At 37.9% G+C, this 72,089-nt stretch overlaps 1 protein-coding gene across 1 annotated transcript; it reads right to left on the bottom strand.

Moving 5' to 3' along the window:
• Window positions 1-52,936: 52,936 nt before the first annotated feature.
• LOC117409096 (uncharacterized) lies at window positions 52,937-68,064 on the bottom strand. The gene is made up of 17 exons (XM_034014739.3): window positions 67,810-68,064; window positions 63,376-63,478; window positions 62,971-63,191; window positions 60,334-60,417; window positions 60,137-60,196; window positions 59,796-59,990; window positions 59,417-59,572; window positions 59,179-59,230; window positions 58,890-58,980; window positions 58,326-58,467; window positions 58,013-58,117; window positions 57,474-57,564; window positions 56,707-56,899; window positions 56,271-56,342; window positions 55,713-55,815; window positions 55,089-55,219; window positions 52,937-54,886 (listed from the first exon to the last, which is right to left on the bottom strand). The coding sequence occupies exons 2-17, from the start codon at window positions 63,392-63,394 to the stop codon at window positions 54,751-54,753; spliced, it is 1,851 nt and encodes a 616-aa protein (XP_033870630.1). The 5' UTR covers window positions 63,395-63,478; window positions 67,810-68,064; the 3' UTR covers window positions 52,937-54,750.
• Window positions 68,065-72,089: the final 4,025 nt, after the last annotated feature.

Raw genomic sequence — 72,089 nt, 5'->3', positions numbered from 1 at the left:
AACCCATAGATAGATAAAGCCCTAGACATTGCTTGTGATTGTTTATCTCCATACACTACTAGGGGCTGACACAGTCCTTGATTAGCACTAATCTTGGAATACTTTCCTAAGGTAACAATAGGTAGCCCCAGATTATTGCTAAGGGTCTATGCAACAAACGGTAGAATTGGTTATTTCATTTGCCAATGATTCTCCCATCTTCACACAACTCAAACACTTCAAAGGCTGTTTTCTGTATAACAAATGTGGTTGTATCATTGTATCTTTTCTGCACAAACTGGCACTTGCTCTTTAAACTGTGGTCCCAACAATGTCTATTTCCTACCCTTTGTTAGCTTCAGTACCATTTTCACTCCTGTCAGTATCCATATCATACCACTGTCCAGTTTAATTTTCTTTCTTGCTGTAATACATTTTGTTTGAAAGGGAAACTGTCAAAGTGCAGAGAACACTGTGGAATTCTAATGGAGTAGGGAGATGCTTTTTAGTGATGGCTGATATTAGATTGTGGTGCACACACAACTATGTAATAACACAATATTTTACATAACTAACTACTGGTGAATAACTGTAATAATAAGCAGTAGTAAAGAAGGTGTTAACAGTTCACCCAAAAAAGATGCCCCTTAAAATAAAGTGTTACCTTATATATTTATCACATGTTGTGCTTTTGCCTTTGTGTAGTTCATTCCCCGTCTAAACTGTTTTCAGAGAAGAGGGATTTTTTTGTTTGTGTCTTTTACCTCCAAGGGGTCTATTTATATCCCTGTTCCATACCTGTGCTTTTGAACATACAGTGAAGCTAAATAGCAGTCTATTAGTGCAGTAGTTTGTAATAATGTTTGCACTATTGGAAGGGGTTAAATTAAGGGGTTGACGGCAGCATCAGGTAGTGTCAATTTTTCATTTGACCAATTACAGTTTTGCTCAAAGAGAAAAACTATTTACTAGTATAAAACTAGCAAGAAACAACCTAGGTTTATATATGGACAGATACATTATTTATTATTATTATTATTTATTTCTTAGCAGACGCCCTTATCCAGGGCGACTTACAATTGTTACAAGATATCACATTATACATTATTTCACATTATACAGATATCACATTATTTTTACATACAATTACCCATTTATACAGTTGGGTTTTTACTGGAGCAATCTAGGTAAAGTACCTTGCTCAAGGGTACATTACCATGTAAGATCCTGCTACCAGAGGAATCTCAACATACAGTACAGTATGGGGCTATGGATTGACGACATTTTGTCATGGACTTTTGGAAATTTTACTTGCAAGTTGACCTTTATATTACATTTATCCATCAACTTTGCATTGCTATAAACAGAACAAATATTGGCCCCAATGACTCCTATCAGAAATTACTGTCTAAAATAAGAAGATGAATCAGCATGAGTACAAAATTCAAGGGAAGTCTGGTTTACTATACAGGGTGCCTTTCTGGACTGAAATTCAGAAAAAGTATCTTTTGTTTATCTAAAACTCAAATGTTTTGATTAATAGGTGGTATGGAAAATTAAACAGTAATGTCCTACTAATAAAACTCACTGAAGGGTACTTAAGAAAAACACTTATTTACATTTGTACTCACTCTCTCTTCTTGTTGCTGTCTCAAGCTCTCGGGCCCAAGACACAAAGAAAAATGAGCCTTGTAGTGTTAATAGGAAATCGTGCATTAATGCAGTCGTGGGTCAGGACACTGACACCTCATTAATTTATCTTCTGTATGCAAATGTGACGCATCTTAATGAGTGAAATGAAAGCAGGTAATCAATCTGCTAATGGTGCGCTGCGATTTTTAATCATTAGGAAGCTTCAGTCGAGAAAACAAAGAAGAGCAATCTTTCATTCTGACAATTAAAATGTAATTCTTGAAATGCAGAAGGGGTAACACGGCACATTGGTAATTTCGTTCCATTTATTTGAAGGGATTTAAATAAAATGAGAATTCTTTTGTATTTTTCTATTAGTAGTATTTTGTTTTATTACTTATTCTTTATGTTCACATGTAGAAAGCTGAAGCAAGGAATTTATGGCCCACAATGTGTTGCCAGTATGAAACATGACTAAGGCATGGAGAAGGAAATTAGAAGAAATCTTTGAGCATGTTAAAATATTGTATTGCAGGTTTTTGTGATCAGTGGCAACATCAGTTGAAAATCATTGCTTTTGTAAAGCTCACATGGTTTTCAATGTCTCTGCATTCCTTTACATGAAGTACAGATTCTGGGATGCAGAAGTGAAGCATTGAAATATGCATATATTTTTTTTCTTGATACAAGTTGAATCTTAACTTAATTAAGATAACTCTGACATGCCATACCCATACCCAGTTGCTCTTTGATGTAGGTCTAGCTACAGTACTTGAATCATCTGGCCATCAACTATTAGACCTCTGTGCACATCTACCATGGAAAGTATAAATTCACATTTTGTTCAGCTTATATATTTCTGATAGAACTGAGGTGCTGTGATAAATGTTGTAATGTCCATATTGCTATCCTTAACAGTTATATTAGAAAAGAAACTGGTGGAGAGGAGGATATGTATCCACCTGACACACCTCATCATGCCATTGATTTCAAACTAGAATATGGGTAGAAGTCTGTTACAATAAGGCTTAAAATAAGTTGTATTACCTATTAGTTTCATTATCATTATTACTGGTTTATTGTACTGATAATCTTTTGTTTCTTCATTATTTTTAAGTAAAGTCAAGATAAGTAGGCACGACCGCGTGGAGCCCAGGTTTACATTGCTGGGGATTCCACAGGGAGCATTGCATTGACTCCGGCACTCCTGTAGGTTAGAGAGGCAAAAACAACAGACTGTTTCTCTTCACTGCGCTACAACAGCCCATACTGACCAGAACATCTAGATACCTGCAGGGCTAGGCTTTGTCCTCCGGGGCTGGTAGCCCGCTGACATCCTCTGTATTTCGCCTGGGCAATTGGCTTGGTCACTGACCTTCAGTTCTCCTGGGCTGTTTTAGGAAATTACTGCAGTGAGGGACATTAAAAGTAATTGGTCAGTTTTAATTTACTTTTTTATTTTAATCTTCATATGCAGAGAACAAATTATTTTATCTAACGGTTATTCTGTCCGTACCAAAATCATGTAAAGGACATGCAATTAGGCATTTGATCTTCAGCATCAGCCAATTAACTACAAAACAAACAAAAAAAATATTTAAAGCTCCTTTATTTCATTGTTATACTTTCATTGTGATAACCGTCTCACTTGTTTCTTGTTTATGAATTACATTTATAACTATATCTTCTTTTTAGATTATCATCCGTCAGATCAGCAGCGACGATGGGGCCAAATGAAGTCTCTGCACTGCTTTCTGTCTTGTACCAACTCTATGGTTTTGTTCATCTTTAATCATTTCTGCTGAATATGTCTGTATACTGGAACAGTTCTGGGTGGGTGGTGGTATTCTTAGTGCTCTTGGAACTGGTCTGGGTGGGTTTGCACATGTAGCACACTCAAATACAGAACAGAATATTCAGTAACATTGCATCCCCTGGAGCGCTCTTGCACATTGCCCATTAGGTGATATGGCCACAGGAGAGAATCATTAAATGGACTACTGAATAATTGATAACATGAGCTAACTGGGATGATGTAATGATCTCCAGTGCTTTATCTACCTTAAGGAACCACTGACAATGCTTTACTGTAAAATCAAATCACATCATGAAAACTAGTTAATATCCACCATGGTGTTTGAAATGCTGCAGCTGATATGTCATCCATTTCAAAAGCTTGATCCTCACAAGCACAGTTCATATTATCTTCCTGAGGATTCCCAAGTGCTATTTAGTTTCCTTAAGCTCTAGGCTGCCCATCCTGGGTCACAGTGTACCTGCATTGAAGCCGATTCCTTTCTGTAGTGCATGAATGGCGCCAGTATTACTTTGTTACGTCTCTTTTCCTGACCCCCATATTGGCGCTGGAACAATTTTTATAGTGGGGGTGCTGACAGCCATTGAACAAAACTGTAACCCCTGTATATAATGGGAGCCATGCATTCAGTTGCTATTATGTTAAACATGTTTATAAAATGAAGCCAGCATCAATAGCTGTTTATCTGTTTAAGTAAAAAAAAAGAATTGACCACAGTGCTTGCTACAATGTTTACAACATGCTTACCATAAAATGTTTAGAGCAAACAAATCAAAAAGTAGCATATACTGTTATGATTCACTTAAATACAGCAATTTATAAATGTTTACTTGTAAAAACAGGTTGAACCGGTGTCACAGGAAATAAGTTAGCTGGGAAATAAGTTAGTATTTGCCTTTTTGAGCCTTTCTAGCATGGGCGAATCTTAGAACTTAAAGGCAAAGTTTTCTGTGGAGATTCATCCAAAAATTACAGGACGCTATTTGTATTTTTTTGAGAAACGAAAACAGGTATTGCATTGCAGGCAGTAATTTTTGTTTAAATATGTTGTAATCTTATTTATCAAAGTGTATTGCAGACAGTATTTTTTTTGTTTAAAAAGGTTATCGTAATGTATATTTACATTTAATTTTTATTATAAATACATTTTATCTTTAGGAAATTGCTCGCTGTATTTTTTTTTTTTTTTAACATATATAAATATTTTAAAAACATTATTTTGTCGGTATAATTTATGACTATCCATAGTTAAAATCACTACTTGCCAAATGTGTATTTCCTTTCAAAAATGTCATATACTGTGGTATAAGCAAATACGTGTTTAATAAGTGTTTATGTAGGCTCACTTTAACAAAGTTATATTATTTTCACGGTAAATTGCTCTGTGACTTTGAACCTTTTCAATAAATTGAGTGGGAAAGTGGGTACAAACACTTTTCTTCATGTAGAGAATACAGTTTTTGATGTTTTAGTCAAGTCAACGTGGGATATCTAAACCTCTTTTAATATAGAAAACGTACACTTTTTTAGTGGAAGATGGTATTTTAAGGTGTATATATATATATATATATAATTTGAGAAACGCACAAAACGATTGGCTTCCTATACATACCGTCCTAAAGTGCAGTTAAATTATTTATATAAACATCTGTAATCCTAGTTGACATGGTGGATGTACTCGCATAGCACCAAATACTGTACTAATAATTCAGATAGCTCTCCAGTTTAATGCAGTCCCCTGTGCAAATCTCTGATCCTCACTTCTACAATAAAAGTCCCCACTCGCCAGTCGTTGTATTTCAGGAAAGATAAAAGGTCATATCACAGGTTATAATTTTTACTTGGAGATTATTATGTGAAGCGCCATGTGAGAACTTGCTTTTAACATTATCTGATTTGTTTTAATTATTGTTTTACACCAGATCTCATGAATCAAATATAAAGATATCACACAGCATTCATTGCATACCATACAGTAATACTTATGTCTATATACATTTCTCAATAACAAAGCTATTTAAAAATACACTTTTATTAAAAACAAAACAATATACAAAATACATGTACACAATTCTAAATATACAATACAAAACAATATATACAATACAAACAAAGGTGCAATGGTGGGCATGGGATGGGAAGGATATTTACAGAAGGTGTGGTTTAATTCCATGCTGGAGGTTTTTTTAGGAATATATCATTACCAGTGTCATTCATATGGACCCCATCCCCCCTAAAAAGCCCAACCTGATCATATTTAATTTCGGGGTGCCAAATTTAATCCCCCCTAAACCCCTTACAAAATCGTGCTTTGTTTATTTTTGGAGATGCCTTTACATCTTTCCAAAGACGTCGCTGGGTGATGCACGAGAAAATTATTTGTGTATTTGGAAATAGCTAGCACATGCAAATTTGTTAAATCTTTTTTCATTTTTCTAACTAATTCCACACTTTTCAATTTACCTAAAGCATTGCCTCCAGAGTGAATCACCAGGATATCGGTTTGGAAGGGGAATTAAAAAATAAATCATAAACAAAACTAAAAAGAAAATGCCACCTAAGCCCCCTCCGTCCGAACCAGCAGACAGATGAGTTTGGCAGCTGCAGGTCCAGCCTGAGCGTTTGTCTGGCACGGCATTCCCCTCAGCAATCCATGTCTTTGTAAACTGGGAATTAAACTTAACACCTATTATTAAATAATAGATAATATGTTGTATTCTTAGAAACTGTTATTATTACATTACATACATTGCTAATATATTGCAAGTACATGTACAAAGAAAACCTATAATATAAAGTAGCCAGCGATTAAATGTAATCTTTGTAAACTAAGTAGCATAAAGTTAACCTATTATTAAATAATAATATGAAAAACATGTTATTAATATTAAGACGTGTTTTCGATTTTTACCACATATAATGTTGTTTTTAATAAAGATCCTGACAACATTTTTAAGAGTAAAACAGTTTACTAGACACATTGGAAAGATCGCAATAACAGTCTGTTCTGAATTAAAGTTCACAGACAGAAAACGGCTTAACCTTGCCTTTAAGTTCTAAGATTTGCGCATGCATAGAAAGACTCAAAAAGGCAATTGCTAACTTATTTCCTAGCTAACTTATTTCCTGTGACAGCTGCAGTGCTTGAAGTGGGGTGGTACCGTTATGGAGTACCGCCACTTCACAATTTCAAATATTTGAGTCCCACCACTTCCGAATTTAAAACATTTGAGTAGCACTTTGGCGCTTATCACTGACTATCTGCCTGTTTTCTTTTCCAAACTGTCAGCTGCATTTATGTGACTTTCTAGTTGTTACTTTGTTGTCCCAGCAGCAACTGCAAGGTTTACGTCACAGCAGAGCATAGACTGCAACTCCCAGAGTGCATTACATAGGAGGCTGTGTGGTCCAGTGGTTAAAGAAAAGGGCTTGTAACCAGAAGGTCCCCGGTTCAAATCCCAACTCAACCACATTGTGTGACCCTGAGCAAGTCACTTAACCTCCTTGTGCTCCGTCTTTCGGGTGAGACGTAATTGTAAGTGACTTTGCAGCTGATGCATAGTTCACACACCCTAGTCTCTGTAAGTCGCCTTGGATAAACGCGTCTGCTAAATAAACAAATAATAATAATAATAATAATAATTACAAAACAACTGCAACTCCCAGACTGCATTACAAAACAACTGCAACTCCCAGAGTGCATTACAAAACAACTGCAACTCCCAGAGTGCATTACAAAACAACTGCAACTCCCAGAGTGCATTACAAAACAACTGCAACTCCCAGAGAGTATTGCAAAACAACTGCAACTCCCAGAGTGCATTACAAAACAACTGCAACTCCCAGAGTGTATTGCAAAACAGAGCGGGGGAATTTATTTTGAATGGTGCAGGTCAAGTCGCGATTAGACACAGTAGTGATTAGATGAGCTGGACAGGGAGAGAGGGAAAGAGAGACAGCTGAACAGGATCCCTGAGAGAGAGCTGGACAGGGAGACAGACATAGAGCTGGATAGGGAGCCTGTGGGTACCGCCACTTTTTTTCTTTCAAGCACAGGACACCTGTGTCATGCTGATTGTTTTATTGATGAGGGAATGGACACCTAGTGTGTCCAGAATGTCACTGTGTTGTGTGTTTTTAGTATTACTCCACAAAGCAGCATCCCCAGTTTGTGGCATTTGTGACAAGCTGATTTTAGCATATGGTGTCACTGAGAATTTACAAAATAAATCGATATTCATTTTTGGGACATTTTCTGTCACCGTTGTACTGTATATAAGCTTCTAATGCGTTCCAACTACTAACTGACTCATGAGATTGCAGCCGTCTGTGAATGGGCTGTGACAATCACAATGTGTTTAGTACTTGTTTCATGGTTCCTTACATCTCTTACCCTTCCATGTGCAATGCTAAAAACTAAAACCCTTCTTGCACAAAGATCAAAACACGCTGTTTTTAATACTTGGTTAAATTCACCCTGTTTGCACCAGGAAGGCTGTAAAGAACATAGCCATCTTGTCGTTGTTGTGCTTTAAGTTTTTGATTTTTTCGGTGGCACTGGTACTTCTTCGACTACATCAGAAAGGTTTTCTTCGGATTTGGACATCTTTTTTTTCAGTGTAACTGGTGTTACAACAGCAGCTACAAGCCTATTAGTACTGTCCGTTACAACCATGAACTCTATGCTTACAATGTTCTGTGCTCAGGAAGTAGGAACTGTGCAACAGTTTTAATTAAATAGAAAACAGTTGATAAAGTGATGGGCAGTGTCAGTGTACGTCATTCAAACTGATTGGGAAAGCCGCAAAGCAATAACAAATATGCTCTCCTTTATTTCGATCAAAATCACTGACATATTTTGTTATTTACGGTGTGACAGGGTAGCGTCACGTCCCAGGCTGTTACCGGCAGGAATGTGACCCAGGGACAAAAAGCTGCAGAAAAGCGCTGATGCGCACGTTTATGAACAAAACAAACACAACAACAGGAACAAAATAAACTGGCATGAGGGCCAAAATAAAATGTTCAAACCAAAGAATAAATCACTTGTAGACTGGATATAAAACAATACAAAAATCACAGCACAAACACTCACTTCCAAACAAAGGATGTTGCCTCCTTTTTATACATGTGGACACTCCCCAATTAGCATCAATTACCTAATTAGGGAATGGCTGCACTTGTGATTGCTGACAGGGACAGATTTAACCCCATCTGCCAACCTTACATTCTCAGACACACACTATTTACAGCAGCAGGGCTTCATGTGACTTATTGTACTGCCTGTCCGTAAATGTACAGACGGTTGGCAACGTAGCCTGTTGATCTTCAGGGGGTCTGAACTAATTGGACAGTCCTGGGTAATAATACAAGCTGAGTAAATACAAAGTTAAAGTGTGGTGCTCTAATGTTGAATGGATACCTAGAGGAGGATGCACTGTTAAAAAGCCTGCACATTCTGAAGCCAATAAAATGAATTTGGTTAGAAACAAAAGGAAACTAAATCATACATAAGGGATAGGCAGTGAAAAAGTGAAAGGAAAACATAAGTGAAGAACATATCTGATGAAACTGCAGGCGTTTTCCTTTAATGTTGTGTCTCCGAAATCTGACAGCAGGGGTATTGTTTTGTAGATGCCTGTTCTAAAAAGCTTTGACAGGGGTGACACTGAGACTCTCTTTTGAAAGAGCAGATCAAAGTTAAGCGCATCATGCTTCATGTAATTTAGTACTGTAGCAGCTCAGATTTCGTGTTTCACAGAGAGGTACAGGTATCCTGCAGATCTCTCCCTGTCACTGCCTTATGCTGCACGACTGTAGGTGTGTATTATTTTACACTGCTGAGCATTACATGGTGGACCTGAGTGCTAAGAAGAAGAGGTAAATCGACAAATGGAAATTTTCTAAACCCAAATCCATGGTGGTGAGACTGTAAAGACACTTCTCTAATAGTGCTTGTTCCTTTACCATTGCCGAATGGGTATTTACCTCCTAAAGACCCTGTCAGGAAGGTGAGTGGTGTAGGGAAGGAGTGAATGTCCAAGCCGTAATATACAGTTCAGCACAAGCCTTTTTAATTATATTACACACGAGGGGTACACACAAGTGCAGGGTCGAGTGCTGGTGATGTGCAGCGGAAAGTGATCCAAGGGTTTTTGTGCTGGCTCCGTAGCTTCAGCTCCCAGTCTCATCCTCGGCTGCAACACAAAAACAAAACAAACCACCATTCCGTCTGCATTAACATCAGCAAAAGGGGCCGTATTCGCATAGCTGTGTCCCCTTTGTACTGCCAAACTCCTCCCCGTGATCAGTGCTGCGCCTCACTCTATCCAATCGCCGCCTGCACCACATCTGATCACAATGGCGTTGTTTGAGAGTCACACAGCTACGCCCTTTCCCCAGATGGCTGACTTCCGGTTCCATCCCACCATCAAGTTGGCCCATCTCGGAGAAGGTGTATCACCAACCTTACCTAGCGCCTTTCCTGGTCAGGAGGTAGATTTGCAGCTCAGATTCCTTCTCTCCCTGTCATCCTGAACATTGTATACCAAAGCTGCTCTTTGACCCTAACGCAGTCGTGTCCCCCGCCCCCGAGCGAACCAAAGGACTGCGCTCACAGTTCTCAGTGCCTATCTTTTATCTTTTTCCTTTTTAGACTTACCTAACGGAAAGTCTTATTCAGATAAGTACAACTGTTGCTTATATCTGTATATATAATTAGCATTTTATGTGTTTTTACACATTTTGGATATACTAATTAAACTAATTGCTGTAATAGCTTTTTCTATTTACGCATATTTATGTGTATTTGTGTGCAATACAGCCTGTTGCTAATTACGCCCCGCTGCTGCCTTGTGCGCCGCGTAAGCAAGCGGCTCGAGTCGCTCCTTCCCAGGGATCCAGCAACATAAGTCGGCTGACTTTGTGCTCTTCCCCCCAGGCTGCATAGCTCCGGCTGAAGCTTATTTTCTTTCTCGTTTTTGCTTTTTAGCACCATATGAGACATTTTATATTATTTATGTAATTGTTATTGAAAATACTCATTGTGTTATTTCTGTGTTTTACAGATCACGTGCAGGGCTGACTGTAACGTGGAGTAAAAGCAGCTGCTGGGCTGAGCAGCACTGTGGAGGAATGAGATACTCACTTCGGCTTGTTGTTGCTTGCAATTACAACCACAACATCTCGATGCCTTTTTGGTGACAGCAAATTATGTGTTTACCTGCCGCACCGTGGAGAGGACAAAAACCCCACCCTATTAGGGGGGGAAAACCTCTGGTGGACCAAGCGGATCAGGTAGCCCCCACTCCAGGCATGCTAACAATGTTTTGGTGGGCTGCAGCTATATTGGAAACAGATGTGCGTATGTATGATTCTACTGCTGAGGAGGACCAGTGCCCTAGGTTCTTAATTAAATGCTGATTGATGTTGGCTTTACTGCTGAGGTGGCTGTTCCAATTCTAAAGGAGTGAGGAGTGTATAACTGAGGAGAAAGGCCTACTTTGGAGATGAGAGAGGCAAGGTGAGTTGGGAACCAATGTCTTGTAACTACTGCACGGGAGGAGCTGGTGACCAGTGAATCCGTCATGAGGAAAGGCTTCTTGCTGTAGATGTATCTAGACATGGTGGTGTAGGGACATAATGGAGAATTAATCTTCGACAGCTGTATAAATTGACCCTGACGAAGTTGATCTGTCTTAGAGATGCAGAGCATAATTAGGAAATGAGAATCTGGAACTAAGGAGATGTCGTGGGAACGGATGCTGAGAGAAAGGAAGCTGGAAAGGGATGGAACTGTATATTTGGAGCATCTGAGGAATCCAAAGAAAGCAGTTTAGCACATGACTTCCATGAGGAGATCGAAGGGTTTGAAACAGCCTTTTCGCAAGATTGATATGAGTGACTGTAGAATATATATAGGATAATATAAGTTGAGATGGTGAAGTAGGAGGGGAGCTCTTAGATATTCCATGGAGTGTCAGGCGGATTGCTGGAATGGCCAGAAGAATCGGAGAGGACACTGACATGAAAGACGGTAATGGAGCTGAATTCCAGAGATGTAAGATTCGATTGTGGAAGCAGAGAGATGTAGAATGTCTCATGCGTGGACGATAAAGGCTAGGACCCAGACTTGATTAAATGGAACTGGCTGAATTTTTTTGTTTGTTTGTTTGTTTGTTTGTTTTTGCGCAGAAGGAGGACAAAGAAGACCAGCCTGTAGAGTAGGATTATCTTGTTGATGGAGCTAGGGCAGCGGACATGTAATTTCTAGCATATTGAAGAAGGTTGAAGACAGGAGAGCTCACATGAATACTAGGTTCTGGAACTGCGGAACTTGGAGAGGTGCAGGAGATTCTGTGGGAACCAACTGCTGAAATCTAGCGATCTGTAGGCGAGAAACAGCATCGGCTGCATTATGTGAACCGGGAATGTAACAGGCTTGAATGAAGAAATTAAAAGACACTGAAATCCAAATGAGGCGATGTGGTAACTGCATTATGAGGGGAGAGGAAGATCTTCCTTTATTCATGATATGGACTGCAGATTTATTGTCGCTAAAGAACACGATGGATTTTCTTGACCATTGGTGGCCCCAGATGTGAGCAGCTGCGACGATGGGATACAGTTCCAGAACAGCAGTAGCTTTGAAGTGGGAAGAAAGATTCTGAATTTCAGGAGGGCTAGAGAACCATTCAGTCCCTAGGTAAACCTGAATCCTAAGAATGAAGCGTCAGTAAAGAGATTCAAATCATGAGGAGCTGAAATCAGGTCTTGATAGAATAAGGACAGGCCATTCCAATGACGAATTGAAGTAGCCCACATCTTAATATCCTTTCTTGCTTTTTTGAGAGCAGAGATCTGCTGAAGCGGTAATCTGTAACAGTGCGGTGGACTTAAGAACATAAGAAAGTTTACAAACGAGAGGAGGCCATTCGGCCCATCTTGCTTGTTTGGTTGTTAGTAGCTTATTGATCCCAGAATCTCATCAAACAGCTTCTTGAAGGATCCCAGGGTGTCAGCTTCAACAACATTACTGGGGAGTTGGTTCCAGACCCTCACAATTCTCTGTGTAAAAAAGTCCCTCCTGTTTTCTGTTCTGAATGTCCCTTTATCTAATCTCCATTTGTGACCCCTGGTCCTTGTTTCTTTTTTCAGGTCGAAAAAGTCCCCTAGGTCGACATTGTCAATACCTTTTAGAATTTTGAATGCTTGAATCAGATCATCGCGTAGTCTTCTTTGTTCAAGACTGAATAGATTCAATTCTTTTAGCCTGTCTGCATACGACATGCCTTTTAAACCCGGGATAATTCTGGTCGCTCTTCTTTGCACTTTTTCTAGAGCAGCAATATCCTTTTTGTAACGAGGTGACCAGAACTGCTTCCGCCAGTAGTGTGCAGTGGCCTGCTGTAGAGAGATCTACTGAAGTGAGTGAAAAGAAACTCATTGTAAGATACGAGCAAATTTAAGCTGCATGAAGCACCTCCTTGGGATTGCAGGAGGTTGTTGTCTGCCAATCAGAATTTTGATAGGATGTCAATGTTGTTGTCTGCCAATCAGAATTTTGATAGGACGTTGATATTAGTCTTTAAGTGTTAAGGCAATTTAGATGGAGCCAAAGATGAGGCTGCTTTCAGGAGAGATGTAGAATGCATTGCTGTGAGGTCGCTGCAAAACCTATTGATTTGGTCAGGAGCAGTCTATGAGTGTATTGTCTATTGCAAGGTAGGCTGTTTTAAATGAAACGCTGACAAATCGAAGGATATGGTTTCCATAACTGACTGGCAGCTCACATCGAATTAAATATTAACCCTTTGCGGTCCATTGTCGGACCTGGTCCGACATTGCAATTATTCCTATCCGGTCCATTGTCGGACCCTGTCCGACATCATCAAAAAAACGCAAAAAACAGGTTTCTAGTCGTTTTTTCTCTGGAAAAAGCCGAGAAAACCATTCAATGGCCGAGTGGGAGCGACAGGAGCCGAGACAAGCCGATAAAAAAAAAAAAGAGAAAAAACAGAGACTATCACGGATATTTGCAGAGCTTTTTTGAGATGTTATAGTAATAAAATAATGACTTGGATTGCATTATTGAGGAGTTTGGTGATAAAACGAGTGATCAGGAGATGATTGATCGGTATGTACGACTATTATTATTATTATTATTATTTATTTCTTAGCATATGTTAAAGCGATAGCAAACGAAAGGGTGGGGCAGGGCTGGAGATGCCTAGTGAGTGCTTTGTTGATATGCAGGGTCTTTTAAACCTGTTTGACTGTGGAAAAAAAATACTTTTAAACAGCTCGTCTAAAATTAACTGCGCGTGTGAAAATAAATTGGACCTGACGCGCCTGAAACGCACTTAATAAATGGACTGCAAAGGGTTAATCTGATTTGAAAATGCATGACTTTCGCAGTGAAAGGACGATCTAAGATATTGAACTTGTGGTATTATACTGCCATCTGGACGTTATGAATAAAATAAAACTGTTGGCTTTAGAAAATGCTGCAGGGTGGAATAGATTTGATTATTGTTATCAATAGTCCACGTGATTGGAATGTTTATCCTAAATGCTCTGATGCTGTATCATGCCAACACCTGAAATCTGGCGATCTTCAATAATATTGTGGTGAATCTATGTAGAAAGAGAATGATGGTGGCTTGTATTTTGGACAGAGGAAAGTAGAATGGATTAAGGATGCGCAGAGTCCGCAGGCATTGTCTCACAAACTGCTGAAAACGCGGTTAAAAGAGGTCTAAAATCAGGGTAAGACCGATCGACAAAATGGTTATCTGTTGATAAGATGGTGACGGCTTTAGCGGCGAATGCTTTATGGTACTGGTAGAACATAGTACCCCCATATCTAACCAAGAGCTCCACAATGTAGAATAAAGTATTGCTCCAGCTCTTGATGGCGGTGTGGAAGTTAATCTCTTGTGACTTGAGTGTAACATTGATATCTTTACCTTCAATTATTATTTTCTGATGTTAGGAGAGAGAGTGACGAATGATTGATGGGGCTGTTGAAATTACAGGCGGCTCGTCAGTACAGGCAAGTAAGGCATGGCCTGCTGAGCATCGTCTATCTGACTATCTATAAAGACATTTTGCATATTCATTATATATTTATTATTAATTAAAAAATATACTGAATACATATTTTTGAACAGTTAAGCATGTATCCACGAGACACGTCTGCAGTTGATTTAAATGTCATGAATTTGGCGAGTTGAACTTACTCTCTCCAGTTGTGAAAACGCAGCGGCTGGAAGAGGCACAGTACTGAGGCACAGAGCTCACAGGGCCTCATGAAACTGCCTGGTTACCACGGCAACATAACACTTCCAGTAGTTAGCGCGATGAGGGCGTTGCCGTGGTAACCATGGCCTGTGAGGCACGAGTGGAAAGTTGCAGCGCAGCAGTGTCATTGGAGTTTATGCTTTTTTTTTTTTTTTTTTTTTGCAATGTTTTGTTTTGAAAGTGATTTTATGCGAGTAGGCTTCACCTAATACATTACAAAGCACAAAACTAGAACGAGAACAAGCTGAGGTTCCCACGTTGAACTGGGAATTGAAACAATATTAATGTGCTTACCCATTATGATTTTTTTTTTTTGTGTCGGCTGCTGAACGTAAGTAGCAGTGAATTGCTAAAGCAGGAACCCACATGGGGAACAGACGCAATTGAGATGACTGACAGATCTACTTTGGAGACGGGCATTGAGGGAGCAGAGGCTGCAATGGCGTCTAGACGAGAGTGTAACAGAATTCTGCGATTCTGTTTTCAAATGACCAGATGGGGAGGGAGAATACTGCTGCTTTAACACTGAACTGCTACGGAGAAGAAAATACCTTTATGAAAATAACTTTCAGAATCTTTAAAGAAAAGTCGGGGAGGGGCGCCTGCTTGTAGTTTACAGTGGATGAAAATATAGGTTCTGCAAACAAAGCTTTGCAATAGATGATAAGGGCAAGGCGATTGCTGCAGACGGGAATGTTGATACCTTTGTCGAACAGAGCTTTAAAAAGTTTGGCGGAGTGCCGATATTTATAATGGAGGCGCAGCGGAGGTTGAATAATGGAGTGGCGCTTTGAACGGCCTGACTGGAGAGATAGTTGCAGGCTTAACTCACTGGCGATGCAGCTGCTGCAGCGAGAAGGAAAGAAACTGAAGGACGAGAAAAATCTTCGGAGCAGGTAGGAAAATTGCTCTAAATCATCCAAGTCGGACGAGAGAACGAGAAGACAAAGTTTATACTTTAATAAAGAGAGAAAGTTTAAGCACGTTTAACAGAGTCTGAGCGATTGCTAGAAAGCGAAAAAACAATATGAGAAAACAAGCTGAAAACGCTAGACAGCGAGCTGTGTGAGATTCAGACTCAAATAGGAAATAGGAGAAGATTGACAGGGAAAGCATAGTGTGCCGCATTCCCCTTGCCCCGTGTGTTGGTTGTTCTTGAAGGCCATTAGCAAAATTAAGTTGCCGCAAGAAAATCCTGTTTTACAGTAGTCATAGGTCAGGACCCACATATTTTAACACAATATTAAAATGTTAGTAAATGCTCAATACCACAATCTATCTTAAAACTAAACAGCATGTTACTTAAATGTTCCTAATCACCTCTGTTCTAAGTAAACCTTACATCGCAGAGTAATTAAATCATACACTTACCTTAAATTAATCTTCTTCTCGATTTCATCTGTGCAAAGTCTCTAATAATATCAGTAAAATCCAGTTTTCTGAGTATATCACATTACGTGGACATGGTGGCAAAGCTGTTTGGGAGATCCTGGTTCATGGTGGCTCTCAGTTCATTTTTAATGAGTCCCATGCGCGAGATTGATCGTTCTCCAGAACAGTTAGTGCACATTAAGGATAGGTAAATGCGCAGAACAGTGGTGACATTCAGAAACGGAGTAATCAGGATAAGTTGAATTGGTGGTCAAATGCTGTTCTCTTGTCCTTGCCAGAAACAAATTTAGTAAACTAAAGCATTTCTGATGGGAAATATTCATCCAGATCTGAAGGATAGGTTTGCACTAGTGTAGCAGCTTTGTTTTTGATGTCATAATCTGACATGTTCTGAAAGTCGGTAAGGAAGCCAAACAAGTTATGCACAGTAACATAATCTTTTGATCAGTGCAAGCAATTGGTTGAAAGAGTATCCAGAATCTTTAGGAAAATATGGACACGAAATCTGTCTCTGCCCTGTAGTAAAACTTTAGTTACACTGGGGCAATCGTGATCCTGCAGAGCACTGAGTGGTCGTCTCTGCCGTCACACTGCAGTTTCCATTGGTTTTCATAATCATCAAAATGATGACGAATCTCATCCAGAAATGTTTTTAGAGATACAAGTAATTCAACTACCACTGACAGTTTGTTTTCTGCTTGAATGGATTTGCTAGTTTTGTCGAATCTCTCCAGAATGTTATTCCACAAGTGTGTGGGTTAAAGCGAAAGGCAGATTGACGTTACCTTGATTTGTTGATTGGCGATGTGGGCAGACTGGGTCCGACATCTTGTTCTGTACTACTTTTTGATTCTTCAGGCCCATTATTTGGAACAGTAGTGCCGCCAAAACTCTTGTTGACCGGTTGTTCAGGTTAATTTGTTGTCGTTACTTCATTTTTATAGGATTTAAAATTGAAATTTGATAGTCTCGGAATTTTTTTACAGCAGGCATTTTTCTCTAGCTTACTTTTCCTTTTGTTTTTTTTTCGTCTCGATGCACTGCTAAGTTTTTCCGTTTTTTCTGTTAGTCTCTCTCTCACACTATATATCACTCTCGCTCTCTTTCACCGTCCTCCAGTGTACGTGTGACCAGTAGAGACGCAACTGTTTAGCTAGTGTGATTATGGGGCAAGTGGATTGGATTTTAAACTGTAAAATAGCGGTTTTTATTTATATATTTATTTTAACCTGGGCCGTGGGCCCCCTCGGCAGCTCAGGGCCCTGGACAAATGTTCCTGTTGCCCCCCCCCCCCCCTTAAGTCCAGCCCTGCACCTAGCCTGGCAGGATCCTAACATACACTTCTCCATTAAAGGGAATAGCCTGTTTCAAAATTGAGAATCAGATGGGGGACTTTCAAAGCCTGACACTATTGTAGCAATAAGGACACATATATGTTTATCCAATTAAATCGATTTTCAGTTTCAAGATTGTATATTCTTGTATTTGTCTTGTATAAATCCATTAACATCAAGCAACAAGCATACATGCAATCTCCTTATTGTTAATCTCTGTTCACATTTTTCCACATATTGTGCAGTTACAGTATTCCTTTAATCCAAGCCTTCATTGCAGTTATAGCCTGCAATCAGTCCTGTGCATTGCATACAGTATGGTTAATGTTTTTCAGTATTAGAGCACTTCCAAGTCGCTGGGCAATCAAATTCCATTGTAAAGAAATGTAGTCACGCTTTATTTTGTGTTAACACAATCTACTCTTATTAGATGTTGAAAAATGAACTTTTGTTGAACTTGGGAAAAAATTCTTCAGACTTCTTTCTGTAAGCGGTTTACAGCAGCTGCCAGTTGCTCTGAATTATTTTCTCAGGGGAAATCATAATTGTTATCTCTGCATTTTACTTCCAAAAAATGCTAACAAAATTGCTTTTTTTTTTTGCTCAATCAAAACCAACTAAATGAGAACAACATTATTTTTCAAGGATATCAAATATTAACATCCCCTAGAGCGATCTCGCTTTGCAGCACAATTTACCAAGTAAACATAAAATAATTTCTAAACAATGGTTGTAGCCTATTAGGCAAACTTTCCAAAAGTAATGAATGTCTACAGTCAGGAGAGGGAAGTCTGGCTGATGTTGATGTACTAAACCAGACTTCTCCTATAGTTAACATTATTTGAAATCAATAGTTCCATTTAGGCAGGTAACATGGTGGATCAATTGATCCTTTAATAGAATAACACTGTTCATTCTTTATCCCACACTGAGGTGGGTGCATCATGGAAGCAGAGACCAGGAAGCTGTCCAGGTTTCACCTTTTGGAAGTCAGTTCACTTGTAATGGAGTGTTTTGGATCCTGTCATCTAAGTAATGAAGATAGAAGAGCCTCCACTTACATTATATTGCACGTTGTAACCACTGTACCAGAAGACTGATACAGTTTGGACGAGTGTGTTTTTTTTTTTTTTCAAGCTCAATATCTACAGGGTGATTCATAAGTAATACACCTTATGAAAGGTCAAAACAAGTCATTTTTTTCTACCTCTTATTTACATTAGTAAAAATGTCCCCCATTTCCTCTGATAGTCTTTTTGGTATTTGCTTGTGTCTCTTGTTAACGTTCACTGTTGGATTTCCTGCTCCATTTCCTGCATTATCACCTTTTATACAAAGAGAATAGGTTGATGAATCTTTGATTCAGAGATAAGAATGTAATGCAGGTCTGCACACAATAGGGTTTAGCATGACTTGGTTGTTTAATCCAAAAAGATTGACCTTCTACAGACGGGATCATGTTCATTTCCTCCAGTACTGCAAAAACAGATAACTGAATGCAGCATCTAAAGCAAAGGTTTGTTGAGATACCAAGACTTCTTTAAAGGCAAAGCAACACTATCAAAAAAGTATATGTTGCATTCCAGTAAAATGAACACTGACTGACTGGAAATTGTGTCAATACTAATCCAAAGTGCTAAGGTAACAGTTATAGTGTTGCCATAAGCCATAATGTGAAGCTCAAGTTTTTTGAGACAGCAATGACCTCTACAGGTCACTCTAGGTCTGGCATTGTACTTTTTGTTTTGGTGTTTTTTTTTTTTTCGTTTTCTTTTTTTATTGAGGAAATGTTAATCCAGAATAACCCAAATGCAGAGTTTCTGTTCTACAAGTGCAAATTCATACTTTAGTTGTCATCTACACAGATTGATACATCTTGTTCCCTTGTGTATTCAGTGTTTGGTTTATTGTGTGTGTGTGTGTGTGTGTGTGTGTGTTGATTAAGGGCCTTCAGTTGTCACAATCCTCTGCAGCATTTGTCTATCAGTCACCGTTGCTTTCCACCCTTGAAGACCTGCAGACATATAAAAGCTGTGTGAGAGTTGTGTGCAATTATTCAGCAACAATAAAGAGAAAGCAGAAGGATCTCAGTGACAGTGGGTTCCTGTGCAGCCTCCCTCAGTCCAGTGGCTGTACTGTTCCTGGAATGGAAACGTTTGTAGAAAACCACCACCGGAAAGCTTCACTGGTCAGGAGGTAACATATTGTGACAAGCAACCGTCAAGGCCCAAATCTTTTTCCATGCCATCAATACTCCAGGACCTATGCACTAATAGCCAATGACAATGACAACCCAGTTTAGCAAAAGTCTATGAAAACAACCTTGGTGGGATTAATTAATAAATAAATAAATAAATAAATAAATAAATAAATAAGCAAAACCTGGTTGTCCAGTTAGGCTGTCACAAGTAACCCATTTCCTAAATAAAATAAAATGTTGTGAATGCTTGTGCTACCACTGCAGTCCAGTTCTATACCTCTGGACCTGACATCTAGAATGACAGGGCTCATATTGTAATTATTTCCCTGTGAGTGTTAAAAGCTTGTATAAGTAACCCTAACCCTGAACTTTTTCTGATACAATTGTGTACATACATATATTGTGCAAAAAGATATACACACTAATTACATTGTAACTATGCATAATACATTGTAATAATGTGTAAGTACACGTATTTACTAAGCAACTACTCTGTAAATACACAGTAATTTGAGATACTTCATGTAACATGTTACCTGAGTATTGAGGTTTAGGACGGATAGGGTAATCGGGTTCTTAAGGCGCAGAGCATCTAAGTAATGAAGTGATTCATACATGGAAGCAGGTTCAGTTGGTTAAATTCAGTAATGCAGGGTCCAGGTGAAACAATTGAAGTTAGGATATTGCATGATAAATATTGCTCACATGATGCAAAGGCAAAATTTAAGTAGCCCTTAACAAAATGGTATCTTCCACTCCACAATGATTAGTGTGGAATAGGTACTGAATGGTTGTGGCAGGACAGCTGAGTGGTGACGTACCCAGACCAGATCTGGAAGCTGACAAAAAGGCAAACAGGTACTTGCGGGCCCAGCACAAGTAGCAATTGTTTTCTTTTCCCTTTCGTTTTCACCTGTCTCTCTCTCCCATATACCTCCTCTCTGTACACCCACCTTGTTCAGCAAATGCTGCAGGGTTTTATCTGCGCGACCATCTCCAAATTAACACTTCATTAATCCATTTGGAGATGGTTGCATTCTGCACGAGATTATAGATGCTGCCAAACAAAACAAACACTGCGTTTTTAAATAAACACAAAATACATTTACATGCACCACCAACACACCAACCAAACAGTGCATTTATTTTTAAATAATAATACAATCCCACAACACATCCCAAAATAACACATTAATAATCAGGGCTTACCCTGCCCTCTGTTTATGTGCAGGGCTCTGTTCTACCCTGCCGCAGTATAAACATGTTGTGTTATAAAAGACTCAAAAGTGCACTTTTACTTTTTACACCATTCAATCAACTGCAAGATATTTCATTTTGCTGTTGCACGCTCCCCTGATGTATTGCAGAGCTGCTTTACTGAGAAGGGGCAGGAGGTGCACTGTGCATTGTCAGAGATGGATGCTTTTTAGTTCAAATTTACAGCCTGTACATCTGAAATAAACATGAATTTCAATGATCCACAGCCTCTAGTCTTTCTGAAACATTCTCTGCTCAGTCTTTCCAGAAACCTCCACCTTGCAGAGGTTCATTAGGCAGTGCAAGCACACCCACCCTCAGACTCTCCACCAAGCCTGACACCAGTCTGCTGACACCTGACAGGGACATATTCACTTTTACCTTTCCACCAGTTTTCATTGTGATATGGTACACAAATGGAATTTTACTTCCTAGAAATGCGAAACACTCCACTGTCAACCTGGCTGATAACCAATCTTTATTGACGGGTGTGTTGTGCTTTATTGATGGGTCATTTTTTCAGGAAATTTGTTTAAGAGCATTTGCTCCACACATATTGGTCATAACATAATTATACACTTCATGCCTCACGGGGAGAGATTTTCTTTGCAATAGCCTTAAATCTGTATTTGTTCTTGGCGAATGGAAACATATTCACATATCATCATAAATGCCCCGTAAATCATCTTAGCTGGCATAGTTTTTAGATTAGCCCACCAACACCCTTGCCCCACTCCCACTCCCACTCCCACATTGAAGCCAGCTCATTCAGGGAGAAGGCCGCTTGTCCAGCCTGCTTAATATAGCGATTTGCTTAGTTTTTATATTTTCTCCTCTGCATTGAGTTTAGGATATAACATTTTTATTAATATTGTGTGCTTTTAACCCTTTGAGTAGTGAGTTCTAAAATGCACCTCCAGTCCTACGGGAGTGCATTTTAGCTATATGTTTGTATGTATGTAATGAATACTGATGAAATACAGACTAATATTTTTTACCGTAAATAAGTAAAACAAATAAATATAATTTATTTTGTCATAGGGAAAGGTTTTGACTAAAAAAATAACAGGTAGGCAATAAACAACAGGGTGGAACAACCACAACAACACATCCTAACAAAAAAAGGACGAGCGAGAGCGACATGAATAAATCATATCCGTGTAAACAGGTGGTGGGGGCGGAGGGACTGGGAGTGTCTAATGCTTCAGCGTATGATACTCCTTGAAGCACAGAGCAACGCACAGAGATTGGCGCCGCCTTTTCACTGGACGCCTGTTACTTGATGTTGATGGTAAATATTCTTCACTTATGTCTTCACTGACACACTCGCTGACATCTGATTCAGTGAGAGAATTGTATGTATTTGAATTTAAATTAGAATCTGAATTCAGTATTATTTCTAATACTTCTGTCTCACTGAGCATTCTTCGCCAGTTTACAGACATCACTGACATTTTTGTTCTGGTTTACTGTATGTAATTCAGTCAATATCTGGCAGAGGGCACAAGAGATCAATAAAAGGTGATACAGAAACGTAGTGTTACAATATATTGTTATCAGGAGTTTTGTAGGCTCAGTAATTCAAGTTTAAAGTTGCAGAATGTACCGGCACATTCGTACTCAGTCTCTCCAACAGGTATGTATGAAAAAAAATGTATAACAATATCACCTGGGCCCTTGGGGACCTAGAGATCCAATCCTGTACACAGTTTGCTGTACGCTCTGTCCTGTTTATAGCGCTCGTATGGAGACAGTAATTAATATAATGGCCACAGCCTGCTTGATCTCCTCCAGGCCCTGATGGAAACACAACAATCTTCAGCCTTCGCACCCTCACTGAAACCACGCTGTAGTTCCTGTAGAAAAGAGGACATGAACAACTTATTCCCACTCCAAGCAGCACTCTATCCGGTCTACAGGCACCACCAGCAACCCGAGCTTCCCCCTTCTGGTGAGTTGTGGTTCCCCTTTTATAGGGCTGTTAATGATGGTAATGGGAGTCTCTATTGAATGAACCTGTGGCTGATTGTGGGTCTTTGGAGCAATGGGGACTAATCACAATCCCTTCCCCTTGCATAAAAGAAAATTACAACTAATACAAACACAATTAAATACAAAATCAAATCTCCACTACAAGTGGGTAAACACTACAAACAATAAAGAAAATATCCATACATAAACAATAATAATCTCAAAGCAAACACTGTGAAAAATATACAAATGTAGTAATGTGACAAAAATAACAATTATCAATAAAATGCAAAAGAAAAACAAAACACCCCACACGCTACAGTGATAGTCACCTGTGACACCTGTCTCATTTCTGAATATACCATACCTTTAGGGATAATTATATAAGTTAATAAGTGGCCGAGAAGGAATGAGCAATCTTTCTTATGTTGAGCTGGAACAATTTGTTCCTAAAGCCAGTATAAAGCGTATTTCAAAATGAATAAATGAACTCAGTGTTTTCTTCGCCAATGGCATTCTACAGCAGGTGAGGCCTAACTTTTTTTTTTCTTTTTTTTTTAAAGATAATCTCTTTTTCCCGTATTTTCCATAAATTGTCTTAAATGCAGAATGCCTTGAAAACATTTGACGTGTGAGCAATAATTTATATGTGACTTTGATTAAGCAACTGCAAACCACCCTACATGTGTGCTATTGAATTACTTTCTATAGCAATTGACTTCATCACCATACCAGTTCCCTGTCAACCACTGAACCCCAGTCCTATCTCTCTCTGCCATTGAAACAACACCTGAATCGCCCTTTCAACATCCTTTTGCCAGATTGGAAAACAATCAACAGATATCTGAACCTTTGAGAGGCTAAAATAATAAACACACATCTAATGATTGAAAAAACTTGCAGCCTCAGGGAGATTGAGGGCTTTGATCTGCAGCGGTGTGGAAAACCGCTCTCCTTAACATGAATAATGTACATTAAGCTTCATTCCAGAGTTCAAGCAGCCAGGAGATAATAGCTGGCAACTCCTAATAAATGCCAAATGCTGAAGTAGATACGAATGAATAACCTTAACTGTTTAACAACAAGAGAGAAGGAGAGAGAGAGCACAAAGGAGGATATGCTTTAGAAAATACATTCCATTAAGGTAACATTAGCTGAAGGTCCGTTTAAAGGAAATGCATTTGTCCAAATCAAATTGGAAAGATTCCAAAAAAGCCACAATAACTTTTACTTGCAGTTAATAGCTTCAACTGTGTCATTTAATCACAGTGAATTGCCCTTTGCTATTTTTTATTTTGTTTATTTCTCAGAATGGGCTAACATGTTTCCGACTACTTATTGAACCTGCTGAAGTCTATTAAGAACAGAAGCTGTTACTGCACATTTTATTTATTTATTTATTTATTTATTTATTTTATTCCATTTGAGACATTTTCTGTAACAAAAATGCTGACAGGTTTTACAATTATAAAAATGAAACGCCCAGAACGTCACGGCCAGACAATACCCAGGTCTGCTGGGGACCTGGCCTTATTTTCCAAAACTGTCTGCTCAGCCCTGTGCTGAAGGTGATTGATAATGCGACGGGAACAAGCGTGCGTGTGGAATCATGGCTTTAGAGCTGTCCTGAGAGCAGGACTCAAATCACTTGGCCCTGCCCAGATATATAACAAGTTCAAGGTGTGGAGACATGGGTATTTCCATTCAACATCCCAAGCTCTTGCATTTCAATGTAAGCTCTGCATGTAACATTCCTGTGTGATTGTGTGCCAGTGATTTTGGATCTGAAAAGCACATATTTGATAGCACTGCTTCGATCATTATTTGCTATGCCAACTAACTATTCCCACACAAAAAAATGCTTCTGAAAAGACTCACAGCTGACTGTGTGAAAGTGAGGTGGGGGGCTGTGAGGGAACATACATACTGGACTGGATCTCCAGGCATTAGGACCCAGGGGTTCTACAGAGCCAAAATGGCCACCAGCTTCCCAACCAAGTACGGCAGGTGTCACTCCTCAGTAATCATTCTGTGGGTTTAAAGCTCCTCCATGTCTGATATTAGGTTTGTTGGGTCAGCAGTAGAAGTAAGCTGAGCAAGCGGTGGAGAGGGAAGATACTTGTTGTGAGTGTTATACCTTGGAAAACCAGTGAGGGTTGTTTTTCTTTTGGATTCTGACCTGCGTGCCTGTGTTTTGACCACTCTTGCGGATTACGGATTATATTTTGTTTGTTACAGGGGATAACAGGTCTAGCCTCCCCTGTCTTAGTTAGGGACTTTGTATAGCTATTTGCTCCAGAGGAGCTAGGATTTTTTTTATTGTTCTGTTTTGAAATGTAAACAATAAAAGCGTGTCTAAAGACAGTGAACACAAGATTGTGTGTGAAAACACCATTATTCCGTGCTGTCGTCTTGATGTGCAAATGAGAGCCAACCTGACAGAACAACTTGTTTGCCACAGGGGCATACTCACATTATTCTGCACTGAAACCCATGAGAAGCAAAGCATTGTGAAAGAAACCTGTTCAACACTTCTCACCTCACTTCTCCACAACTAGCTGTGAGGATTCTGTATCTTAAGGTTGCATAACAAGGCTTATAACTGATTATTTAACCAATTGGTGTGAAGTTATCAGCCTTATACAAACATCCTTGTCGTTGACCATAATGTAATTTAAGTGGCTTTAAGTGGCTGTCCATTTTCCTGCACAAGAGCAGCGAGTAATAGAAACATCAAAGACGCAGATATCCCTCGTCTTTTGAAATCTCTTGAAAATAATTTACAGGTACAGCCTATGCAACAAAACAAAATGCAATACCTTGCATTAAAATGGTATGAGTGATTATTTTCTTTTGCTTCAGGTGCAGATGTTAACAGTAGTGATGGTTCAAATGAACCGCATGAACCTTTGCTTCGTAACACTGTTTGCTTCAATTGGTTCATGTGGGGTCAAATCAGCTGAGGCTTCAGACCCCATCACTAGTCAACAGCACCAGAGTTGCCAACCACAAAGACCTACTGGTAAAAATAGTGTAATTCACATGCTCCACATACACAAGAGGCACTTTATCATTGTGACCTGTCACTGGAGAACAAATACTTTACAAAACTCTAAATCCCCCGAGGGGAAATTAGAGTAGGGCAATTAGATGACCTAAGTAATTTATGAAAGCTGTTAGGATCATGTATCGGGTAGGATCTCCATGGCCACAGGCTTTTCAAATGTATCTATTTTCATTAGCACTGAGCTCTAAACTGTAAAGGAGCCCAATTAAGTCCTCCATTAATCTTCCTTTTGCACAGATTACTGGAAGACATTTACAGGAACTTAATACCTCGTATGAGCTTCGTTCTTATATTCTGATAAGTTTCAAATTGATTGAAGACCTTTTGTTTGGAAATGGGGCAGTGGAAGGGTAGCCGATAGTCCACTGTAGGAATAGTAGGAAACAGAAACTTTATACAAAATACAAAACCATCAGTAATCACCCAAACTAAAGCTATCTCAATGATAAAGCACCTGCTCTTCTTGAGTCATGATCTGAACTGACTCCTGTGTTGTGCTTAAATACTGTACATGTGGCCAGGTTAAATTGGCAATCAATTTATCAATTTACCCAAACCACATTCTGCATGTTTTTCTTTCCCCTCCTAATTCGTCAGGTCTTCCATTTGAACACACACATTTTCACACATTACCCCACCTAATTAGATGAGAAGTACATAAAAACTTACACTGCCAAAACCACACACAATATATACATATTTGCATGTGCACATGGGGCACTGCAATAAAATGTTGACCCTGAATGTTACAAATATATATGCCTTTTTAATTGAGATTTTTGAGCCTAAATGTACAACTGGTTGCATTGATTCAGACTAAATGCATTGTACATTTTTAATAATGTTTTAATATCTCTTCACACCTAATCTGTTTCGGTGATTTCATTAAGGGTAATAAGGAGTGTATTTGAAGATGTTCAGTCCAGGGACCCAAGAACAGAAGAGGAGAAGTATTTTTTTAAGAGGAGTATTTTTATTTCACATAAAGCTAATTTTGATCTTGCGCCTGCACATATCAAACAAATTGAAACTTTCAGATCATAAGCATCAGTGAATAGATCATTTGTGAAATTGGTTGCAGGCAGAATATTCATCAGATTTAGGGGTGCAGGTGTGCTAGTATTGGCACTCCCTGGAATAATTAATTGGATGTTATTTTGGTAAAAGAACACAGAGATTGATGTTATAACCTTATCTCACAGCAGGTGCTAGAAGGTGCCGCTCTCTCTGTCTCCTGCACCTGGGAAAGACATTACTGCCTTTGTCACTCAGGCTGGCTGGTTCTTTTTTCTCCCTTTCAACTGCTGCTAATTTTAAACCTTCTGACGTCCAATGCCTTGGCTTGCCTTTAATGAACACAAGCTTGCTTCTTTTTTTTTTTAAATGTCAGTGGCTGACAAAATACCGTAAAAAAATCAAGTAGTAGAGTACACATTTGACTGGGATTCTTCATTGAAACACCATGAACCTTAATTCACAATCGGAATACAATAGAGTTTACATGGTAATTGGATAAGCCAGTGCGATATCTCAGTATACATGCCATTGATGTAATCGGATTTCTCTTAGGTACGTCATCTTGTTGTTATATTTGTTTATATACATAAAATAATTTCTTTAAAAAAAAAGTATTTTCTTGATTCATTTTCTTACCTGATAGGGGTTAAATGCTACCAATGACATTTTTAGAACCTGCAGGCACAGAGCCATAAGTCAAGCCTCCTCAGATAAGCCTCCAAGGCTACAGCTATTCTCCTCTATTTTATTTCAGAACTTCTTTCCAGTCAGGATGCAGATCAATCACACATTTTTTAATGTGCATTTCAACATTGATGATGGTAATGCAATTAAACATTAATGCAAACCTTGGAATGCTCATGCTTTTGGGTTGTCTGCTGTACCATGTCGTTGAGGCAGAATAACTTGGATCCTTTAAGACGCAATTTGACAGTTTTGAGATCACATCAGCTATGAGGAACCAGACGAGCTTCGATGGGGTGAATTTCATACATTTTCTAATGTTCTTACAAGAGGTGCATGGATTTTCAACAGTAATGGTGATCGATTAATTTGCATTTCAAATTATGCAGAAATAAATTACAGGGTTTCTTCACAAATTTGGGAGCTTGAAGCATCCTGCACAGAAGGTCCATTTTGAGTAGTAGGGTAGAGCAGAGGAAAACATTACTTCTTTGAGACTATACTGTATAAGCTGGCATGGTTCAGTTTCTTTTCTATTGCTTTTTTGTTTTTTTTCTAGGTTATAAATAAATGTGGTGGTTTCTAGAAGAATTTAAGTGTTTTGTCCTTGTTTGATGGACACTTGAGGCCCAGTGATCAGCACTGGTGCATCAAAAAGCAAAATGTATGGAACCCAAAACATCGAAAAGGTACCTACATCTGTAAATTAGAGACTTAAAATGTTTAAAGTAACAATAACAGGTTTGGTTCATACAATAAAAGCTAAGGTAGGGCCCTCGAACTACCGGACGGTAATGCTCTCTAATCTGGGTGCTGTTGCTTAAATTGAAATAAAGAGAAATCTGATGCTCAAGATAGCACCAACATCTCAATGGTAAGTTCTACCAGAGTGGAAGAACCTGCCTTGGAAATGGAGACGACTGGGTTTGTATTGGGAATGCATTTCAAAGTGGAAATGTGTCAGTGTCTGTTTGCACAGTAAACTCAGCCCGTGCTTGCATAAGCATCGCACATTCCTTCATGTTGTTGTGCTGTAGACTGACCCCTGCAGATGCTTGCCTCAGCAATTGTCTGGCATGTCCAGAAATAATAATAAATCAAGTTCGTGCAGAGCCCTTTCAGCAGGAAGACAGTAATGCATAATATAGTTACAGTTTAAACCCTACTGATTTGGAAAGCAGGAACAGAGGACTCGATGGAAACTGTAGTATATTGCTATAAGCAGATTAATAGTAAGACGGTGTCGCTTTAAGACCCGGGTGGGAGTTTAGTTATGGTTACATGATGTATACCCATCAGCCTGTTAGTTTTGAAAAAACTGTAATAAAGAAGGCAGCAGTTTTCTGGATATTATTGTGTGTATTAATTATTGAGTTATTAATATTTTGCACCAGGTACAAAAGACACAACAGAAACCTGATGTGACATTTGGATAGAATCATTCTTAAAGGGGGAAGGGTGGGGAGTAATTCACTTTAAATAAAGAAATAGAAGATGCATATCTTCAAAAACCCTGGTAATAGAAATGGTGACATGGTGAGACATCTGCTTGTTATAGAACTGAATTTTGAAACATATCTCCTCTTTGGGAAGCCCCTGATGATGATGGATTTGTTGTTCATGCACATTGATGGCTCTGCTGGTTGAAGGGCTATTTCCTAACTCAAAACTGCCAATTGTGCTAAATTGATGCTAAATCTAGGTTTGTTTTGCCAAGTGTGTCGAAGTGCATTGGGGATTGGAACAGCACTTCTTTGCGGAGCCTGTTAAAAAATGATCTAAATTATATAGTTCTATATGGAGCTGTATATTTTATAATTTGCTTGCTAACTTATTCACTGAACTTTCATTAGTTTACCCCTCTTTAAAGTTGTATTAAATCTGCATCGTAATTTTCTAGTTTAACATGCATTGACTACACTTCATTACCAAGCTTTTCCTTGACTTATCTGTGCATTATTGTGCTTTACTAAGGCTTTGTCATGGTTTTGCCATGGTGTTAAACAACAGTGAGCTCATTTCTATGTATAAACGATGCATGTATATAGCTGTGGTTGTACAGTATATATAGACGTGCTCAAATTTGTTGGTACCCCTCCACAAAAAACGAAGAATGCACAATTTTCTCTGAAATAACTTGAAACTGACAAAAGTAATTGGCATCCACCATTGTTTATTCCATATTTAATAGAAATCAGACTTTGCTTTTGATTTTTTATTCAACATAATATTGTAAATAATAAACCAAATGAAAATGGCATGGACAAAAATGATGGGACCGCTAACCTAATATTTTGTTGCACAACCTTTAGAGGCAATCACTGCAATCAAACGTTTTCTGTAGCTCTCAATGAGACTTCTGCACCTGTTAACAGGTAGTTTGGCCCACTCTTCCTGAGCAAACTGCTCCAGCTGTTTCAGGTTTGATGGGTGCCTTCTCCAGACTGCAAGTTTCAGCTCTTTCCATAGATGTTCGACAGGATTCAGATCAGGACTCATAGAAGGCCACTTCAGAATAGTCCAATGTTTTGTTCTTATCCATTCTTGGGTGCTTTTAGCTGTGTGTTTTGGGTCATTATCCTGTTGGAGGACCCATGACCTGCGACTGAGACAGAGCTTTCTGACACTGGGCAGTATGTTTCGCTCCAGAATGCCTTGATAGTCTTGAGATTTCATTGTGCCCTGCACAAATTCAAGGCACCCTGTGCCAGGCGCAGCAAAGCAGCCCCATAACGTAACCGAGCCTCCTCCATGTTTCACTGTAGGTATGGTGTTCTTTTCTTTGAAAGCTTCATTTTTTCGTCTATGAACATAGAGCTGATGTGACTTGCCAAAAAGCTCCAGTTTTAAGTCATCTGTCCAAAGGACATTCTCCCAGAAGGATTGTGGCTTGTCAATATGCATTTTAGCAAATTCCAGTCTGGCTTGTTTATGTTTTTCTGTCAAAAGTGGAGTCCTCCTGGGTCGTCTTCCATGGAGCCCACTTTCGCTCAAAAAGCGACGGATGGTGCGATCAGAAACTGACGTACCTTCACCTTGGAGTTCAGCTTGTATCTCTTTGGCAGTTATCCTTGGTTCTTTTTCTACCATTCGCACTATCCTTCTGTTCAATCTGGGGTCGATTTTCCTCTTGCGGCCGCGCCCAGGGAGGTTGGCTACAGTTCCATGGACCTTAAACTTCTTTATAATATTTGCAACTGTTGTCACAGGAACATCAAGCTGCTTGGAGATGGTCTTGTAGCCTTTACCTTTACCATGCTTGTCTATTATTTTCTTTCTGATCTCCTCAGACAACTCTCTCCTTTGCTTTCTCTGGTCCATGTTCAGTGTGGTGCACACAATGATACCAAACAGCACAGTGACTACTTTTCTCCATTTAAAATAGGCTGAATGACTGATTACAAGATTGGAGACATGTGTGATACTAATTAAAGAAACTAATTAGTTTGAAATATCACTATAATCCAATTATTTATTAATATCTTTGTAGAATAAGCAATAATTCATCTCTTTTCACAGCTTCTTTGCTTTATTCTATGACATACCAAAGGCATGCAAGTATACATGATAAAATAGCTTTTAATTTCATCACTTTTCAGGAGGAATGAAGCATTATTTCAATGAGCTGTAAGGGTACCAACAAATTTGAGCACGTCTGTAAACAATAATAATAATGTTTCTTATGTGTTTCTACTCTGTTCCAGTAGAGTAAAGAAAAAGTAAGCCATTACTGGATAAATACATTTGCTGGATAGACTGTCTGTCCCTCATTTATCACCATTACATTATGCCAAGTTACTTGAGCTCTTTACTGACAAAACTAAATAAGACTGTGGGTCAAACCCTAGTCTGCAGGTTCAGAGAACAATGCGTTGTTTGATATGCCAAAAGAGCTGGTGCGCTTCATTTCAGAGCAGACGTACAGACTTTAAATTTTTCAACTCAGCAACCAGAGAGAGAAAGAGACGTTCTCTTAAACACTGCAATCAAACGTGGACACCTAAATGCCCCACTGGTGCAGGGACGGTGTAGACATTAACACTGTCTTATCACCACTACCCTGGTAAATTTGTACAGTATTTTTGCAGTTTTTCCATGGTTATATTATGCATTGTTTGACTCTGGGCTTTACAATGCTAACCTTTGCTTTAGTACACTTCGTTATGGTCTTACTATAGTAAACTTTTAAAAGGGATTTGCCATAATTTATTACATAACTTTATTAAACATAGCATGTTTTCTGTAGTGCAGGCTATTCCCTAAAGAGTCTTTGCCAACCCCTTTGCCTTGCTATGTCACTCTGAATTAAAGCAAAAATCATCTTGATGGAGAAACCAATGGGGAAAATGACATCATCCAAATGAAAAAGGTTTAAAGAAAAAATAAACTGAACTCTTGAGAAACTTAACAAGAGCCACCCACTGCCTTGCTGTAAGCATCTTTTTTTAAATGTTGGGAACCAATTAGAGCCTTCAGCTTGGCAGCTGTCAGGAGCGGCCTGGCTGTATTTCAGTTTTGACAGATGATTCCTTGTTGTTGGGTCCAGCTTAGGCAGGCAGGAGTGCGGCCATTTTAATGCAAGCTGGTGACAAAAATAAATAAATAAATAAATAAAATGAGTGACATCAAACAAGAATTAAAAGACGAATATATGTGATGGTTAGTTCCTAATTATAACACACAATCAAAAGCAATTATATTCTGCTATGAAGTTTTAAAGGATGACTCCACCTCCCCCCTTATTCTCATATTTTATTATGAGTAATATTATTAATTTAAATAATCTTGCACACCTTTAACCGGTTACTATGCTACATCATGGCAAAGAGTAGTATAACAAACTGTATTAAGGATCATAGTATAATATGGTCAGTGAGATCAGGCTCCGATAATCGTATGATAGATCACTCTAAAGCAAACAACTTTGTTTCAGATTTTGCAACTCATTTTAAACAGTGACAGCCAGAAGCAGCCTGAATGAATGAGTCCAAAATATAACCCTGGTTTATAGCATTAATATCCATGGCAGTTGTAATTGACCTCGTCTTCAACTTGGAAGCCCTAACTGTCTGCACACTCAATTATATAGCAGGTAATGACCGCAGCATTTCACATTTATGCTTAATGTATATATAGTACACCCATGGTAATCTGTGCAGACTTACTATGATAAACTCTTAACTCTCAGGATGTTTTCAAGAGGTGGGGAGGGATGTCCTCTCCCAAATATTGGGGCCCTTATAGCAAAGTGTAATAAAGCATAGTGAAACAATGGTAAAGCATAAGTAGGCCAGCAAGTTATGGTAAAGCATATTAAAAAAACATAGCAAACCAAGACAAACTATGGTAAATGCATAGTATAACCATGGGAAAAGCTTGAAAAAACTGCAAAAGTACTGCGCAAAAAAAACTTTGTGGACCGAGTTATTTTCCACAGGCATATAACTGGCATAATCTTAAATCACAAACTTCTAATAAAATTGGACTAGGATAGTGTTATGTTTTCTCTGTAACTTGTACTTCAGTTTGCTCCCCCTGAACCTGCAAACTAACTGAAAGCCCATGTAATTGGAGGTGAGGCAATCAAAGGCTGGAACAATAAAGGTCTATGTGTCCCCAGAGAAGATGGTGGGTAGGTGTCAACTGTAGTGCTCTTATTGGACAACTGATAGGCCGGTAATGAGTCCCAGACACAAAGAAACTTGTGTGTTGGTTTAGCATAGCACAGCACTGTGTGGTCCACACCACTACTTAAAAAACTACTGTTTGCAAAGGTGAGAATCAACACAGACATACAGCATGAGCACCCATCACTGTAAGCTATTTGTAATTATTTACAATTATTGTTCATGATTTGTAGTCGGCACACATTCCTCTGGGCTCTTTCCTTTAAACATATTAACATTGGCAACAGTAATTATATCTGTAAATTCAGACCATATGGTCCAAGTGTGTTGCAATACAACACCAGGCCAGCATTGGTTTTATTGGCCAAATATGGGTGTTTTGTGTGTGTGTATTGACCTGGTTTTCAAAGTTTGATAATACAAAAAAATGCAAATAAAAAAAGTCTGTGAATCAACTAAACTGAGTAGAACAAAAATTGTTCATGCCTTTTTTAATCTCTAATTTAGCAATAGAATCCTGACTTGAGGGCATCTTTCGTCTCTTAAGGTAATTACTGATAATCAGTTTTATTGGTAAACTGTGTATTTATTGTTGTTGTAACTATCTTAAATAATAATTTTACAAATTGATTGACATTTTTTAGTGACCTGCTATGGAGCTTCATGATTGGTGGATGGAAGTTAGGGTTAGAGATTCTAATTCTCATTAGAAAATGGATCAGAGATTTCCTTTAATGTGATTGGTCAATACGAGGTCCTCAAATGTTATCTTTCGAACTATGTTTAATTACTGTTCCAAATCAATCTGCCAGAAAATATGTAATACAGTAGTCATGTATTTTACTTTTGTTTGATGAAAGAAAATCTCTATTCTAGTACATCACACCCCGTGAATGTAGTCTGTCAGATGTAGACTAAGGGGTAGATGGGCCAGTCGCAGCGCAAACATACTTATTTGCGTTGTGACAGTTTGCAAAGTATACATTTTGTCGTATGTACTAATATAAAATATGTTCATCAAAAGAGCCGCAATATACTAATTTAAATATCTGTTGCCTCTTCTTAGCGAGATCTCTAGTATACATTGCGAGAGTCGTGCGACAAATAAATAGCGGGAGTTGAGTTCCCTTTCAATTCGAAGATGACTGCCAATGACATTACGTATGGGATATGCCTGCCCATTGGGTAGGTATTGCTGAGCTCTCTATACCAGAGCTGCCGATAGGCCCCTTCCTGGGATGATGCACTCAGTCCCGCCCACCGAGGGGATAAAACTATCATCCAAAGGAAGCCATTCCTCTTTTTCCTTCTCAAGATGGTAAGATAAGACCTCTGTGTCTAGCTGACCATGTTGATAGAAAAGAGCTTCTCGAGTCGAATCGAGTCAATTGTATTTCCCTTGCATTCGTGCTGAAAGCTGGCTCGCCGCTTTCCCGGAATCAAAGACAGAGCCTTTTGCCTTTCTGTCTTTCAGCGGCCTCCTCGCTTGAGTGCTTCTCGAAAAGGTCCGGTTAGAGGAAGCAGGAGAATCTGGTTTTCGACCCTGTGCCAGCTGTTGCACGGCCAGCCCTGGGAGTTTCCACTGCGCATGGTTCTCCTTAGTCAGACGAAAGGCTCTCTTTGGCACCCGGAACCGGGCAGGTTCTGGCTATGGGTCTGACCCCTGAAAGGGGTCGCTGGCTAGCCCTAGGGCTATCAGATGTGGTTGTGGATGTTCTTCTTAGTGAGCAATGGTTTCTGCCTTGCTACTCTGCCATGAATCCCATTTTTGCCCAGTGTCTTTCTGATGGTGGAGTCATGAACATTGACCTTAGCCGAGGCGAGAGAGGCCTGCAGATCCCTGGATGTTATTCTAGGGTTCTTTGTGACTTCCTGGACGATTTTACGCCTTGCTCTTGGAGAGATTTTGGCAAGACAGCCACTCCTGGGAAGATTCACTACTGTCCCAAACTTTCTCCATTTGGACAATATGGCTCTGACTGTGGTTCGGTGGAGCCCCAGAGCCTTAGAAATGGCTTTGTAACCCTTTCCAGACTGATAGGCATCAACAACTTTTTTTCCGGAGGTCTTCAGGAATTTATTTTGTTCGTGGCATGATGTGCCTCTAGAACCTGTGTGCTGACAACTTCACTCTGATGGTAAGGGCCAAAGTTAGTCAGATTTATATTGGGCAGGGCTGGCCCAAATCAGGCCTGGTTGTTAACCAAAGTATTCAAACAGCTGACCCTAATTATCCCTTTAATTGGGTTGAGTTAATTGGGGGGGCGGGCAATAAGCTTTTCACACCTGAAGATTGCATGTTTGATTACTTTGCACACCAAACAAACGAAAGAAGCACCAAACTTTGGTGTCATTTTTTCTCTCAGACTCCCTCTATATACTACTACAACCCACAAAAAAATCTGAAAAAATATGTGTGTGTGTATATATATATATATATATATATATACTGTATATATATATATATATATATATATATATATATATATATATATATATATATAAAATTATTGGTTTATTAGAATTTGTGAATTTGTCACCAATATGGACAGAGATGCTACCACTATTTTTTCTTTTGACCGCACCAACTATGCTCGCTGGATATCTGTGTACATCAGTGATATGAAGCTCCTGCCAGATTGTGCCCCTGAAGTTTATGAGCAGTTTGTGCATGGAAATCATGCTGTGCCTTGGTCTAGAAATAAATTCAGCAAAGTCTGGACAGACAGTACACTGTGATAGCAAAGTAAAAATAGGTATAGTGGGTTTTTCTTTAAATCCAGGCGCTTTGGCTAGATAGTTCATCACTGCTCATGAGTGCTCAGCTACCACAACATCCATTAAGGTAATGTGCGATATGGCTGACTTGGACGTTTCACAAGGAAAACACAAGGAGCTGCACCACGCCATATGCAACGAGATGAAGGATATGTAAAAAAGATGGTCAATGCCATCAAAAACTCCATGATTAAACCATTTGGTTTGAATGCTAACTTGATGTCACTCACCAACATTGCAACTGGCATTGTTGTGCCCACAGAAGTTTCCACCAAGCTTCTTGTTGCAAATGATATAGGAATCAAAGCAATGTTGAAGACAGGCTAAATTCAAATGTCTTTCCACTCGCGCAAAATGCTATTTTGACAGGGGTACAACAAGCTCATATTGGCATACTTTGCTGCCACTACAGAAGACCACATCCCCCCTAGATAAGTACCTAAGGGATACTATCAAAATAACATAGCTCTTGCTTTCTGTATGGGGGTGCTTGAGGTTAATGTTTTTGATACTGTAAACATTTTAAACGGCACACATAATTATGCTGAGGTGGGAAGTAAATAGTAATGTAATAAACATTTACAGTGTAGACTATTTTGTATTATTTATAATGACTTTTCCCAATAGAAAGTGAAAGATTCCTAAATACTACCTTTTAATTCTTTGCATCCAAGTTTTAAGAATGAAGCCTACTGTTTGGTTTTCTGTCTCAGCAATTTGTCAGTCCCAGACTATTGTGTAAAATTATATATTAAATAAACGGTAAAAATAAGAACTGTGTTAACCAGATTATTCTGCCTTATTGCAACTGTGGTACCATTCAGTGAGAAAAATTGTAAAGGGTACTTTAGCTGAAACCTCCCGACAGAAGAGGTACAGTTTCAAAAAAAGGCTGAAAACCCCTGTAGTATACAGTGCAGTAGTAAAATCAAATGAATACCTAGCGCACTTTCTTTTTACTTTAGCATACTGGTAACACAAAATAAATCATGCTGCTGCATTGTACACATTGGTGTACAATGCAAATAAATGATAATTTTACATTGAAACTAAACTTTTAGGGTTTTTTATTTTATTTATTATTATTTTTTTAACTTGGCCTACTTAACAGCCCAGACAATTCACACACAATAGATGATGGTCCTATACAGATGCTCAGAATGAGCTGGAGGGGTTAGTGGCACATGTGTGCAGCCTATTGCTCCCAACACGCTGGGAAAATCAGAACTGTCATAGAAATTTGTTTTCAAGACTTGTAAGTACACCCTGAGTTTTTGCTACTGTTTAAAACATGCTTTCAGAAGTTCTTAACAAATTGATGCAATTGTAAGTGTTGCAATTGTCGGCAGCTTTAGTACATCTAGTACAATATTATTTGAGAACCCTCATCTCCACCCCCTTTTTTTGCGAATTTATGCAGGAATGCCCGTAATTACATAGTCATCTAAGGTTGAACCGCAAAGAAAAACTGCTGCCACAAAGCATTCCCTAAAAAGTCACTAACAGCGTTGCGAATGTTTAGTACATTTCACCCTCGACTTCCGACTCATTTGCAACTGGTTCGCGACTATTGCGACAGGCGCAACACTTTAGTACATCTACCCCTAAGTCTGTTTCCTCGATGTTCAATCTATCAATTTAAATTTCGTATAGCATATAAAGTTTTATTTTTTTTTTTTAATTGAGAATAGTGTTTGCCGTCAGTGGCAATACAGTAACCATAATTGCAACTAGTCTCTGGTTTGAATGACGAGTTGAAGAAATGAAATGACCAGATGCTGTCTGATTACTTTCAGCGACGTTATTTCAGCATACCACAGTAACAACACAGGACGGTGCTCTCTTCTCTAACAAAGCCAGGAAGGAGGCTTTGAATAAACCTTAAACACACTGAGCACAAATTACTGAACAAATAGAATGATCAGCATTAACACATGTAGTAGACTACTAGATCTTTTCAATTACTAAAACCTTTGAATACACAAACCTACACTGAAATCCTAATTAAAAGATACAAAGTTACCAATGAATTTAATCTAACGTAGGAGATGAAACATTCAGCTGAGACATTATCTTGCAGTGTTCAAATTTAGTAACCTTTTAAATGTTGTATTTGATGCTTGTGGCATTAAATCAGACTAGCACGAACTGTAATGCTGTAACTCAAATGCAATGTTTCTCATTAGCTGCCAGAAAGGCAGAGTGAAAAATACAATGTTCCTCATTAGTTTCTGTAAAGACTCTGCTCACCATTTTCTAAATATGATAATCGGGTGAACGGAGGGTTGTCGTGACTTGTTCAGTTGTAGAATTCTATCAGACCACTTTACTATTTTGATAATGGCTATGTTTAGCAACCGTTAAAGAGAAAGTAGCTTTAGCTTCAAAAGTAATTTGAATTGATCCTTTACATGTTTGCAATCATTCTGAGTGGTTCTGGGTTCTGTTGCTCTGATATTTAAGGTAATACAAATGTTATGAATTAAAATGACAAGATACAAATGAACAATTAACCCTTATTCACTCAACTGATGTAGTACTTAAAAATCCAAGAATTGCACCAGATCCAATACAAACACAATCCCATTGTTGTAAAAGACTAGGGTTCAATTCAAGAGGCACAATGTGTGTCATGGGGTATGCTTGACTTTACACAGGTAAGTTTTGTATTACAAAATTTAACAATTTTCAAGCAGGGAGATCCACCCTTATTACTTTGCTCCCTTCCCCAGCTCGCTCTCCTTGCGGGGTTCCCTCACACACCCCGATCTCAGCCCTCCCTGCAATCGGGTCTTGGTCTTCCAACAAGGCCACTTATTCTTAACTCACACAGAGCAGGACCTCGCCTGTTGGGGTGTCTTAGATGATGCAGCGGTCTGCCCTTCCTCCTGGCACTCCTATGACCCGGGCTGATGTTCAAACAAGAGGGAGAGAGCAGAATACCCTGGAGACAGACATAAACAAAACCCAATTCAGCATCCAATTTGACTCTTAAATATCTTTCAGATTTTATCCACGATAAACTGTAATTTGTTGCTTCCCTCGCCTCCTTTGGCTTCCTGAACTTTCATTTCCTCTTTTATGGTGGGAATAATCAATGGTGTCTGATGACATTCACTTGGCCATTGTTCCAGGCTAAAAGCCTTGCAACTGTACCCGTGATAAAACAATTAAAACAAAATAACAGCACACATACTTAACCTTTGTGTAATTAATATAACAGTTAAAAACCACACGTGTAAAATATAAATAAATAGTGACATAAAATACAATAAAACATTGAAGAACTATTATAAAAAGGTGTACTAATTATAACCATAAAAAACTATTATGTAATAAAACTATTATTTTTGGTCACTTGTGACATGTGTAAAAATGTTCTCTACACATACCCAATGCAGCTGTATGATGCTGCCATTTCTGATGGCCTCTTAGTCTTGAATAAATATTCAACAGATGTAGATGGTTAATTTTGAGTAAATGTACTCTGTTATATGCAGAAGTATTGCAGAATGTTCTGTTTTACCCTTTAAAATATGTTGTTTTTTGACTAATTATGTGATCTAGAACATTGTGATTTCAGGATATTATTAACAGATTTATTTGCATAATGTTATCAAGCTTTGAAAACAACCCTCTGAGTGGCTAAGAAAATTGGGCCTCCAGTGCGTACAAAAGTATTCACTATAATTAGCTGGAGAAATGAGTAATGATATGATTTATAGAGCGAGTCAAAGAAGATACAAACCATGACACAGCTGAACCAGTCTATGAAAAATCCGCTTGCCTGAGATTCTTGGCAAAAGTATGAGACCAGCATTGATCATTTTTATATTAAAAATAATGATAAGATGTTCTGTAATCAATCAACTTATGAACTGGGCTAACATCATTGACCTTCAGATGACCTTTTTCACTGGGACCACGGAAGAAATGATGGAGACGAGAGGAGAAAATGTAAAGCCTTGTGCTTAATAATTGCTCATAATGCAACATGATGGATCCAACAGCAAATCTGACAAGCATAGGGTTACCAGTAAAAAACAGGGATTTTTTTTTTTCTTCATTTCACTGACGCCATAGCAACTCTGGAGCCGTTAAAATAACTGTCTATAATAACACTATCATTTGGTGTATTTATTGTATGTTTATTTCGGTGGCTATCTCTTATCAAGTTGAGAGTGTATTTCTCGCACACTATCAACTTGATTAGAGGTAGCCACCAAACACTTACAAACATAAAATAAATAATTCATTGTTTCTTTCTATTGTCATCTGACCAAAACATGTTAAATATACAAAAAGCCAGGTTAGAAAAAAATAGATGAGCTATTACCATTTTAACATATGATAATATATTGTATATAAATAATGTGAATACAATAGCAAAACCAGGACAGTTTTCCCAGGACGTCTGGTAACCCTTGACAAGCACCGTTAAAAGATCTTCAGAATAATTGACCTCATTAGCATTAGCAACATTGGCCCTTAACCGTATGAGTTATTTCAAGTTCGTCTTTCTTGAAGAATAAAATATTGTTTATATTCATTCCTCTATGGGTTGGTGGCAAGGCATACAGCTCTATCCACACATTATACTGAAATCCAAAAGGATGTTCAACCAATCAGAGTGCTACACAGAAGAGTATTATCCAATCAAAATGGCATAAGGCAGCATCAATCACGTGAGCCCACCATACAGCCAATGATATTAGTGCTAGGAGGTCACTTTCGAAACAACGTAGATATCCAGGGTTGTAGCATTGAAAACAGGAGGTTGTTAAACGCTGAGCATCGCGTTGCAAACAATTTCAAATCTTTTTTTTCTAAGAGCAAAAAAAAGAAAAGTAAAAATAACAAATTCCAAGCATGTCAACTTTTACATACTTTAATTAAGGTTATACAGCTGGGCCTTGAGAGTCACAATCTGACACAGGTACTAAACATATCCAAGGAAGGTTTCCAAAGCTATAGAGTGTAGTAAAAGAAAAAAACAAAAGACATCAGGGTACGGAAATAAATTTTAAAAGTCTTGGTTATCTACTGTTATTTATTTCACACCAAGCATCAACACTAGAGGTAAACATCACATTTTTTCAGACAAAACTTTTTCCATAATGTAAAACAACAGCAGTTTACAGTTATTATGTTTTAAACTTTACCAATGAAGGTTTAATGATCCCTTATATGCAGGGCCGGATTAACCCATCACTGGGCCCTAGCCAAGCATACACTTGCAGGCACCCTACCCCTGAACAAACAGCCACACACACATATACATACAAACACTCATGCACACACACACACACACACCTCTATATATATTACAGCCTTTATAACTAGCCCTCCACCGTTTTACAACAGGTATACTTGTCAGTTTGAAGTTATTATGAACGACTGAATGAATCTGATAGAAAATTAAACTAGGGGGTGCGCTAAATACATTTCAGAATAAACCTGGAAAAAACTGAAGCCACGTTAAATCCTGTAGCACAGCTCGACAATGACTTTTCCTGATTTACTGAATAAAAAGGCAGCACTTCAAACAAACAAGGAACACCATATGAAGTTGAAAAAGGTAATATATAGAAGGGTGCGCAATCTTTTTTTCACTAACGGTATTTCCACAACAGTAAACGAAAATAAATAGTAAAAAACAAGCATGACTACATTGTTGTGTAGTCAAATACGTTACAGTTTACTGCACGCAAAATCCTCAATAATGTTTCCTTGTTTTTTTTTGTTGATCAGGTGGGCTTTGACTTGTTTCATTAAAGAAAATGCCCTTTTCTCAAGCGCAGAGAAATCGCCAATGTTTTGTCATACAAGTAAGTTTAGGTGTTACATATGGTAGAGGTCTGTACCCTATAGAATTCTGTACCCTTGATGATTCCACGCCGTCGCAGCTGCATTTTTTCAAAGATCGGTGGACGTGAACGCTTGATGTTTCTGTACAGTATTTACATGTAATACAATGAAAAAATTTTAAAAGAAAAAGAAAGTTGTATAAGGTTACTTTAATCAAGGGTTTCGTGTATTGAGCAACGCAGGACGCTGAACGTACTGTATATCTAGAAAATCAGTGGTGTTTAATGTGCGATTTTATTTTGCCAAAGAATTAGTTTTGTCTTGTTTACAATATTTGTTGCAAGCTGCAGCAGAACTCAATGGAGAACACAACAGGGCTTGGGCACAGAAATATCGCGCGTGCACGTCCAGCGATCTTTTAAAAACTGCATCTGCACAAGCATGAAATAATGTGGGGATACAGAATCCTATGGGGTAATGTTACATAAACCTGCATAACACCTACCTATGTGTTAATCCGGCCCTGCTTATATGTATACTCTAGCTCTGTATCGTCAAGGTTTGAACTTTGTGGAGAATGATGTCTAATACCACCTCCAAACGGAAGAGATACATTGTTTGTGTGTGATTACAGGCATTAGAGATAGACGCACAGTAAGTGAAGCAAGCACATGGCAATTAACAGATCAGAAACATATCAATGCAAATGCAATCTGGATGTGTTTGGAGCTGGTACTAAATACTGAACAGTGAATTTTACTCAGGATACAATTTCTCTTAGCATGCTTTAGGGTTATATCAGCAACAGTCACTTTACTTTAGAATTTTACAGTAAAGGGATGTTTAATGTACAGTTTTTTTTTTTTGTTTTTGTTTTTTTTCTTGCACCCACATCCTCTCCACAACCAGCATTACAATCTCAAACCAGCACAACAACCAGCTCCGACTAGGATAAACCAGTGTTGGTCTTCGCAGGAAGACAAATGAATGATAAACTGTTAAGTGCATCAGCACCACACAGACTGTAGACATTTAAGGGTCAGTTTTATTGATCTTTAAAGCTGGCGATCAATACAAATGAGTATTGTACCGAAACCTGCAAGTGCCTTGTTTGTTGTTTTTATGTTGCATAGCAGGTCCTTAACAGGGGGTTACAATCAGGTGGGTCAGTACATTGGCAGTGACAAATGGCTCTCCTCCAGGGGACTCTGATGTTGGCTCACTGACCTGATGGAGCAAGGCTGACGTCAAGAAATAAACGCCCAGCCAGTGGGAACAAAGGCAAGTGATCCCTGAGGAGCCCACTGGTAGAAGAGACAATTTGTTGAAAATATCAGGTTCTTTCAGGGAAATAGAAATGGCTGCTTTATGTTGTGGTGTCCCATATGGTTTTAAAAATGTGTTTAGTTTTAAGGTCTTAAATCACTAGGCAGGTTGGCCTAATACCTCTGAATCGCTGGTGAAAAAGGATTCTCCATAGAATGTGCTATAGCAAGGTTGCATTCCGTGGCTCGAGGTATTTCTGCAAATTGTGATATAGTTATCTTTACTGCAAGCAGACTTGGTATGTATCTTGAACTTATAAAATTCTCTATAGTGGTTGCATGGTATAGTGGGAGACTGGGAGAGCCCAGCATTACCTATGGGACAGCACAGACAACCACAGATATTTTTCGAGATTCGTTCGCAGCTGCTATGGTTTTCTGCAAACTAATTAAGTGTATTCTGACTCAGTGCAGGACTGACTGTCTATCTCTCTGGAGATTATGGTGTACCAAATCAAAGCTTTCAAAGATAATTTCTAGCACATCTGGACACAGTCACATCAAGGTAGAAATTAAAGATTGAGATCTTTAGTAATGCAGTGTGGTTTTTAATCCAAACTTCTCTGAAATAAGCATGGCATGAGAGATTATATAAACTGGTTTAACCCTCAAAGGAATGTCAGAAACTATTATTTTAAAAGGCTCCAGGATATCCTCAAGTCAAGCTCCAAAAAACTAGCAGCATCTGTTAGCTTGGAATCAAAACTTAATGGACCATAATATCTAGTTAAAATAGTTTAACATTGTGCTAAGTTAATGCCAGTTATTTTTTTTCTTAAAATAAAACAAGATGTTTCTGTTAAAAGGGTTCTGCTACATAACTCAGAAGGGTAATTCAAGCAGTCCTTCTGCACTTCAGTTGTTTCTTTCTAGTTCTGTAACATTTGTTATTCATTTTTTAAGCATGGTGGTAAATGCCTTGAGAATATGTCCCAATATGTTCATTCTAACATCCATCATAATTGAAATAATTGCATGCATATGTTTACACATAAAATATACCACAGGGTTGACTTACCATTCATAATCCTTAGTTATAAAGAACGATAACTTTGCACAATACTCTTTTCCCCATTTTCACCACCTAACTGTTTTATTTTTTATTTTTTTATTTTTTTTAATAATTTAGGCTGAAGACTGTGAAGATCACCTCAAACCAGATTTGCTAAGGCCGGAGAGACGTGAGCAATTTATATTGTCAATTTTAGCAGACAACAAAAAATTGAAAACTGATTTGTGGTTGCTAAACTATTTAAGCAATTTTATGATGCCCTGTTTGCAGTGAACATGTTTCAGCAGCTGCTATAGTAATTGGAATAATTTTGAAAAGACATTGACGTACTCCAAGAGAAGGAAAAATAGCTTCAGTTTGTCTTCTACCGTTGCAGTAACCTCACTCACTAAGAACGGTGGTAGATCAATAACTAACAGTTACCGAAGAAGCAATATATATGGGATGCCCACCTGTATAGCTTCTGGCTTAACACAACACTATGACTATAACTATGACTGGAGGAAGCCTGCTGTCACTGACAGCCTTCGCAGTGGCGCTGCAAGCACAGACCAGAATGGCAACGAGTGCGGGAAGGACTGCAAGCAGACACACCCCAAGTAGAGCTGAGCCCAGCGACTGCAAGTGAATCTGCAAAGGTAACCTCATTCGTTGTGCAAAAGTACCGGCGGGAACTGGAGCAGGTCTTGAACCTACAGTTACCACGAAAGCGAATATAGGGATGCCCACCTATATAACACTCTTTGCTAACCAGCATTTTGAAAACTGGGGAAAGCCTACTGCTAGAGCCCTAACAATCTTCACACTAATTCTGCAAGCAGAGCTTAATGTGGCAACGAGACACTGAGCTTGACCCGAGCGCGTGTCTCGGTCTTTAGTATTTCTGTGGCAAAAAACAGAAAATACACACAGTTCACGGGGCGGCTGCCAGGACTAGTGTAGTACAGAGAAGGCAGAAAGGAGGTGTTAGTGCGAAAGTAACGGGCGAAGGAACCCGACTTTAGAGAAGTGGACTGCGGTCTGGATAGAAAAGAGATCCCCCACCAGAGAGCCGTCCTCTGCGGAGGAGAGGGCTTGGTCTTGAAGGCTGCGGCCCCGGCGATCTGAAAACGTGAGAAAAAACTCTGTCTCGCAGAGACCTGAAAGGAAGTAACAGAAAAGGGGTTCCCTGACCGATGTGGTGCTGCCCTCGGATGAGGTGAGACTGCGGTCTCTGAAGCCGGGAGCAGAGGAGCGTCCCGCAGGGAACATGTAAAGAACAAGAATATGTGGGTTAGTTGGGACTCGAGCACTGAGAGATTAAAGCGGGCCATGTCCCGAAATGTTAAATATAGGATAGAGCCTCACTGCGATGAGGTAAAAAAGCGCATGATCTGCGAAAGGATAGTGTGGCTGGGGGTCCCCTCCGACTCACGCGGTGAGAACCTCCCTTAAATAAGGTTGAGGAAGCACAGCTTGCCTAAGGTCGGGGAAGTGAGGCTCACTTACCCCCCAAAGAATGGACCCCCGGCTCCCCGCAGAACCTCACCGTAAGACATACAACAGAGCACGTGCCAATGCATAACATAAATTCGAGAATGAAAAGACATACAAGACAAACAGAAAGGGGTTAGAAGGGTTAGTGTATAATGGTTATGTGTTCACCTGCCGCTCAGTGGAGAGGAAAACCTCTGGTAGCCCCGACGGTCAGGTAGCCCCCTACTCCGGGTATGCGAACGATTTTCTGATGAGCCATGATGACTAATGAAGACGCGGATGAAGTTGATGGAGCTGCGCTTTGAATGGCGCTGTTGCTGGGCTGGATACTGGACAGGGCAGGAAAGACTAACATTGGAGCTCCTGCAGCGAAATAGAGAAACTGAATGATAAGCATCACTTGAGTAGGTAGGACAATTGTTGATAATATCTTGGCAGCACTGTGCAAAGAAGTGACCTGCAGAGAAAGGAGCAAGAGTTTAGATATTAGCAAAAACATTAAGCTGAAGCATGAATGACGGAGTCTGAGCGTTTGCTACAAACCAAAAAACGCTAGACAGGGAAGGTGTGTGTTATTAGGGTTTAAATAGGAGATTGGTAATGATAGGCAGCAATTAAAAGTCCCGGCACGCCCCCCCACCCCAAATTCCACCGAAAGGCTAACATAGAAAAAAATGTTTTCTCTCACAATACAGTAGCAAAACAGTTAATGACATTTTAATGCATTTTTTATAATTAAAAACATTGAAAGGAAAAATGATGACAATGTTGTGTCAGCAGTCCTTTTATGCCCTAGTAGGCGGACTGGCTGTGCAGCTTTGATATATCTATTCAGGTTTTCATGGTCTTTAAGGATAAATACCCATTAGGTAATGGTTTCATTTTGTACTTGATAGGGAACTGTGGAATAACTAAGATGTATAATATCTATAAATAAATACATTATAATTTATATTAGGGATAGAATTTGACTTATATATACATGTATGTATATTGGTAAGTTTTACAGACAAAATAACCACCCAAAGGTTAGCTTGACTTCCCCTGCTCCTTGCCCTCTGGCCTGTGCTAGCTGTGAACCTGTGCTGAGTTTAGCTAAAACAACTGTGTAGCCAAGGTAACCACGAAGAAACCAGAGTAAATGTGTGTTCCAGTCCTTAACCAGCACTAGCCATCCTAACAAAGATTTTGTACCTAATCAACATCTACTTTCCTCCTTCTCATCAGTCTTTGTATTGTGTTTCCCATTCTTTGACAGCATTGATGCCTGCTCATTTATTTCCAGTTAGGTCTAGCAACATTCCAATAAACTGCTTCCCAGCACCCTTTGCTGAGGACTCAATTTTCAATGGTGAAATTTCTCAATTCACATCAGCTTGCCGTTTATCTTCATTTTCAATTATGTTTTCCTACTGCCACAAAGTAAACAAAGACATTAACTGCTACCGCCCACCCCCACCCCCACCTCTAACATATGCACAGATAGTACAAACATGTTTCCCCAGCCCCCATCACTTAAGCAGAGCACATCTGGTGGCAGTAACTTAGACAGGAGCGAGAGAGGGAGAAGCTGATATGAATTTCAATTTTATGTCTGTGTCTCTGAGTGTTGAGGGAAAAAGAATAGGAGTAAGGGGCTCCCTGGAGATTCAGTGACCTGCTATTCTTTCAACAACCTAATTCCTATCATCTGGTCTGAAGCTAAAATAGCAAAGCAGGTTTCACCTGAAATGCACTTATTCTACTCCTGATAAACTAATACAGTGAATGTAGTGAATGTGATTTATTGCTGGGGTCTTTGGCATGCTTTATTCACAAGAAGAAGAAGAAGAAGAAAAAAGATTTTGTGGCGAAACAAATGCAGTTTTTCACATACTGTATATTGTTATACAGTTGTTAAATCTATATTTGTATCGGTGTAATACAGGAGTGTCCAATCAGGTCCTGGAGGGCCATTCCTCTCCAGGTTTACTTCGAGGTCAATTAAACAATTTAGAACAGGGATGGTACAAAGACCAGGGGTGGAAGGGCCAACTTTGGATACCCATGTGTCAAATACTGCAACACTGTAGAGGGGATCTTGGGTATCAAAGCTACCAGCTGTCTTAAAGAAGCAGCTCTCTTGGTCAATGCAGTAGGAGTGCTTAGTGAGACTCCTCCATGGTAACTAAAGCCAGGGACGGCCGGTTAACAGTGTTCGCTTGCTCACTGAACCCCCAGTCTCTTATTAATGAATTACGCTTCCCTCCTTCTGGGTGATGTGCGTTTCATTTCCCCCCTCTCACGTGACACTAGCACATCAACAATGCCGTTCATCCCATCTTTTTAATGGGCTGAAGCAGGGCTGTGCCCGTCGTGCACATCCGCAGTAGCAGCCAATCGTCAGCCAGGACTGGCTAAGATTGGCTTAAAACTGTCTGGATGCAGCACAGCTGGTCAGCATGCATGGTGATTAGGCGATCAGCACGCATGTGCCAAGACAACAAAGTCTATAAATATGAGCAGCAGGACTTCATCTCTTCTCAGTCTTGCATGGTGTGTTGATTTGCGGAAAGACAGAAAATGTTTATACTGTTTAAATATTAAAATAAAATTATTATCTTTGTCTAACTTTAAATTAATGTTATTTGTCTTATTTGTTCAATTTTGTTTTTTTCACAGTTTTAATCTGCCCCCTCTTCTCCTGAGGCTGCTGTTTTTCAGCAGTGCTTTAACTTAAGCTCAGTAACATCTTGCTGTGTTTGGCAATTTTTTCTTAGTTTTTTTTGTGTGTGTGTGTGTGTGTGTTAATTTACCGACCACTACTGCAATACTATGGTATCTCTACAATTGTGCTACCGTCTCAGGACCACTGTGCAATATTTGTTCCAAATGTGCTGCCATAACAGGTACTGTGATACCTGCTAAGCATTTGACGAGGTTAAATAATGGTGTCCCAGTGGCACTATATTTTTGCAATTCTTTGATAAAGGGTGTACTGGTGAATACAACAGGTTTTGTTTCCTGTTAAGGTTAGAGAGAAGCTTCTCCAAAATGATATACATCTTCAACCATTAGAACATTTGAAGATATTAGAAAAGACTTCAAGTCGAAACATTTGTCTCTGAGTTTTAATTTCTTTTAGGATTTCTAAGGTTAGAAATGCTGTGCGTATGAATCTATATTGGATTTGTCCTCCAATATTTACATAGACTAGCTATTTGATCATACATGGCGGTTTCCCCATGGGGGTTGCTGTTCTGGAAGGGATAAGACAGGGTTCTGGGATCAATACCACAGCTTATTTTAATTGTATTATTACTTGTACTGTGATACTTGAAATGTATCTGCTTACGATTGTAAGTCGCCCTGGATAAGGGCGTCTGCTAAGAAATAAATAATAATAATATTTTGTGCAAGAGCTGAAGGATCTCTAATGCTCACAAATCATCACATCACCTCAGTTTACATCTCACCTAAAGGGCGCAGCATTTCTGACAGCATAGCACCACTATCTCCTGTGTTGAAGTGTTAAAGTATTAGAGGAAGTCTCCACAGATGATGAGTAGAGCATTTTTTCCCCGAATACAAGTAGAAAGTACAATTTCGATAAAGAATAAGCTTAACTGAGAAAAATCATAGAATACAGCTGTGGACCAAATATTAGGATCAAAGTGTATTGTCGCTGTGAGTATGAAGCCAATATCAAGACGTTAGGTCTTTATACAGAATTACACTGTAGAGTCTAAACCACGAACTAGTGTCTGTGTTTTTCTAAAATACTCCTATTGTAATAAGCCAGCTATTCAAATATTGGTGTTCTTCCACAACCTTTAATAATGCATTTGGATATGTGTGCTTTTCATTTCAAGTCTGAATCTGCACAAGAAACAGTTTTTAAGAAGGAAGCATGAAAGAAGACACAATGATCTCCACAAGTTTACTGGAGTTTCACTATACATATATCAATTTAAATTTTGTATTCTCTGCATGTGTAACAGGTCAGAGACTGAGCGCGAACCGGGGACTCTCCGAACCGCAATCAAGCATCTTAACCACAATGCAAAAGAGCTGGGCTCACCTGCATGCATGGTTACAGAGATTTTAACCTCATCTCATCTCACTGACAGGGGAAAGGACTGAATCCATTGCGGCGGTTTATCACACAACACTGCCTGTTTCACTAGCTACCCTGCAAATTGTGCTCACCACTGCCATACAGGGTTTGCATGTAAACAGCATTGTGATTGGTGTTTTACAAAAACAATCACTAATTGGCCCATTGAGACTTGTCACATTACATGGTTGTACATCACTAAATCCAACCAATTACAAGGCTTTTCACATGATCAAACACAAAGCTTCAAAAATGGCTTCCCCAGCGAAGCCTCTTGTCCCACTCCGATTGTTCCAGGTGTTGTTATTCTCATTGGAAAGCTGCATATGTCACTTCAGGTCTACATGGGTAGAGATAAGGTACATAAAGATTTACATGTTTAGAAATTGTCACTTTAGCATCCTGCCAGAAATGTAATAATGCCTGCAATGTGTTTCCAACACCCATTTAAACTGGGGACTAGAAGTGGAAGTTTGGCCCATTGAGGCTTGTCACATTACATGGTTGTACATCATTTATTAATTAATGATGCCACTGTTTGAGCTGCTGCAATTTCATTTGGTAAGCTATTCCCTGCAATCATTATTCCCTGTTTAAACAAATTCTTCCTAGTTTCTAAAACTCACTTTTACTTAACTTTCATATGTGCCCTTTGGTCCTACTAAGTTTTAAATAGATTTTTGAGTTAACCCTGGGAGCAGTTCTAGTGGAGCAGGTGTGTTCTGCTTACAGTCCATTGATAGCCATTCACTTACCAGGCATTAGAGTACCATAAAAAAAAAGATTAGCTAACCATATCTAATACAAGGTTTTCCATTGGAGTGTGGTGTGGTTTTACAATGGATATCAACTCTCAAACCTCGAAGACTGGATTAGTTTAATGTCATTGTGAAGACTGGCTGTGTGTTGTGGTCAATTACCATGATAAAGTTTACTTTTTTCAAAATTATTGAAAAGGTTTTTTTGAATCATTTGTAAAATGTATTTTTAAGACAAGGGGTAGAAAAATGTGGATAAAATTTTAAAAAGGGGGCAGGGGGGAAGAACCATAAGCTTTTAACTTCAGAATTAATTATTGAATGACTATTTTTGTGTATCAGCATTATTCAGTTAAGAGTTGGAAATTAAACAGCAGATGAAAAGTACAGAGTAAACAGACAATCTTTTTGCTCTTTAATACAATCCTGCTTCTGGAAACAGTGGAGACAGTCAGTGTTTACAGTAGACTTGGGCTCTATTGTATTTGATTGTTAAAGATAAATCAGTTTTAAATAGGCCTTTACGGACAGCCAAGACGTTAGAGAGAGCTGTATGAGTGTGTGTCCAAACAACTATTAGATGCTGGAAGAAAACCAAAGAAAAATATCAACAATTTTACAAAGCCTACACTGCCCTCTGCTGGTTGTTCTCATAATGCACTCAAAAACATTGCAGTGGTATCCACTGGTGACTCACTCGGTCCATTCCAGTCCTGGACCACGTACTTGATGCCAAGGTTCAGTTAACCAACTCAACAATTGAAGGCATTTCAATTTAATATATAAGGATGTGGTTGGAAGTGAACCACAAGTGAGCACTACTGTACAGCAACTTTAATATGAATTCTACCCAACACTGCCCCAAAGGTTCCACTTGAGAAAGAGAGGTATCTATAGCCTTTTTATTATGCAGAAATGTCTCTAATTAGCTTGAGTACATATTCCACTGCCCTAAATTATTGTTCACTGCTGCTTCATTTCAAGTATGATCTCTTAACCTTAATAGTGATAAAAAGAACAGGAGCCCCCTAATACTTTGTGTTCAAAAGTGCAGTGTGTTTTAAAACAATGGAATAGGCTGCAGGATGGAGCGAATCACCAGAGCAGGTAGGAAACATTGTTTTGTGATCGGACCAAAAGAACAAAGTGACGTGGATTAGCCATGTTTCGATGTGAAGCATGATTAAAGAGTTAGAAAGCAAAACACTAGACAGAGAAGGAGCATGAGATTTAAATAGGGGGTTAATAATGATAGACGTTAATTAAGCAGCCCCAGCTCCCGCCCCCAGAATCTCGCGAGCTAACATCTCACCACCAGCTTAATTTTACCACTTGCACACTGTTGCCATCTACTGATTGTAATACAACTTCACATTACTTTATCACTAAAGCCAGGAAATCTGATCATTAAATGCTGAATGTTTCTGAAGCCCTTAATTATAATTTATATATGTATAAAAACAATTTTATATTCGGTACTTTTAAACTATTCACTTAAATACAGTGCATTAAAACAGCAAAAGCGCATCTGCTTTCACTAACAGTTTCTAAGTGATATAGAAAAATGTAATGATTTGTACATTTAACAATTATTCATTTATATACAAGTTTTACTTTACACAAATTTAACCCAAAAAAGAACAAAAAGGAATATACAAAATATGAATTCCCCCCATTCATATTTTCCCCACCCAAGAATGAATTCTGCAAGGGTGCGATGTCATCAAAACCAAAGCAGCAGCAAGTTACAGTAGATAACTGTAAAGTTACTATCTGAAAGCAAGTGGTCTATATCAGAAATGTGAGGTTAAAACAATGTGGCAACAATGTTCACTAGACACCACCTAGACGCCATGTCAAAACATGTGGTCTATATAACTGATGTGGCCAGAGGTCAAAGGATGTAGAAGTGAAATGGAACTTAAAAGAAAAAATCAAGGATTATAGCTGTGTAACACACGTTAAGACAATAACTCAATGGTGTACTGTCAGAATCTTAAGTCATTGCTTCAATGCGAGGTCAAGATCATGCTCAGCAACACATTTAGCATGCAGGTTTTACGTAATACCCATGAATATGAAGCCACTATCTCAAATGTTTCCTGTGATGAGGCTTTTACATTGTAACTGCGTTGGATTTGTAAAACACTTCTTACCTGCAGGACACTCATACAGACCTTAACTCAAATGTTGTCTTGCCAGTGGCAGATAGCTGTTGTGGGTTGTCTTGAAAATTAACAGCCATCAGCCTTAATCCATATTCTTCATGTACCCAAAAAAGTTTTAAATACCAGATTTATTGGAACCAGATTCGACTACATGTATGAACAGACATGTTGCCAGACACAAAGTTTTCTTGTGTATGCAGGTTTGTGTTAGATATGATAAGGATAGACCAACACACAGTTGTTTGATTTGACATTTTTATTTATTTTTTTTGTGTGTGACATAACAAATAAACATTCTTACAGTTTTTGCGGTTAACTTTTTTGTCTGCAATTGCCAACTTTGAAGCATTGATTTGAATTTGAAAAAAATAACTGAATATGCTGCAGAACATCTGCAAATTCAAGGCGAATGTCAAACCCCATTTAAAAATAACAATTAAAAGTAGTATTCAGCAATTTGTTTCTGCTTTTGCCAAACGCCTTAGTTTGGGGAAAGTCTTTAGCAACAGATGCACAAACATTTGTTATTCCAAGTGGTCTACCTATTTTGTACTAGAACAGGTCTTAAATTCAAATTCAGTGAGGAATTCTGTAATAGAAGAATGGCCCTACAAAGAGACCTTTAAAACGTATTGTCTCTGTAAACGGCAAGCTCCACTTTTTTTTTGGCCACATATTCTATCTATTCATTAAGTTTGAAACATTTAAAGCAGTCAATGGTGTGAATGTCTTGTGGTAATATTTATTTTTGACAAGGATGCTAGTTACCAATTGGTTGCCAATTCATTTTTTAATGAATTAAAGTCATACCACACTAACTATATTCTTTAGTCACTGGGTGTCAGACTAATTTGCAACCTACAATGCAGCACAATTCAATTGAAAAATTATCTTAATTCTGTGATGACAAGAAAATTCTTCAAAAAAAAGTAATACTGATCTATATACAAATTAGCCAATAACCGTGTTGAGAATTAAATGTGCATGGCTTTTCCAGATTAACATGGGAAGGCCTCTCCTCTATACTTTTCTCCACTTTTGGGCAAATTCACTGGATGGTTCAAGAGAAACAACATACAAAACCATGGACAGTCAAGGAGCATGCTGCATCAACATGGACCTGATAAAATACTACATTTAGAATTTGTATACCTGTAAAAAATTAAAAAGATCTACTCAACTTTGAAATATACATTGAAGCTTGGAATGCCCTTGATGTTCAAGTCACACCAACATTTCCCTTTACATCTAATTTCAAGACAGAACACCAAATTGGGTGATCATTTTGAAAACTAAAATCATAACCAAAAAATCTGATGGAAGTTAAGATCAAAATGTACATCCCACTAGTGTTTGCCAATTAACTAACAAAAAAAAAGTACATAATTGTGAGACTTTCCAAAAAGATACAGGGCTGTGTTCATAGTCAAGAAGGATTTTGTTATACACCACTGAAATTAACTGGAATCAACAAGAGATAGCGTAAATCTGTGTGTAGGTCGAAATGCTCAGAATCATTATTGGACACAAACATCACATAGAATAATTACATTAAGGCTAGCATAAAAAAATTACCTAACCCAAAGCAAATGACTTGGACACCTACATACCCAGAAGTGAGCCAAACCCAGTGCCAATATGAAGATTCATTTATTTATTTAAAAAAGTCAGAATGTGTGTTACTACGGAGCCCGGGAGAGACATGAGAGGAAAAAAAAAAAAAAAATTGATAGCAAGACATATAGATAATATATTTCACATGTCCCCTCCCGGGCACCGTAGGTTACAAAATAGTTGCTTGGTTAGTTCCCCTTTAGTAAGTGGGCCTCCAATTCAATATAAAATTTCAAGACAAATTAAAACATTAAAAAAAAATACATTTTAAAAATGCATCAAAAGTTGATATAAAATTAACACTGTGGGTTGTTTCACTTTGGAATACAGGTGTCCTATGTATATTTTCTAGATACATGTATTAAATGAATATCTTCTATATAGATGAAAAAGCAGACTGTTTCATACACATTTCCCAGGTAGTACAGAGATCGAAAGTCATTCTAGTGAAGTTGTGTGCTGCTTCTTTTTTCTATCTATACCCTTGTTTTCAGGAACATGTTTATAAGGACACTTTTCTTTTTTCGTGCACCCTGCAGTCCTCCAGAAAACACACTCTCCAACAGCCTTCCCCCTGTAAATGAACAAGTTTATAAAAACCTTGATTTGAGTGGACACAAATTTATGAAAAATGTATTTCAGAATTTATTGCAGCATTTTTTAATGAACAGTCTGCTAAGGAAGTTAGATCACAGCTGCAATTGCAAATTTAACACACACACATTATGATTTAATATCACCTTCATTAGTGATTGAGTACTTGATTCTTAACTTACACAACTACGGGTTTAGCAGGCTGTGCAGCAGCAATCTTCTTAACAGCAGAGGGTACGTTTGCCCTTCCTTGATTTTTATAAGAGTTATCAGGATAACGGATAATTAGCTTGGTTCCTTCAATTTCCAAGCCCTAAAGGGCAATAAAATGAAAACAGTTAAAAGGTTTCTCTGCTGTAACAGGTTTGGACAAAGGCAGTCCATACCCCAACTCCCACTGCAAAGTTATTTGTAACTCCAAATCTAGAACTGAAGAAAAACACACTTGATAATAGGGCTTTTTTTTTTTTTTAGGACCGTGCAATAGTCATCATTTTAAAGTGGTCCTTAATGACTTAAATTTGCACAAGTCTAACACTGTCATTTTTAGAGTTTGGTGTGAACCCTTTCACAAACTATCTGTCAGATAATTTGAGTGTTCTCTATGGGTTAAGTGTTATATAAAACGGTGGAGAGTGCAACACAAATATACTCCATTTAAAATACTGTTGTGGTTTTCACATGGTTTGAGTTATACAAAAGACTGCAAGGGTGTACATAATACTCCAAGAATGACCATTTCCTCTGACAGCGTATGTAACTGAGCATATTCTCTATATGGACAACCACACACAACCTGACATTACCTGGAGTGTTTGGATGGCCCGTTCTGCAGCTTCCTTGTTCGAGTAGTTAACAAAGGCACAGTGTCTATCATAGAGCATCTTAACACTGTTGATTGGACCAGCCCTGCAGTGAGAAAGAGGCATGAGTGATACATGTATATACAGCACACAACAGCATGAGAATAATACACCAATACATAGGGCACACATCAGCATGAGAATGATATTTTCCAAGGGCAAAACAAATCTGTTTGAATGCAGATTTTAAAAGAAATGCAGCTGCAATGCCCATTTTTAAAGCATTAAAATGATTACAAGTGTTATCAATAGATAAAGAACATGGATCTAAACTTGTTCATATTTATTACAGATCAGTTGTAAAACTAGCTGCATTTGGTTGGTGTTCTGCATTCTTGTAATCAAACTGAATCTTCAGACCCCCTTGCTAGTGCAGTCACCATTTTAGGATAGCACAATATATTTGGTCGAAATGGTGATAACTGGTTGAATTTAATTTCCAATTTAAATGTTTTATAATTAACCATAATGAATACATTACTGATATGCAGATATACTTACGAGTTAAAGATGCGCAGCAGTTGTGTCTGTGATATAGAATTAGTCACATTTCCTACCCATATAGGCTGCTCTCTGTTACAAAACAAGCCACAAATTTGAATTAAAATAAGAAAACACACAACATAATGCAATACACAGAATGCAGACGTGCATGCATTTTATATATATATATATATATATATATATATATATATATATATATATATATATATATATATATATATATATATATATATATATATATATATATATATATATATATATATATTAGACACACACACACACACACACACACAGTCCTACCCCCATTATAACGATAATACAGTATAATTGTTAAGGGATTTAAAATTAACTGTCATCTCCCATTTGGTCTTCAAACTGCTTATTAAATGGGTTTATGAGAAGGTAAACAAGTGAAGACAGAAGTTGCAGTTACCCAGGCTGTATGTTTGCTTGGGTAGCACTTGGTTGAAGCACAGGTTTTAGTTGTGTGGTCTGGGGTACTTCGGGTCGTGGCACAGACTTCGTAGCACAGTGGACTTTTCTTCCACTCACTACCCACTCCTCTTCCACAGCATGGCCATTTCCAGCTACAACAGCGTTTTCTTTTATTACAAGATGATTCCCTTCTGAAACAGAAAGGAAGAATGGAAATACATTCATTTCTAACCCTTGTCCTTGACGGCCATTCTAAATTATGTTCTCGATTAAGAACCATGGAATAGGTTGATTCTGATCTGAAGAGGTTTTCAGCAGTCTTCTTAAAAACACACAGCAAGTGATTACTGCAAGTATAAGCCCTGCAAAATTATGCATGTATAATGTAGTTTCCTAAAAAGTTGGCAATGTTGGTATCCAATCAGTAACGCCATTGTAAGAAGACCTCCATTGGGATGCTGGTAGTTCATGATGCAGTATGCCATTAGTGTGTACAGGACTACACATGTACACAGTTAATGTGAATATATAGAAAAAAGACGGAATCTGAGTACAAAAATTCACACATTGTACTTCTACTTCTCACTTTTTAAACAAAAAATCCCAAGGTGTAAATCAGAAACTGATCCCAGGACATGCAGTCTACTAAATCAACAATTCAAAGTAACTGAAGATATTCCATATGATAAATCATGTGGGTGAGTGTGTCTTTTCTAGGTCCCAGAGATTTAAAACATGGAACAACTTTACTCCTCCAGCATTTACCATGGATGTTGTACAGTGCTTCTAGTGCCTTATGAACTGTCCCATGGATTATTAAAGCATTTGTACTCTGTTCTCGAGTGAAGCCCATTTCCTGTATGAAGAAAGAGGAGAATATCAGCCACTAACAGTAGTCAAATCTGTCATACATGTAAAGAAAATGCATGTAAAACGAGTGGGGCAGAGCAATTGGATATACTTAATAGATTTCCCGTCTACACAAAACAAATATAAAGTGCATCTTGTTTCCATCCCTGCCACAACCCAAAAACGTTTCTACAAAATACTCAACATTCCACAACATGTGCATTTGCATGACAAGAAATCAACTCTCCAGAGGTCCAACTACAACCACAGTTTGCTAGCAAGATCAGAGACTGCTTCTGTTTTGACTTACTTTGTGCATCCTTTGCCCCTTATGCACTGTACTACCTTTTGACTTGAGCTCCCCATATAAAGCAAGTAATCTATTTAAAAAAAATCACACCAACTTAAGAGTTAAAATGGTTACTTTGATCAAAGTTGTTTTCCTATATACATACCATCAACTGGATAATTTGGACTCTCATCAGCTCCTGAGCTGCATCAGCACACGTGTTATCAAGTTTTAACACTTCTTTTAAAGCAATTACTGCTTCAGCATATCTCTGGGGGGGGGAGAAAACAGACTGTGGTTTACTTGAAGACAAAAATGTGCACAGTCACCCTTAATACAGACTCTCTACCCCCCTCCCCCCATATACCCAATACACTGAAATAAGTTCAATTACTCATTGGTATTCAAAATGGCTACAAGTTGCACTCATTTCAAAATGAGAATTGGACAGTTTTCTTCAAATTACACTCAGCAATTACCTTCAGTCCAGCTAATGCTTTTCCTTTTCTAAAGTATCCTTTTGTCCAAGAGGAACACATGCTGAGGGATATTTCTGCATCATTTAGAGCTTTATCGTATTGCATCAGTCTCTCATAGCAGAAAGACCGATTACCGAAGAGTCTGAAAAGAAATAGCGAAGCGTTTATTTCAAGTGAGGATCAATACTCTTGTACCACTCCCCTCGTCACTCTTACACAGACACCTGTATGACCAGTATCTGTAATATAACAAATAATTTTGTTTACAGTTAAACTCTCTATTTTCTTAATTCTTTCCAGTTTTACAGCTGGGAAAGATGAAGCACAAAGTAGTCGAGTAGACTTGGTACAGGTCACACTATGCAATCCATCGCCCTGAATACCAAGACATAACTAAAATGACGTGCTGCAGTGTACAGACCTTGCTGTTATCAGTACTTGTTTCCAAACCACCACACAAAACTGTCCCAATACTGCCTTGCACAATTCTGCTATTTAAGTCACAGAACAAATATTGGCCTCTTTGTTTGCCTGTCTTAAAACAAAAAGAAAAATTATTCTTACCTATACTCCTTTGGATTAAACTTGATTGCATCGGTGAAATATGACACAGCAAGTTCAAAGCGACCACTACTGGCCAACTGATTACCTATAACTGGAAACCAAAAATTGAGTTAATTTATGCAAGGCTCAAGGGTATAGCAAAAAATAAGCGTAATCTTGAACAAAAAAAAAAAAGTTTTCTAACTAGTGAATGAATGGAGAAGAGAATAGTGGCAGTCAGGATTTGAATCATCCAGAGAAGAACAAAGCACAAGGTGACTTTGGGTTTGAAAGGGTGAGAAATTCTTACCTGCTAGTTCGAAACTCTTAACTAAAATTGCATCACTGTCTTCATTGCCATTCTGTAAAAGAACAGAACAAGAGTATTACACAAAGCAAAGCTGCATGGTCTGGTAAGGTACTATCTATATGCAGAGCTCTTAATGGTTGTATAATCTTGATCCACTGTCTCTTTACACTGTCGTTGCAACATCATTTGCTGACCTTGCCACGCACTGGCTCCAACATGCCTCAGGTGTCTATTTTACCTCTTGTATCTCCTTCTTCACAACTTGTTTCATGTCTGTATCCTTTTCAGGCTTTTTCTTTTTTTCTTTCTTCTCAGTTTTAGGTTTTAATTCCATTTTACGTTTTGCGATGCTGGCAGCTTTCGATACAAAGCTGCAGGTCAAATCCAGCTGATCCTAGGATATTAAAACAAACAAAAAAACATTCGTAAAAATAGTAAGCACACCACATTAGTTTCTTTCCTGCATTTAGTGTTTGTATAACATGTCGAAGACTGTATATCAAAGTGGCAAATTGGAAAATCTTTTTAATGATGATTTAAAGCTTTTCAAAAAAGTAAGAGTGCTCAATGCCAGTTCTAAAAATATACATGCACTAAAGTTAAAACTGACCACCTACCTCAGATTCCTCCTCCCAGCTTTCTTCTTTACTGCCATCCTCATTACTAGATTCATTTCCATTTATTGCTTTATGTTTCTCTGAAGATTCAGGTGGTATTTTTGCAGACAACATACTAGCATCTTTTTTATTTGATTTATTCTTCTCTTCATCACTATCTGCGATATTGACATTCAATAATGTTTCAGCAAGACACTGGTGGGAGGGGGAGAGAAAGCAGCAATCACTTACAAAAGTACAGAGACCAAATCTTATCTCAAAGCACTCATTAGAGCAAGCAAATGTAAAGACATAACTTAGTCAAATGACCGTAAGAAATTTGAGAAAGAACCCATACTTACATTTGCTTCATTTTTATTTTCTTTTTCTAATTTCTCTTGTCTCTTTCTCTCTTTTTGTCTCTGTAAAAAAACTGGAGTTTAGTACCGAACCAATACCTTTACTTAAAATGCAAGAGACCAACTCAACAATCTTCAGGAATTACAATGTTAAATTAATCAAACATTAATGGAATACAATTTATTTAAAAAATATTCACCTTTTTCTTAAGCCTTTTCTTTTCAGCTTTTTGTTTAACTCTTTCTTCCTCATCTACTAATTCTTTTGCATTTTTTTCTGCTTCCTGAAAAACAAAATAAAAATTAACTCTACACTTTAGTTTCAACTACTAAACCATGGCTAGGCAACATAGGCACTTTCAACTGCATTGAACCAATTACAGTACTCCTCTTCAAGTACCTTCATGACGATACAGTTGGGTGCCTCATGAGAATAGAAGTGTAAGTGAAATGATATTATGGAGCCACCACCCTGCCACTAACTGGTTTGCTAGTGTAGAAGGGCCACCTTATATAAGGGGAGTACTATACAGTAAGTCACTAAGCACTTGATCTCACCTCTGACAAAATCTGATTTGAGAAATGTGAGGGTTATATTTGAAAAATGACAAGTTTTTTTTGTTTTTTTTTTAAACTATGAAACATTGCTAAAATCAGATATTTTCTTTCTTTGATGATGCAACACTTTTGTTTCATCTAGATGACTAAATGCTGTATTTGTTGGCTTTCCAGGTCATGCCTCATCACATTTGCTGCTTGTCCAGAATGCTGCAAGGAGTTCTCATTAGAACAAAAGAAATGGGCTCATATAACTCCTCTCTTGGTTTCACTGCACTTGCTTCTACTGCATTTCATTTATTTAAAAATTATTGACATATAAAAGCACTAAATGGTTTGGCACTGGATTACCCAAGAGAGATTCTATTCACTTTAAGGAACCTCTGCGTTTCCCAAAGGTAAAATTGGAAAGAGGAGACAGTGCATTTAGTTATAATGCCCCCTTTTTTTTTTTATTAGAGATGCTGCTTCGGTCAATATTTTTAAGTTATGATTAAAGACTTGCTTTAGTTTAACTTTAACCTGACTTAAATATAATTGTTTTAATCTATTTTATTTGCCTTTTTATTTTGATTGTTACTGTTATTTATTGTTACTTTGTAATTTTTACAACTTCTTGATATTGCACACTTCTTTCTGTTTTAACGGACAAGTAAAGCACTTTGAGATACAGTGGTATGAAAGACGATATATAAATAAAATAAATTGTAATTGAATTGAAATTAATCCAATAACTACACCTATTAAACCTGGAGAAGAGCAGTCTACCCAGCTACTAAACCTTTACCCATGAACTATGCAAATTACAAACCCCAGACAAGTCATGTGTTCATTTTACACCATCTTATTATCACCCCCGTTTATTGACCATGTCAAAAAAAAAAACTGTTTATCAACAGGTAATTACCCAAGTAATCACAAGACCAACAAATGTTTGGACAAGAAATCTTACTCAGTGTCTTCATATATCCAGCTTCTTAAAGCAACAGCAATTGGATATTTAAAACATTTAAAATATTTATAAAAAACACGAAGTCAGCCTTGTCAAGCTGTGTGAATTCTTTAAAATGCAGCATATACCAGAAAGTATGTTAAGTGAATCTTGTTAAGTCTCCTGGAAGCTGCATGTATACAGAAGTTTAGAGGAATGAACATCAATAATCACATATCAAACTAAAACTACATATTTCTGCTTGTCTTTTAATGAGTGTTGCCAGTTACAACACACCAATTTATATAGGGTGCTGCCAATAATAGCACATTGACCTTGTGAAACGGCTTGTTCATTAAAATCTTTTGCATGCATTTAAAGAGGGTGTGGTTATTTTTTCAGGTAGTGAGTCTGAATATTCTAGGAATCGAGTATTCTAAATAAAATGACTAATTGAATACATTGATCTAGTTTTGAATACTCGTTAATTTCTAAAACAAATGGAAAAATAAGCCAATCACACCAAAAAAAAACTTGGCCCGGTATTTGAGATGAAGAAGTTAAGTGATCAGCCACTACAATTCTCACCACACTGAAAATGGACAGGGGGGCGGGTTCACTTCATTACCTAGCTCTGCTATTGGCTAAGGGAGTAAATGAACAGTGAAAATGGCATCTTTAAAAAAATAAATAAAAAAAGCAACACGTGGAGGTATTTTGAAAGGTTCAAACGAGACCACCATACAATGTAATCTCTGCAGCACAAGTATTTCGTATCATAAAATCAACAAGTTAAATAATCAAATCATCTAAAATGCAAGCACCTATCTGCTACTTTGGAAGTAACTTAATTTCCACCAGAAAAGTTAAGAAAACATATCAGGCCAGGATAATGTGTGTGATTATTTTAAAAGCATAGTGCAGGAGCCGTGCTGTTGTAGTTACGTTTATCATTTCTGGTTACCACTGTTCATAATACACTCTGTGCGTTGACAAGCAGGTTTTAAAATTGTGAATACATTTTTATTTATTTATTTATTTATTTATTGTTATAGTGGTTTGGTATAGTAAAAAGCTAGAACCACTAGAGAGACCCTCCCTCTGCTGCATACATTATCCTGGGACTAGGGCAGAAACACATGAATGGGAGAATTTTCTTCTACTGAATTTGCAATGTTTCATTCCTGCTTGCCTTCAACAGCTTGTTTTTCTGCAGAGATCTGTTCCAACGCAGAATTACATGTCTCTACATTAGAATACTCATTTTTTTGTATTTTGGTTGTTTTTTTGAGAGATTCAATATGCAGCCACTTTACCTGGCTACCAGTTACAGTAATTCAGCACTTACCTCAGCTGTAACACCCATTTTATAATTGAAAGGTAAATTCATATCCAAGCTCCTTGGCCTGTGATGTGGGTCTAGAAACGCTCTTGGAAATCCACAGTATGTGGATCTCTGTGCATAATCAGGATCATAATCAGAATAGCAATATTCACTTTCACTACATTCATCATTACTATCATCCACATCATAGGCATCATCTTCAAAATGGTATTTAAAACCAAAACCTGTAAAATAAAAACAATTGTGTTAACAGCTTTGACAGGGGATGAATGCTAGCAAGTGATTTGGGAACTTCACTCAATTATTTTAATTACTGTTTATTGTGTTTTACAAGCAAACTAACTGAAAATAATCTCTCCTACACAAGTATCTGGATATGCACTTATGAAACATTAAAAGCAAGCATACCGGCTGGTCCTGGATTCATTATTTCTTTCGTGGTGTTTACAACCAACTCGCGTAGTTTTTCAATGCCTTCACCTTCAAGTCTTTTTACAAGATCAAATATGTACTGTAAGGAAGAAAACAAATATATAATATAATTGGGGGTTTTGATTTTCGGTGTTTTACTTTCAATTGATACCTGTTAAGCCATTCGTATTTCTCAATCAAAAAATAAATGAGTTGAAAGAAAAAAGCTAAAAGTTTGTATGGTTTCTGAAGTACTTAATAATGTTCCCCAGGGTGTTCTGAAAAAGAGGACACCATTTCCAAGATGCTTCTGTAAAAAATAGATTTTTAGTGAATTTTTATAGGAAGAGAGTTAAATACAGCCAAAAAACACCTGGTCCTGGTGAAGCATCCCACTGAAAAATGCTTAGTCCTAAAGGGTTAAGGGCTATTCACACTATGACATTTATTCGCTGCGTTTTCTAGGGTTAAAAAAAACACACAACAGGTTTGATTTTTAGACTAAAAACACAGCGATCACCACCCTGTCCTGCTAAATTTGGATATAATCTTAAGGCAATATGGATCGGGTGCAAGCTGCCGCATGCTTATTGCTCCGACGAAGAGGAGAAAGACAGAAAGAAAGAAAAAAAAGAAAGACAAAGAGAACATGAATGTGGATTCACCCTACAATAAAGAGCAAAGGCAAACCCTAGGGGAGTACCACTGTCTTGTGCAAGAATTGAAATTGGACAAAAGTAGGTTTAATAATTTTTATATATATTTTACACACACAGTTGTAGTCAAAAGTTTACATACCCCAATGGAAATGAATAATTTCTACAAATTTCTCAAAAACAAAGGTTTATGAAAAATCTTTTGTAGCAAAAGTTTTGCTTTTGTGGATGAGAAAAAAAAGTTACAATAAATAATAGATGTCTACAATGAATTATTTCACCAATTTTTTTTAGCAAAACTCAATTCTAATTAAAAAATATTCATATCCTTTGATGCTAGGATTACTATTAGTTTATTTAGCAGACCCCTTTAGAATACTGATTATTATAATGTTGATCAATGTGTGCTTATATAGAAGTTTACAGTAATTAAAAGGGAATTGGAATGGGAATTTATTTTAAAAAGGAATTGGAATTGACCTCAAGCCTGGCAACATGATAGATGGATTGTGTGGATTTGCCCATTGTGTGATATAAGGCCATCCTGGCATTTGTGATAAGTTATTTTACACTATGTATGTGACAGTGCAACACACTCATTTTTGCGATACTATGGAGAAAGACAAAAGGCTGTCCTGGTGCAGACGGGAAGGTGTGGAAGTGAAATTAAATTAACAAAGGCTGTTTTAACAATTAACAAAAGATTTTTCCTGTAATTATTTGTTTCAAGAAATTATAAAATTTCCATTGGGTTATGTAAACTTTTGACTACAACTGTATATATGCGCAATCATTGGCTCCCTAAATGAGATATCGTACAACACTAATAACAAACTTTCCAGTACTGTTGGAGAAGATGGTCATGACGTTGCTTTCGCTCCCATTTGCAACTCCGATCTACAAAAGCACTTTTTTTTTTTTCTTTTTTTTTTTTTTAACACCTTTGCACCTCATCCACAGCTTTTGTTAATTTAATTTCACATCCACACCTTCCTGTCTGCACCAGGACAGCCTTTTGTCTTTCTCAATAGTATCACAACAATGAGAGTGTTGCACTGTCACATACATAATGTAAAATAACTTAATCACAAATGCCAGGATGGCCTTATGTCACACAATGGGCAAATCCACACAATCCATCTATCATGTTGCCAGGCTTGAGGTCAATTCCTGTTTTTCAATTCCAGTTCCTTTTTAAAATAAACTCCCAATTCCAATTCCCTTTTAATTACTGTAAACTTCTATATAACTGCAGCACACATTGATCAAAATTGCAATACTGTATTCTGTTAAAATAGCTTCTCAGTGGCATCAAATTACTTCAATTGAAGACAGCTAGTCAATTAAATTGGCTTCAAATGAAAGCAGTTTAAACTACCCCAACAATTAGCATGTCTTTAAATACAAATTTCAAGTCCTCCAAATTAATTGGACTTGTAAATTGATTTTAAAAAGGAATTAGAATTTAAAAACAGGAATTGACCCCAACCCTGCACGTTGCTGAGGCAGAATCACTTGGATCCTGCAAGACCCAGCTTGACAAAGATCAAGTTTTTCAAGGTTTAAGATGAATCAGAACAACGCAAGCTTTTATCGGGCAGGCCAAATGGCCTCTCGTTTGTAAATTTCTTTATGTTCTTAAGTAAGGTCAAGGCTATTACACACACAAAAAAAGCTTGACTGTGGTTAACCAACAACTCTCAACCCTAACTGCCACCTTGTCAACAGAGTAGGACGCAAGCATGCACGCACTGATATGATATTTTAGAGATATTTATCAATTTTACTCAATCACCTTTATGTAATCGAAACCTTAATTAAATGCAACACCGCTCAGTGAAGAAAAGCATTATGTCAGAGGCACACAGGCCACAGCCTGTATACAGAAACAAATACATGTAAAATAAATCACACATTTTAGCCCATTTCACACTGGCATGCTCTACCCGGGTCAGGACTCTGTCATGCAGGTCGGTTACGCAATTTCACACTGCTTTTAATAAAGCAGGGTTGACCTGGGTGACAGACGCAAGTACACAATGTCGCAAAATGGTCAGTTTGTTTATTTAAAAAAAAAAAAAAAAAAAAAAAATCACTGATAGAAAATGGGAAGAGAGGAACCTTTACAGTATAGTACTTTAATCAGAAGGAACTTTAACAGGACTACAGAGAGGTAGTCTGGCATTGACTGGGCTGAACACATTAAATAAATATCCAGACCAATTAAATAGGAAAAAAAAAACATTTTAACATTACCTGGTCAGGAGATTGTGTTCCTCCTATCACACATTAAATTAAATATAAACAGCTTTAAAAAAATAAATACAAATAAAGTATCAGAAATAGCTTTAGATTGCCTTGCAGTTATCTACAGACAGTTTTATGCAGGATTATATTACATTGTTCAAGTCACTAAAGAAAATTACAATATTTAAAACGTTGCAAAAGCCTCTGCAACTTCACTTGCAACTAGGTGAAGCTGTGGATAACAGGAATGTTGTACCTCCTCCCCCAGTGCTGCTGCATCAGCATCTGGCATATTCTCAAATTTCAGCACAAACGACTTTTAACACATTTATGGGCCAGATAAGAAAGGCCTCGAAGGCTAGTTAGTTAGTGTCTGTCTGGAGCGTACAGAAACGCAAGAGTTTGAATGGCAACTGGAGAAGGAGCCGACAAAGCACAGGAGGCTGTATGGTTAACTTAAGCGGGGCTACTCCTCAGTGAAAGAGATGAGTTCTCTAACCCTCGGTGTAACCCTCTGACATGGGGAGCCAGAGTGCTGCCGTTCAGCTGTGTATGCATTAAGGAGAAGGCGTGGGTTCAATCAGTACAGTGTAATGACTCATTACAAGACACAGCCCAGTGTCTTTATACCAATAATGTGCAGGTTTAAATGAAGTACTTAATTTCCAAGATATTTTAGGTACCAGTTCACTGTGGTACATGTTTCGTTTCCAATTATATTTACATTTAAAAAAGTAACACTTTTTCACCTTATAGAAGTTATAAGACATTAAAACCCAACTACTACTTGACTCAAGTATTACCTCAGACATGTATATTCAATAATAATGTTATCCACCTGTTAACAACCCAAATACTACTAAAAACTGTTTAAAGATAAGACGGTTTTTAACACTGTGTGCGCAAATGATTATTTATAGAAAAGATGAGTTTTAAAACACTACTTTCAGTATCCAGAATAATGGTTAACAAGTTTAACGTGGAAATACGTCTTTACAAGACGTAAACATGGTAAGATGGTAATTTTATTTCACTGTATATATATGTATATATATATATATATATATATATATATATATATATATATATATATATATATATTAAAACACCTATTCGGATCACTGTTTTCTATATGGTTTAACTGTGATGGGTATTATAACCCGTTTTATGATGAAGGCAGGCTGGCAAAAAAACTTGAGTTATCTACTCAAAACATTGTTTTCTATTTTTATTTTTTTTTTACTGGAAAGACGAACCATGTAACACGCTGTTCTTGATAAAAGCAGCTTTTACTTCCCGTTTATACCCAGAAATCCATCTTCCCAACAAAGACAGAAAATAGTGATCCCTGAATGAATTCTACGACATTTGATTGCACAACTGTCCGTGTACATAGATTTCGACATTACCAAAACAAACACAAATGTAACCCAGGCCTAAACAACAGTAGTAAGTTCTATGCCGCACTTCTACAAACCAAAATAAAACAGCGTGACAAGAAGTTTAGAAAGACTGCCGAGTTCCTTACCTTCTGATCCTTTTTCCTTGTTGGGCATTTTGCTTAATTATATGCGTTATATATTTACAGGTGAACACTATTTTTTCATGTATGTTCCTCCCTCTCTCGGTTTCATTCGCTTCAGCAGGCAACCAGATTCTTTCAATCTCCTGATCCGGAGGCCTACATGCGCCTTCCTTGTGCAAAGGTAAAATGCTCTGACACAGACGCGCGTGCGCACCACAGGATTCGACTATGCTGGGCGGAGTTATAGAAGTGCGCGCGCAGGCTAGAACACTTGACAACTTGGTGAGGGAGAAAGTTCAATGTATCACAGAAAGACCTCCATGGTCCAATGTTTAATGAAATATATAATAATAATAATAATAATAATAATAATAATAATAATAATAATAATAATAATAATAATAATAATAATAACACATAACAGAATAACACCGTTTTCAACAGTGAATTGAAATATAATCAAAGTTTTTTTTTTTTTAAAGACTCCTTTAAATCTTTTTTTTTTTTTTACTAAAAAAACACAACCCCCCCCCCCCAAAAAAAAAAACACCTGTAAAACCTAAAGCGTATTACCTGTAAAACCTGGAACATTTCAGGGTTAGTTTAGTAATTTCAATGTATAGTGACAAGACACAAGACGATATACCAATTATCTTCTAACTATGATTAACTAAACATGAGAAGATTTTCAGAAAAAATGTAATAAAAGACACCATATGTTTTTTTTTTAAATTTTATTTTAGTAAGAACATAAGAAAGTTTACAAATGAGAGGAAGCCATTCGGCCCTTCTTGCTCCTTAAGGAGGCTGTGTGGTCCAGTGGTTAAAGAAAAGGGCTTATAACCAAGAGGTCCTTGGTTCAAATCCCACCTCAGCCACTGACTCATTGTGTGACCCTGAGCAAGTCACTTAACCTCCTTGTGCTCCGTCTTTCAGGTGAGACGTAATTGTAAGTGACTCTGCAGCTGATGCATAGTTCACACACCCTAGACTCTGTAAGTCGCCTTGAATAAAGGCGTCCGCTAAATAAACAAATAATAATAATAATAAAAATAATAGTAGCTTATTGTTCCCAGAATCTCATCAAGCAGCTTCTTGAAGAATCCCAGGGTTTCAGCTTCAACAACATTACTTGGGAGTTGGTTCCAGACTCCCACAATTCTCTGTGTAAAAAATTGCCTCCTATTTTCTGTTCTGAATGCTCTTTTATCTAATCTCCATTTGTGACCCGTGGTCCTTGTTTCTTTTTTCATGTCGAAAAAGTCCCATGGGTCGACATTGTCAATACCTTTTAGAATTTTGAATGCTTGAATCAGTTTGCGTAGTCTTTTTTGTTCAAGACTGAATAGATTCAATTCTTTTAGCCTGTCTGCATACGACATGCCTTTTAAACCCAGAATAATTCTGGTCGCTCTTCTTTGCACTCTTTCTAGAGCAGCAATATACTTTTTGTAGCGAGGTGACCAGAACTGAACAGAATATTCTAGGTGAGGTCTTAATAATGCATTGTAAAGTTTTAACATTACTTCCCTTGATTTAAATTCAACACTTTTCACTATCTATCCGAGCATTTTGTTGGCCTTTTTATGTTAAATTTGACTTGTTTGCAGTTGTAGTGCTAGCCGACTGGGGGCCCTAAGTGGCAATATTTCTTGGGCCACACCCCCTCACCCTTCAACAACTCCTTAAAAAATACTAATCCATTATTATGACAAACCAAAAAATATACCAGCAACACAAGACATACTAATACACTTGTTAAAAAAGTCTATGCTAAATAATATGAACAGTGTTTTGGGGGTAAGCCAGGGGTTCTCAAACTGGGGTCCACGGCCCAAAGGAGGGCCGCAACACAGTCCCGGGTGGGCCGAGGGAGCGATGACATTCTATGTATTTTTTCTATTAATAGCGAAAAGCAGGAGCCGGTGGCAGCTGTAACTGTAGAAAAAATAAATTGTAGAAAGGGAGTCTTGGCTGACTGTCATTCAAAGCAGAACTTCACAAATCAGAGCTAACAGATTAGAGGTGGGTATAACTGCAGGCTCAGAGACCTTGCTTGTGGCGGCCTGTGGTGGCTCAAAATACGTCATGGGCTCGATAGGCGTGACATTTGAGATGGAAATAAAATCAACACGCGACGTTGTGCAGACCAAATGGAGAAGAGAAGGGTGATGAATGCGGTGAGTTTGAATTCACCCCATGTGTTGAATAATGCATATTATTAATTAAGAAAATAGTTGTGAATGACCTTAAAGGCCTAATTTCAGAAATGTTTAATGTAAGGACAGACAATCGTATATAAATCTTATTTTTATTCATGCACAACCGAAAATCTAATTTAGTAATAAAAAATGAACCTAAATGTCTTTATAAAAGTGCACAACAACAAAACCATGTGTGTCATAGCTATGTATGTGCGTGCCAATATATATATATAGATATAGATATATAGGTGTGTGTGTGTGTATCTATCTATCTATCTATCTATCTATCTATCTATCTATCTATCTATCTATCTATCTATCTATCTATCTATCTATCTATCTATCTATCTATATATATATATATATATATATATATATATATATATATATATATATATTCTCTGTCTGCTTAAATTAATTAACCAGATTTTTAGTTAGCTTTTGCTAAATGAATGAGTGTTCATTACTCTTTACAAGAGTATGGAAACTTTTGACAACAACTATATCGCTCACAAGCATGATTAATTTACTCCACATATGTAGTAGGACTTTTTCTAGTTATCTGTAGTAATTACCCTTCAATGTGCAGTATTCCATTTAATTTATTTTTATTTATCAATCATGAATATGCAGGAATTGTATTGAACTGTGATAAGATCAGTGAGCCCAGTGAATGTTGTCTTGTAATATGAGCTGTCTATTATCAGCCTATTGTAACTGGCATCTTACTGTCTCTCCCTTTTGAGCAACAGGTATCTGCTGTGATTTACTTTCAGATTCAATCAAGTTGCAAGGGGAGAGGTTTCGGGAGGGGGATGGGTGTAGAAAGTTAAAGCTAACATGCTTAAGATAAGGGATGGGTGATGGTAGAAAATCAACAATTAAAAAATAAGTAAGATATCTACTTTAAAAGACCCAACGTCATTGACAGTTGATTGTAAATGACTTTTTAATAAAAGTAATGTCCACCTTATATGTGTAGCAATGCAGATTATTGAAAAATAAGATGGTCATGAAGCCTTATTTTGATGTGATATTAGATATTTCTTACAGCTGTGGCTTTTGGTGTGATCAATATTTAACCGGGTTTGGTCACCACTCAGCTAGGCTACTTGTGACAAAGAAGGGTTGTGAAAGCTAACATGACTGTTTTATGTAATATTGTTTAATACTGTATGTATCATGGAACTACATTACAGATCTCATTATATTATATTATATTATATTATATTATATTATATATTTTTTTCTATTCTGAACAGCCATCGTAAATTGGACAATGTTTTCAGAGGAGTACAAGGCAGAATATCGTACAGTGTTCAGAATTGCAATGTGTGGACACTGTGGGTACCACTACAAGGATTTTGCCCCCGGATACGTGGGTAACGGGAAATGTGGCATTTTGCAGGGGTTCTACAGTAATGTAGAAGACAGTGGCTTCTGCAGAAAGATAAGACTCCAATCCTGGTCCTGGAAGCCATAGTCCAGCAGTTTCCTGTCTCCCAAAATAACCAAACCTTTCAAAACTGCACTCTATAAGGATATATATAAGACATTTTTGTATTTGGCCTTTACCTGTATTTGACCTTTAGCTGAGGTCAGAGGTCACTGGCAAGGACGTTTTTTGATAGACCATACATGACTTCCTATATGTGTTCCATAGTAACCCTGACCTTATTAGCACTCTGAAAGGAGTTATATATAAGTGGGGTTCTGATTTTAGGGTTTAACCCGCTTACTCCCCCGAATGGTTTTTTTCTGCATTAGGGTTAAACCCCAAAACTCCCTGAATAGTGCTATTTCTCTTGTTTCAATTGGCTAGTGTGAACACGCTGAAGTAAGTTCAGGAACCAGCTCTTTAATTGTAAATTTAAATGAAGTTTGTTTAAAATACTTTGTTGTGTCTGAGAATCAGTTTTAAAAAAACTACCATAGTTTAAAGCTGGTATTGTTTTTGTTTGTTTATTTGTTGCTGAATTTTGTGCTCAAGCATTTCATTAAATAATTCTACCCAATTAAAAAAAAAAAAAAAATCAGCTGAAAATCAGAACCACTAGTTATAAGCAGGGATCTACCTAA

Source organism: Acipenser ruthenus, chromosome 2, assembly GCF_902713425.1.
Source record: "Acipenser ruthenus chromosome 2, fAciRut3.2 maternal haplotype, whole genome shotgun sequence".
In the NCBI taxonomy this organism is placed as follows: Eukaryota; Metazoa; Chordata; class Actinopteri; order Acipenseriformes; family Acipenseridae; genus Acipenser; species Acipenser ruthenus.
The sequence above is the reverse complement of the archived record's forward strand: the minus strand, read 5'-3'. Positions and strand labels throughout refer to the sequence as shown.

Excerpts from the sequence above, each read along its gene's own strand:
- LOC117409096 (XM_034014739.3), bottom strand. Across the intron at positions 60,418-62,970 it reads AAATGGGTGTTACAGCTGAG|GAAGCAGAAAAAAATGCAAA; the intron begins GTAAGTGCTGAA and ends TTTGTTTTTCAG. Across the intron at positions 56,343-56,706 it reads CAAGCAAACATACAGCCTGG|AGAGCAGCCTATATGGGTAG; the intron begins GTAACTGCAACT and ends GTTTTGTAACAG.